Source organism: Platichthys flesus, chromosome 13 (genome assembly GCF_949316205.1).
Source record: "Platichthys flesus chromosome 13, fPlaFle2.1, whole genome shotgun sequence".
Taxonomy (NCBI): Eukaryota; Metazoa; Chordata; class Actinopteri; order Pleuronectiformes; family Pleuronectidae; genus Platichthys; species Platichthys flesus.
In genome coordinates, this window is record NC_084957.1 from 12,213,797 (window position 1) to 12,284,743 (window position 70,947).

The following is a 70,947-nucleotide window of genomic DNA, read 5'->3' on the forward strand; positions in this document are numbered from 1 at the left end:
ATCCACACTACAGAATAACAATAATAGACCACAATATAACCACTAAATAATTCGGTAAATATCACTAAACATGGACGTTTCTTCAGTAGCAGGAACGAGACACAATGCCCCTTATGATAACTCAGCAAAGGGAAACAAGTTCTATCCACACAAAACTAAAAAGAGGACTGAAAGGTCTCAAGTGAGTACCTGTCGCACCCGGCCCCGCTTAAACGCCCTAAGTATATTTGGTTACGCCTCAAATGTGTATGTCTTCTCCCGGATATCCTGTGTGTGGATCATATAGTTGGGATTAAAAGTGTTGGTGGGCTACACACATTTTTCAGTTTTCAAATTGGGCCGCGGCATTCTTAAATTTGGGAATGGCTGATCTAGAGGAAGTACAGCTCTTAACAAAGTTTCTGAAGGTGAACCTGCGGAGGCTTCGTTACCAGAGCAGCCTGCTCGACCCCGGTCGACCAAGACGGACCCCACGTCTGCAAACACGCCGCCGGACCTGCACATCTCCCGAGGCAGCGGGCACGCAAGTGAGCGAGAGAGAGGTGCGCAGAGGTACCGGCGCACCCCTGCTGCTCAAGTAACGAGACAGTTTTTAGAATATACGAAGTAGAAAGTAACGAAATTTGTGTAGCGAGTAAAAGTAAAAAGTCGTCAGGAAAATCAGTACTCAAGTAAAGATACGTGAAAAATCAGTAACGAAGTATTTCTACTTCGCTACTTCCCACCCCTGTTTTGTAAAGCATGTTAAATCATCTAGTATCTAAAATATAAAAGGTACTTTAAAGTAAGGCTGTATGTAGTAAAGTAGAAAATACAATGGCTTTCTATGAAACGTGTATATAAAAGCCGCAAAGAATGACACAGACACACACACAACATAATGTGTCCATGTTCTTCCTGTGCTTAGTTTCTCATGGATATGTACAGGTAATCCAATCTGTGACCCTACTAATTATATATAGGCCTAGATGGCCGTTCTACGACAAGGAGGTTGATGGTAGAACTTCAGTCACCTATTTATCTTACACTATGTAAATAAAAAAAAAAAAAAATCAAATTAAACAAACAAAATAAAAAAATGAGATAAATCTGTATCTGAGTCTTTTGAGCAGGAAGTGCGCAGTCCATTACTGCGCAGGATGTGCGCAGTTCGCTTCTGCGCATGAGGTAAATAAAAAAATTATTAAAAATAAATAAATAACAGAAAATAAATGAAATATACATTTTCACCACTTTCTAATTTGCCAAATCATTTGCCTGAAAAATTATATAATCCTTACAATTTCCATAGGGCCTCACTGTCTGTCAGTGCTCGGTCCCTGTATAACGTAAATTCACTTATTGCATCAAAACCCGCTTGTGTCAACTTCCTACTTAACATCAGTTTCAGTCAAAGTCTAATTTTACAATTTCACACAAATCACTTCAATTCACAAACACCATCTGAAGTATAGCATTCTAACGGTCAACGTCAATGACATCTTGATATTCTGTTTTAAAAAAAAAACACTTGGCGTGACCATTACTCAACCACGGAGCTGAGGAGGAGGCAGTGACAACCTCCTGCTGGGGGCGGAACTTGTAGTTTTTTGTGACGGACGTCTCTCTCCTCTGTAAACACTGAAGTTACAAAAGCTCGTTTCCTTCCTACATTTTGCCCAGCCCAGTCACGTGACCGCGTTCCACTCTCGTCCACCCTCTCTTGAAGTTGTTGTGAGCAGAAACCCAAGCAGCTGCTGCGTCAGAGAAGAACAGCCTCGGGTACCTGTGCTGCTGAGACTGATCACACACTGGCACCGATGGCGATGGAGAACTTCAGGCAGTTCCTGGTCGCTCTGTCCGCCGCTGTCTTGTTCGGTGCTGTCTCCATAATCTTCGTGTTGGTTTGGGTTCTGCAGTACAGGGAAGGTTTAGCCTGGGATGGAGCAGCGCGCGAATTCAACTGGCACCCGCTGCTAATGGTCGCAGGGTTTATTTTCATACAAGGAATAGGTGAGAGGACCCCCCCCCCCCCCCCCCCCCCCTTAAATAAATATGGTTTGTTTAATGAAGTTTGTTGTATTAGTGTAAACAATTAGCGCCAGGTATTGCCCTTTGGGCTAGGTTACACAAGACTCAAAAAAGGATCGTTGAGGAGATTGATGTTGACTTATGCGTAATTACAAAACTAAACTGATCCTTCATTGTGACAGGTTTACACGACTTTGCTTAAATGCAATAAGTTTAGACATAAATATTTACAGTTTATTCTACTGTTGCACCAAACTTGTGGAAAGGGACCAAAGACCTTTTTACTTAAGATGCCTTTTTTGTGGCAAGTGGAAGTTTGTAGATTGTGATTTTTACATTCAAAGATATGGTGGATTTCTTAATTATAATGTATGATGACATTTGAAGCGCTTTATCTCCTTTATGTGTTGAGTCGTGCAATGTTGTGGACGAGCAACAAGAAGACAAATGGTCAAATAAGTCACTAGATACTGATTAGAAGGATTTTATTGCAACTTGCCCCTCAGTAAAGTTTTCAGAATGTGCCTGAAGCCCCCAAGATAAAAAGTTGTTTGCACAAGATATTATCTTGCACATTAAAATGAAAAACAACCTTTATCACGTTGGTTGCCTCAGTGACTAAACACCTTAAAAAGGGTCAGTCTTACGTTGCTGCTAATACTTCTTGTATGTAATTAAACTTGTATCTGTGGTTTTTCTGTGTGACAATGCTACTTAAAGTAAAGAAGCAGAGTTCTTCTTCGACCTTTGCTCTTTGCAGAGCTGTGATGAAACTTTTTATACAAGCGGTTTACGTATTTGATATAATCCCTGTCAGGGAAGCAAGAACCTGACACATGTTGACTTTACATGGTTAAAAGACCTAAAACCTAATTATATAGTGACAATAGCAATGCTTGGATAGTGATGTTTACAATCAATTAATTCAATTCAATTTAACTTGTATAATGCCAAATCACAATATACATGGTCTCATTTTATCTTCCCTCATGGTTGCATCCAAACCTGTTTGATTTACACCGACTGACCCTCTCTTGCAGCCATCATTGTCTACAGGCTCCCCTTTACCTGGCAGTGCAGCAAACTGCTGATGAAGTTCATCCATGCAGGCTTGCACTTGGTGTCCTTCATTCTCGCTGTTATATCTGTGGTGGCAGTTTTTGACTTCCATAATGGTGCAAAAATCCCCAACATGTACAGTCTGCACAGCTGGCTGGGCCTGACAGCTGTCGCACTTTACTGTCTACAGGTAAAAACACTTTTTCAATTTTGTATTGTTATCTGTGTCTGAAGTAATGACTGCTGGTTGGTTTGTGCAGTATTTTACATTTACTTTGACCACTTTTGTTAATCCTTTGCTGTGGACAGTTTCATGTGATACTGAGTATTTTTTTAAGAACACCAAAAAAAAAAACACCCCTCTCACTAAGTCTCTAAAATGCAAAATCCCAGTGAATAGCATTCTTGATTGGTAGAGTATCTGACAAGTGCATTTTTTCTCCCCTTCAATGAGCAGCTGGTCCTTGGAGTTGGCATATACTTGATACCAATTACTCCGGTGTACTGGAGAGCAGCGTTTATGCCCCTCCACATCTACAGTGGTCTATTTCTCTTTACCAGTGTTGTAGCTGTGGCACTCATGGGCATCACAGAGAAACTCATTTTTGGCCTGTAAGTACTTTTTAATACTTAAGATAAATTATATTCTACAAAATAAATGTGCAATGTTAATCTGCTGCATAAACTGATTAAAACTGTTTTTGTATGTTATGAAAAAGGAGTAACCCAAAGTATAAAGACTTGCCTCCGGAGGCAATTTTTGTGAACGTTCTGGGACTCCTCCTGGTGATTTTTGGAGCTCTGATCCTCTGGATTGCCACTCGACCCTCTTGGAAACGTCCCAACGACCAGGTCCTGCATACCTTGCATACCGACGGGGGTGGTGAGGACAACACCAAAGTGGGTCCGTCCCTGTCTCAGCTGACGGAGGGAGCTGATTCAGAGACCACTGGGGACGTCAGGAAGAGGCTCAACAAACTAGACGGAGCAGATTAAATGATTGCTGAATCAATAGTTTTTTCAGGGGACTGAATGTAGAATATGTTAACCCAGTCTGCACTAGTGTGAGAGGGTGTGCTCATCTTTCCTTAGATTTCCTTTTGTTGGCACCTTGAGCTTGTTCCTGTTTGCCTGAAGATGTATTGTTGCGAGTGCATGCAAATAGTGGGGTGGTTCAACATACGCTGTATATATAATCATGACAGATTTTTCTATAATCTCATTGCTTTGTATTTTGATGTGTGGGCTTGAGAATGTTGAGAGCATTTCTATATATTTACAATAAATACTGGCAAGTTCTAATCAGCATCTTTCAGTTCTTGAATAATTAGACTTGTATGATTGTTCTTATAATTGGCTGCTGAAGAGGGAGAAATGTTAGAATAGAGTAGAACACAATCTGTATGATGAGCAACCCTTAGGATGGTGGGTTCCTCTTACTGGAATGATTGATGTTTTTTGGAATCATAATTGTGTAATATTATCCACAGTATCAAGTCCAGTGCCTTGTCTTGTTTTTGTTTAGTCTGCCTTCGAGTTTTTTTCCCCAAGCACAGGCATGGCGAAGCTAAAATAACCCCTTTTGACTCCTCCCGGCTCCTGTAGTTGGGCTGTCAGCTCGGTTGTTTTGGCTGCGTGTTTGGTGTCAGGTCGAAAACCTGCTTTAAGGTTGGTGATCCACGGATTAAAGTAGCGTTTTCTTCAGGGCCACACACGTATAACATGAATATGTTTCTGTCACCGTGTTTGTAGCTCCACTTTATTCGCTAGCGTGGCTTTATTCAGCCTTCGGTCTGTGTAGCTGAAAGCTAGCCGCTAACAAACAAAGCTAATGCTACATCTTTAGTACTAAAAGTAGAGGTTGAGTGGTGGGAATCACGTTTTATTTTACTTTTCTTAAAAGCGCCATTTAACCTTAAGAGATCACACCTGACTTTGCGAGATATTAGGATTTCACAGATAAATGTACAATAGTGATGCTAGCCATAATAAGGAAAGCTAACGCCAGCAGCTAACGAGGCCGCTTTGTCGGTTTTCAATGGAACCGCAATGCGATTGGTAAAATAAAGAAATGCCAACATGAACTCTCTATGTAGATCGATATCATACGTGAGCGATTATTAGAAGCAGAGAGTGAAGTGAATGAAGAGGGATAAGCTAGCCCCATGCTAAGCTGTTATCGGTCTTGTCAGTGGTTAGGGTGGGGCTCTGCTAGCTGACGTTAATGGTCAGTGTCCCTCTGCAAACAGGGAACCCATTAAAGTCCCTGAGCTGCAGAGAGGAGAGAAAACACCGCTGGATGATCAGTGGTCCTCCTGCCAGGGCAAGCTGGGCTCCCAGCTGGGATCCTGCACAAGGTGGTGCTGAAGCTGGGAGAATCAGCTGTCAGCAGACCCACCTCACATGTCTGCCTTTAGTTTCCAGTGCAAACACAACCAGTCCCCCTGAAGTCAATAGGTTTCATCTTGAGATTCACTTGTTTCTCGGTGCCACTTCAAGGAATTGTGTTTTCTTTCGCAGCTGTGGCATCATGTCCGACAAGAGTGAGCTGAAGGCAGAGCTGGAGAGGAAGAAGCAACGTTTGGCCCAAATCCGAGAGGAGAAGAAAAGGAAGGAGGAGGAGCGCAAGAAGAAAGAGGTATGGGTAACCCTTTGTTTATGTGTCCAGCATTCACTGGCAATGAGGGCTGAAAAGTATAAGGGAGAAGGAACGCATTCAAAACCATTAGTGGCTCGATTTGAGTGAAACCGTGATTCAAATCATTGGCACTTTGAAAACTAAAGTCTATTCGTGTGTCAATGAACAAACGTTAAAGGTTTAATGACACTTATGCACATTGGATGTTGGATTTGATTCCACACAAGACAAAAACAAGTATAATGAAATTCAATATTATATATATGTATTTATTTATGAAATGAAAATTAAACACAAAGTTGGCTCCTTTTTCTCTATGGCACTCATAACATATTAAATAAAATATAAAATTTTAGAAAACATTTTAGAGGTGACATATATTAACCTCTGACTTGTTCATGGTGACCCCCACTGTCAGTCTGTCATAACGCATAGTTGGCTGCTGTTTTGTTATGACACTCATAACTTGCTCATGTAAAATACTATTTAAAAACATGTAATGATTCATGATCATGACTCTTTCAAGGATTTCACATATTTGCTATTTATTTACTGTAAATCTGCGATGACAGTTAATTTCATATTGTTGATCTACGATGTCAAAACAAAGTTGGCAAAAGAAAACGTGCTTCATGGACTGCTTTGTGTGAGTTGATTGACACTAAGTAGAGTGTATGAAAATGCTCATCTCTGATGTAATGTGATCACAGAACAATACGACTCACATGACTGAGTCAGTGTTTGCAAGTTGTTTTTCATAAAAAGGATCATGTGTACGTGTAGCACACAATCTCCACTCAAGATTAGAACTGAGCCTTCACCTCATATGTAAATCTATAGCGATGTCAGCAAAAATATTTTATTGAGGGAAAACTTTTCAACACATTTGCACATTGTGATTTTAGGACAATCTACCATCTGCCTATCCAACAGAGGGGCATTGTCAAATAATGACAAAGCTGTGATTTGTTCAAATTTGTTTGAATTCTCTGGTGCTCGTTAAGTTAAATTCTTGAACTGTCCGACCAATGCAAATCTCAGTTAATTATTCAGAACCTGGGGATTTGCAAAAGTCTCCCAAAGCTAAACATCTGAAAAATCATGTCGCCAAGCACTTTTAGGAAGCTGTTAGTTGCAGACACTTTTAATTTGGTGCCTTTCTGGTATCCTCTTATTCTTTAGCCCTTTAATGTTAACATCCTTATTGAAAATGTGTTGATTGAAACAGGAATTTTGTCATTAATTCTTCATCAAACATTTATTGTCTTAATCTGATCAATGAATAGATCCTGTCCTTACACTTTAGTGGACAGAACTTAATTGTTGGAGATCATAGCAATGTAATGTGTTATGATTGCATTAATAGATGATGTGTTTTCATTCTTCCAGTCCGACCAGTTGAAAGATGCTGCCGCTCACCAGGACGATACTGACCTGGAGAAGAAAAGACGTGAGACCGAGGCCATGCTACAGAGTATGGGCATAGCCTCAGATGCTCCTGTCGGTATGTTATGTTACTTGTGGTTCGTTCCTTCAGTCATATCTGCTTTTAATAATAACTTTTAATTTAAGGAATAACAGGTATTTCAGGGAGCAGTCTTATACGTTTCATGGTTGTATTTATATATACACTGTCTTAGTGTTGTTCACACTCCTACTGGGTGAGGAGTTTAGGAATCTTTTTTTTACGGCCAAACAATGGCATGTTCTTTACTTGGCAACCCCGTCACATGATTTGAATCCGGCTGATCATGAGATCATGTTGAAGACCAGACTGAAGGCAAGAAGCTCAGAAGCAGTAACATTCAGTCATTGACTGCTTCTAATGTACAACCAAATATCAACTATAATAACCTTAGTTTGACAGTTATTTTTCTGCCAATGATAATTTGATAAATAAAGGACCCTTTTTAATACTGCTCATCAGGTTTGTATGCTAAGAGCCAAACATTAAAGCTGAACGCCAACCTTTTAAACTCAGTCATTCTCATGAGGTGAAATGTTTTTATTGGAGTTATTTGAGATGCAGAGCTGTCTGTTACAGAGCCACTCAAGAAAAGTCATATCCACTCAAGAAAAGTCATATCCATTACACAGATTATTAGGCTACCACCAAGCCATCTTTAAAAGGAAATGTCATGTCCAAAAATGTATTCAATATGTTTTTGCAGGTTTTCACAGCAAATTGCTGAGACAAGCCTGAACATGATCTCTGAAACAGTCTTACTCAAGCAGATTTCACAATAATGACGATACTGTTGTTTTACAACATGAGCAGAGTCAATGATAAAAGAAGTATTAGTGAAAGTACAAAATGTTAATGTTTTTGTAATGCTCAGATTATTTGCTGTGGGTTTTTGGAGCACTGTCCTGTTGCTAACACCAGGTGGCAGAAGAGATCCATACTAAAAACCCTCATCACCTAAGAATCCAAGTCTTAACAGAAGTGACACAACATCATGTTTGTCTTTATATTCTACATGTCATTGCAGCTATTCAAACGTTTATTTAATACAGACGTAGTCAATGCAATTTCTATTTTGTTATGCCTTGTTTACTCTTGTGTTTGTAACTTACAGACAGATTTACATATTTGTCCTGCTCTGCTCCTAATATGAGGAGTCAACACTGTTCACCACATGTTCAGTAATATCGTGTCAGTGAGAAAATGTCCTGACATTTAAGATTGTTCATCCACTGAAGTCAGGATGAATTTGTCCTCTGTTTTGAATACATCAGCAACTTTACATGGTAACAGATGATTATTGTGTGTCTCACTGTGTAGTCCCCCGTCCCATTTCTCCGACTGCCAAATCGGCAGGTACGCCAAGCGAGGCGGGAAGCCAGGACTCTGATGGAGCCGTTGGACCCAGGTATGTTTTTATATGTTTTAAGTCCTTTTTCTCCATTAAAGACAAAATGTCTGAATGTGTTTTACGTCATTGATCTTAAATCTCTTCAAACCGCTCTCTCCACTCTTTGTGCTCATTCATGCTTATGCCTACAAGAAAATGTTTTCACTGTCACAGCCACTGAAATTCCAAATGTTATTATGCAGCACATTTAGTTCTGAAATATCTTTCACATGGTTTGAAGAAGTGCAGATCTGCTTTTGCTTTGTGAGCTTTGCATTACATTGAACTCGGGACACAGGTTATGAAAAAATGTAAAGCCTGATTGTATTAAGAGCAAGAGAGCTGAACATTTTTACAAAGTCTCACTCCCAAACAGCCAATGATGAGGAGTTAATGCCGAGTGAGTGCGTGTTTATTTAATTTGTGTGCCGTTGAATTAGGACGATTCTAAATTAACAATAAAACAGCAGGCTGCTGCTGCGATGCCTGGGGGACTTCTTAACCCCTAATTAGAACCCCTTCCCTGCACAGAAATCCAAGCTCCCCCAGTGTCCCATCAGGCCCAGGGAGCTGTTCCCCCTACGTGTTGACTCATTTCCCTCACCAGCATGGCCATTTCCTACACACATGGAGGTCATGTTTTCTCCCTGAGGGCTCCTTCTTTCTCTCTCTCTCCTTCCCTCCCTGTCTACACAGCACTGGGAGTCTTTGGTGTGACACAGTTCAGGCTGTATCAGCCCCGCAGGCTGCACATTACACCCTGTGTCATCCCACTCGGAGGGCCGATGTGTCCACGCATTTTAAGCAGACACGTTCTTTCATCTGTCATCTTGAGTACTGCGTAGACAGACGCGAGCGTGATTTGACCTGAGAAACAACAATAACAAAAAATAAATGGAGTTTGTTAAGTGTGTTTGGTAACATGCGAACGTGACTGATGAGTGACGTACGATCCGATCGGCATGTTGTGTGCCACAAAGCTAACCTGATCTCCTCTCTTCATTTGTGCTTGCCTGTCTCTCTCACTAATGCCGCCTTGTTGCCGTGACACTAACCAGGAATCTGCATTGGGACTCTGACCCGTCCACACTTCAACTTCACTCTGATTCTGAGCTGGGGTACTGGACACTCTCTTCTCTCCTTTCCTGGTCATTTTCCCTTCTCTCAATCTATGGCATGATTACTTTGTTTTTCAAAGTCATGATTCAGTTAATGCAGTGCAGGAAAAACGTGCATGCAAGAGTGAGAAGACGAAACCATTTTAATGAATTCACACTGGTTGTTAAACTAATCTGAAGCCATCCCATGAAACACCCATTTACTTCCTTTGATCAGCAGTTTGATACAAAATAAATATAAAGCTGTGAATTGTTTCAGAAACACAGAAGAGCAGCTAAAGTAATGTGACTGTTGTATGTTTTTGTTGTTGTTAAACCTGTGCCTCTTTTGCGGTGATGTTGTGCAAAGTTTGAGTTGTTCTGTGCTTTTAGGCGAGTGACTCCAAAACTGGGAATGGCCAAAGTCACACAGGTGGACTTCCCTCCACGTGAGACTGTGTCCTACACAAAAGAGACGCAGACACCTGTCGTGACCCAGCAAAAAGAAGGTGATTCTCACTTCCTGTTGTACAGGTTTACCTCCCAAAACACAAAGAAAAGATGTCAGTACACAACTGAGTGCTTGAATATGTCAATGTGTAGGTTTTACAAGCTCTATTTACATCGACATATATGGTCGTCTGACTTTGGTTGACAAATGTTTTATTTTGCTGCATGAGGTGCACAAGAGACCGGAAATGAACAACAAGTAGAAGAGAGTAGATTTAACAAAGAACTGAGATGAAAGTATAGAAAAAAATGAGGCCCAGGAACTAAAAGTCAGAGGAGAGAGCTTAAACTCGGCCTTTCCTGCTCCTCTGAGCCTCATGTGCAGCTCGACAACCAACTCGGTATAATTAATGAGCAAGTTGAGAAACCAGTAACAGGAAAGAGACATGTGATTGGAGGGGAAGATACGAAGTGCAGTGAATATGACTGCTTACTGCCTCCGAAGCATGTCGATAAGTATGTAATTGCTGATGTTCAGGCTACTGCTAACGTCCACATGTTGAACACATGTCCATGAAATATGCATTATTTGTGGGTGCCCTGCTTGATGTATCGGCAGATGGTGAATGATGCGCTTTACTAAAATCCGGATTGGAGGATGTGTTTTGTGTTTTTCTGTTATGTTTACCTGCACCAAGGAAGTTATGTTTTCACGCCTGTCTGTTTGTGAGCATAATAACACAGAAACGACTGAAAGAATTTCCACGAAACTTGGTGGAAGGATCCAGTATGAATCAGGGAAGAACCCATTACATGCTGGTGTGGATCTGGATCATGGGGCTGATGCAGGAATTTTAGACATAGGACATCTTACAACGCATAGTTGTAAGATGTCCTAGTAGTTGGGGACTGATGTCAATGAGCAGCTTGTTTCATTTGAAGAGGACTGTTTGAGCCTTGGCTCAGGTATTCACTCGACTGAGAGAAGTATCTGGACCAGTCGCAATTCCTCAAAGTACTGCCACCGTAAGAACAAGAGTTCTTTCTGATTTCTCAGTTTATTTTAATCAGCTGGCATCGTTTTAAACGTACGTAAAAGCTGGGTAAGGATTTGAAACAGTGTACTGATTGTTGGTTTCAGTTTGATCAGGTGGCGTGTAGGAAATTCTTTGGTGGCATGCGGCAGGAGCGAGATAGAATTGTGTGATTTTGTGGAAAACTATGAGCAGAACTATTGAAGGATGAAGAGCATCCCTCTGTTCCTTGTCGCTCTTTACTCTGGACTCTACTGAGCATTGTAAAAACTGTGTTAAACAACGATGTTTTCTGCCAGCTGTTCAACACGAGGCCCCCTTCCCCTCTCTGCCACTATGTAATCATTTCATCAACTCCCTCGCTTCCCTGTCTTTTCCCTTCACTGAACAGGCACATAACAAAACGCAGTCAGTGACATTGTGCATTTTCACACCATCACTTCTGGCACTCGATGAGACGGCATCCCCTTCCCTGCTTGCGCCCCTCGGCGCATTTCTGATGTGCGGGATGGCATCAGGTCTGCTCTGTGATTGAGCGATTTATCATGTTGTCAAAGGGAGGCAACAGCGCGGCACACTCAAGGTCAGCGGGCGGTGGCATTAGAGGGAGCGGTGGCCTTGCCCGGCTCGCTGCAGACCAAGGGTTCCAACAGTGTCGGCAAGACATCTCTGAGAAAAGGAGTAAAAGATTCAAGGTTTTTTATGTTGAACATCACTTGCCCCATTGACCCTGAAGAAAGACCGCCTGGACAGTCGAGGAGAATGCATCCTCATTTTTATGTTATTTGTTTGTTGGTCACAGGGACAGTAGTGCCTCACTCGTCCACTGGACAAGTACTGGGCCGTGTTTATTAACATATTGTGGAATGAAATCACCTCTCAGATTGCTCTGACTGTATACGATGACTCACTATTAGCCCTGGCGTCTTAATCATCCCAGTTTGTGAACTTTTGGACAATATAGCATAACAGTTATCGCCCGCTTTTAGAATGGCTCTGGTTTCAGAACTAAATACCCCATTAGCTTTTTCTATTGATGTTTTATAAATAGAGTTTTAAGCCTGGAACTGGAGCCACCAGCTACGAGATTAATCGTAAGATTTGATTTACATAAAACAATAATAAGGAAAAAATTAAAAACATGGCAAAGGTACAAGACTGTGCATAATTATTTTAATACTAATTCCATAAACCACTGCAAATGATCCCTCTCCAACAACTTCCACTGTGCGATTTCTTGAATTCAATCTTGGAATGGTCTTGGAATACCTTACCTTGGATGAAGGTACCATCCAAGGTAAGGTATTCCAAGACCATGTAACCCTACCTTGGATGGTTACAATATGGAGGATCATCAAAATCTCTATTCAGAAAACTATGCTGTTGAGCTCTATGTGGATGCACGTTTTACTCTGGTGGCACTTTAAAAAAGTTAATTGATTTTGAGTTGTCAGATTGTTGAATGTCTGTAATTCAGCTACAGTATTCCCAACTGCACTAGTAGGTAATGTAGCATCAGTATGCACTCCTCAACAAGAGGCTGTAATTATGGAGTAAGATACTGTTGGAGGTTGAGGAGAGCTGAGGGGTGTGTGTGTGCACGTGTCTGGGAGTCTGTCTACTTAGCATTAAGCATGTAGAGGAGTTTAGTAAATCGAATATTTAATTGAATGTGATTGTTTTTAATCACTCGGAATTCAGAGGCAGGTTAAAACTTTTAATCACAAAAGCCCTTAATGGCCTTCTTGTTTCGAGTGCCACTTGTAGTATTGGTCAGCTTTTATGCACTTGATGATTAGTACTGTTAAATATCAATCGTATCTCTCTGTCATACAGCAGCTGATACATTTTAATGGAAAATTTTTCTCAGTGTGCAGTTGAATAGTTTTTTGAAATAGTTTTTTCCTACCTTTGTTCCTGGTTTTGGATTTGTGCTGACAACGGACATGTTTGGGATCTTTACTCCTCACTGTTTATTAGACATCACTGTTAAAAGAGTTGAAAACAGTATAATCCACATTCCCAAACGACCACAGTATTATCAGATCGTCAAAATCAGTTTTTTCTTTGGATGTAGTCAAAGATACCAACGTTTTTCAACTTGGAAAATATTGATAACAATTTTGGAAACTGTCGATAGAGATTCTCTATTTAAAGAACTAAAAATCTGACCGTGTGTGTGTGTGTACACTGGCAGGTTTTTGTCATGTGTGGTTTCATTATTGGCCTTTTTATAAAGCAGAGACAAACGCTGTTGCACGTGCTGAAGTCAGATCCTTGTTCTGGCAGGACATATAGAAAGTGGAAGACACCTGCAGCGAAGAGCAAAGGTCATTTAGTTTTCTGGTTGTACATCACTGGCCTCATGCTGTGTCTGCATTAATATATTGTCAATTGACGAAGACCTGTGATTACTCTGCCCCCCACCCCCCCACCCCCACCCCACCTCCTCCTGTCCGGCTCCCCCAGAGAAAAGCTTTTATTCCTTAAGTGGTACAAAAGCCATAATTGGGCCTGCTTTGAGAGGAGGTGTCAGTGTATGGGACATCGGTGATTCGGGTGAATTCTGTTAAATGCAAACCCCCACCACCACCATCCCCTCCTTCTTGTCTTTCCTCCACCACCCAGCCTCGCTAAGCGCTGCTGCTGCCCCCCTACACGTCCCTCCCCAGCGGGGTCACCAGGATCACTAGCTTTTCTCCAAATGGCCATTTTGGCTGGCAGGTGCATTATACCCTTTATTTTCAGATTGTCTATCCGCTCCTAATGCCTGGCAGGTTGATTGCTCTGGCTGCCTCACCACGAAAAGGGCTGACGAGCACGGCCGGGACTAGCTGAAAGACAGTGATTACTGTTTTCCTTTAAGCCTGATTGAGGCCCTTGAAAGGAAAGATTTTAACCTTCCCCTGTTGGTTGCAGGAGTACGGCCGCACATTGAAATGGCTTGTTTCATCAACCCAGTTCTGTAAACTCATCAGTGTACCCAATAACCTTCTTCCCAAACCTCCGTCTGAGAAAGGGGATAAATCAGTTTATGGACAAAGTGACAGATGACATTATCATTTAGATTATCTCAGTAGGAAGGAAATTCTGGCATGTGGTGCTGTCATCCTAGATTAACTATAAGGTTCATACCAAGATAAACGGCTGTAGAAACCAGACGAGTATTTCTCCTCTCCTCATGAATCTGTTTTGTCCGGCTTTTTCTTCTGTTTTTTTACATCGAAAAGAATGAGCTATATACTGTCTTTAAGAGATGCGTTTTGAAAAAGCGTGTTCATCTTCTTTGAGGTAGAACCGGTGTGCAGTTTGCCAGCTGGTCTGGCCTGTATTTTGTCGTACATTCTCTGAGGTTGAATAGCAGTTGCAGGACCTCCTGCTAGGATGGTAATTGCATAGGCTTGCCGTTCAGGGAGAAGCTTGTGTCAGGGCAGCCAGGCGGAAAACCTCTGTACCATCCCCATGCCACCTCTGAAGAGCACGAGACAATCCCAGCATCACCATCTGCTTTTGCACCATGCCGTCATCCGGCCACACCAATGGGCCGGGCCCTGGCAGCTGCTCCACACCCTCTGCCCCGCTGCCCTGTGGCCTAGAAGGGGGCAACCTGCTACTGGGACACAGAGGAAACGGCTACACTGACAGCTCAAGTCTATTGAATGGCTAGAGTCTCATTAACAGTTAGTGAAGACAGGGGTCCCTATGACAACAACACACCCGCTGCGCTGTGTCCCTTCGACACAAATGACAAACTTCCCGGCTTTAGAGGAGCAGGTTCTGTCTGAAAGGCGACATTGTGCTGACAAACCAAACAAATGTAAGGCAGAGGTACAAAATCAGTCTATGGGCATGCCGATAATCACCCGCCGAAGCTTTTATTGAAAGAAGAAAATAATAGAGGTGGAAGATGTACTGACCAAAAATGATCAAACCTGTGCCTGGAGCCATGATCGTCTTTGTTGTGAACTTTTTTTACTCAGGATTTGGTTTTATTTCCTGCTCAAGTTTTGACATAAACAGAATGATTTGCAGTTTCTTGCATAGGAACATGTTCAGAGATGTAGTCCACTCAGCTAAGTGTGTTTTCCCTGTCCTGTTTTTATCAACAGAGGAAGAAGAGGAGGAAGAAATTGCTGCTCCTCAACCAGCAGTCGTGACTCCGACTGAGAAACCCGACCAGAAGGAGGAGGAGGAAGGTACTCCACTACCCATGAAATTGAGCCTCTTCAGCTCCTCTAGAAATTTTACAATTTCATTTATAATAGTGAATGCAGAGAACAAAGAGGTTTCTATTCCTGTAAAGCAGTGCATCACTTTTCATAATGACCCCGAGCGTTGGATAACCTCAATACATTTCATTGTCTTTTTCTCCTCTGTATAGTGCCCCCCCATGAGCTAACCGAGGAGGAAAAACTCCAGATCCTGCACTCGGAGGAGTTTGCGAATTTCTTTGACCACAGCACTCGCATTATTGAGCGAGCTCTATCAGAGCATGTGGACCTCTTCTTCGACTACAGTGGCCGTGACCTGGAGGAGAAGGAGGGGTAATAGTCGGACAGCTAGTGCCGTTTTTTTAAATCATAATTGGTTTCTGAAGCACTGTTTTTATTGATTTTGTGGTGCTTTGTTTTCCCCTCAGTGAAATCCAGGCCGGAGCGAAGCTGTCTCTCAACAGGCAGTTCATGGACGAGCGCTGGTCCAAACATCGGGTTGTCACCTGTCTCGACTGGTCCCACCAGGTCATTTTCCTTTTTTGCAGCTCTTTTATATATAAACCAACAGGTTAACACATCTCACTGGACACAGTTTAGAAAAGACTTTGCAATTATTCAAACGTCAATCCCGACAATTAATTTGTGGCGTGTTTGTGCTAAAATAAAAGTGATGTGTGCATGTGTTGCTAAATGGCTGTTAAAACAACTTAGCTTTAAGCAGCCATAATGCTTTATGATTACTTAGGTTGGCTTTGACAGCATTTACTTATAGCCACGACTCCCTCAGGAAAAGTAAGTTATGTCCCATACAAGTTGTCACCATAATGATTTGTTTCCTCCGGTGTCCAAGGTCATTTAATGCATGATGCTGCAACGACTTCTGACAGTGATTGAACACCAACTCTTGGTGCACAGTATTCACTTGTTCAGAGCCACATCCACTCCCTGGTGATTTGAAATTATGTATTCACACACTGTAAACCCTCGGATCAGGTATTAGAAGTAGCTGAGGTTAACGGTTTGTTTACGTCTGGATAGTGTTTCTGAATTTATTCTCTGCACATCAGTCGGCTTGAATCTTAAAAGCTTCTCAGTGAGCTGCTCTGTTTTGGTCGACTGCTGTGTTCCACTGAGCGCCTCCAGAATTGTAACTATTGGTTAAAAATAATTAAAGCAAATAAAAAACGAAATTTGCCAAAGTTTCTGCAGGGTTGTCAGACGTAAACATACATAAATCTTGAGGAAACAGTTACTCATTCTTTAAGGCATTCAGCAGCACTGCAAAGGGCAAGCAAGGCTCGTCCACATCGAGCCGAGCCTGGGGGGCATGTCTGCCCCCCCCCCCCCTACCCCCCCCCCCCCCCCCCCCCCCCCCCCCCACATTCATTTGGGCTGATTTTTTTTTTTTTCTGTCACCAGTATCCTGAACTCCTGGTTGCCTCATACAACAACAACGAGGAAGCTCCTCATGAGCCAGATGGCGTTGCATTAGTGTGGAACATGAAGTACAAGAGGCCTACACCGGAGTACGTCTTCCATTGTCAGGTACGATAAAGTGAAGCGCCTCTGTCTCTTCCTCCCACTCCTCCCATTGTTCTCATGGGTGGCTTCTTCCATGACAAGCATGGAACCCTTCCAACCAACCCCTGTTTGCTCACCCCTTCTGCCTTCATCCACAATGTGAGTTCACTGGGCTGGCATCCACCTCCACCGCATCCATCTACAAACACATGTTCTCGCGGCGCCGGCGAAGACCTGTGGTGCAGGAGTTGAACGAAGTCCAAGCACTGCAGCAGGATTAAGTGTGTGGGGCTGGGCTGGTTATCATGTGCATCTAAACAAGGGCCCTGTGTTCAGAGGAACGAGCAGGGAGAGCAGCAGAGCTCCTCCGCTCTGCCCAGCCTTATTATAATGCCTGCCCCGAGGCTCCTTCACCAAGACAAGTTGAGTAGAACCACATGTTGTTGCCTCCAGAGCGGATGTAGATGAAGGCATGCGGCTCAGATGAGTAAAACTGAACAGAAGTGAGAATGCAATTTTCCTAGTGCTTCCAAGCCGACTCCAAATGAGATTTAGCTCATCAAGTTGGAACATAAAGAAGTCCCTGTAGAAAAATATTGTGGCAGGTAGGGCAGTGTATGTCAGCACCTGAGAACCAATGATAAGGTTCATGAATTAAAGTTATAATTTAAGTTTTGTTTTGCTTACACAAAAAGGAGTCAGGCATGAGTGATGCAAGATGGAATATGTTAAAGCTCTAAACAGTTTTTGAACTTTTGAGATAAAGCAGGAGAACAGCGGATTCGAGTTGAGGTTTACCATGTTCTGATTCCTGGTAACTCTGAAGGTTTAATGCAGGTCTGCCTTTTGGCCTGTTACCTCAGTGGATAGTTAGTATTATTTTTATTTTTTTCTGGAATTTTGTTTCCATTAGTTTTCATCAAAAAAGTCTAGTTCTTTAGGGTTTTAACCAATGATTATTGTCATTTTTGGTTTAATCTGACAAATTTTTTCTGGAGCATTTTCTGACTGTACTTGATAGAGACAAAGAAGACATACAGGAATAACAGTATTCTGTTTGATTGGAAGTTGGACATAACTTTAGACTTGGCTCCAGGACGTGTCACTATAAACATGTACTTTTTCACCACCAGAGAAACTAAATATTGCCTTTTCCCCTTCTCCGCCTTTTCCTCTTTCTGACAGTCTGCTGTTATGTCGGCTGCGTTTGCCAAGTTCCATCCCAACGTTGTGGTCGGGGGCACATACTCAGGGCAGATTGTATTGTGGGACAACAGAAGTAATAAGAGGACCCCTGTGCAGAGGACCCCCCTGTCTGCAGCAGCACATACGGTACTGTAAACAACTGGCGGAGTGGAACCGTACTTAATTAGAAATACAGCGGGAGACTGAACTTCCTCCCTCACTGTTGTTGCAGCACCCGGTGTACTGTGTGAACGTGGTCGGCACCCAGAACGCCCACAATCTGATCAGCATCTCCACTGATGGAAAGATGTGCTCCTGGAGTCTGGACATGCTTTCCCAGCCACAGGTAACACATATACTGTGTGTGGGGGGGTTCTTTATTCATGGCGGAACTTCGTTAAAATAGGATTAAAGTTTTAACCACCAAGTTTAATTGTTTAAGCTCAGATTTTACATTTTGTGTAACGTCCGTCTCCTCAGTGTCACATTCCTCTCACTTCCTGTCCCACCCTTTCAGACTAAATGTCAAAGTTTTTGGCCGGACTTCTTCCTTTTGGCAATCCAGTTTGGTATTTTCCCCCGGCTTTACCCTTCCACAGCCATTTTTCACTTGCAAGGAAATTAAATTTGCTAGCTGTGTCATTTCATCCGTGCTGCCAAGACCTCAACTTCTGTCAAACGTCAATTTTTTTTTGCTCGTAGAATTTACATTATGCATTAATAAACTGTCAAGTGATTTTTATAGGTTGTGCTTGGCAGAGTGTGTGTTAACGTTAAAGTCTGAGCAGGGAGCTTTTTATGGATGTTGTTCTATGTCTCTTCCCCCACCCTCCACAGGACAGCATGGAGCTGGTGTTCAAGCAGTCCAAAGCTGTAGCCGTCACCTCCATGTCTTTCCCTCTTGGAGATGTCAACAATTTCGCGGTGGGCAGCGAGGACGGCTCGGTCTACATGTCGTGTCGTCATGGAAGGTGTGTTCATAAGGAACCGCGGTCCCTCGCGCCCCTTCCGAACACCGCCAGGAAACTGAGGCGGCTGGTTAGGCCCACCTAAGACCGTGTGTCAAATAAATATAGCCCACTCACTTCCCCCCGGTGCAACGCAAATCCAACACAATCCACACTCCTGCTGTTTGAGGTTTCACTCCTGCCCGGTCATCCTGTTTTTCTTCTCCACTTGTCAGTTGTGTTTGTAAAGGTTGTTCAACATAAACAGGGCACACATGCAGGGGAAACAAATCATTTCTTTCCCCCCGCGTCCTCTTTTTCTTTTTTTCTCAGTGTGTTGCTCCCGGTGAGAGAGTTTGTTTACAGTCGTTCGTCCCGGGGAGAATTAAAGCTGCAGTTCATCCCACAATGTTCTCATTTAAGAGACCAGGCCTCCTCATACAGTGGATGGTCCGTGGCAGAGAAATGTGGCTTAAATCAGAGCTGCCACTGAGTAGCATGTTAGCGCCACACTAAATGTCCTGCATTATGCCCAGAGGCCGCGGAGGGGGGATCGCTGCAAGGCTCCCCGCGGCAGAATCACCTCCGTAATTGGGGGAATAATTTTCCACCTCATTTACAATAGTATGATACTCTCATCGCAGTTAATAACGCATAAGCATCACTCATGCTGAGTATTTACCTCTCTACCTTAATTATCAGAGCCTCAGTTCGGTAACAGCTCTGCAACGTGTGGTTGAGGGGTTGCAGAATCTTTTGCCACCCTGCTGGTAATCACACGATATAAGTAAATGATTAATGTGAATACATCCAGCAGAGGTCTGTCTGCGCCTGCTGCTTTCGTTCATGCTTAATCTAACACCCAGTTATTAGAAAGCAGTTCATAATTTCGTTTGTTTCTTTTGCACAGACGCGTATATTCAAATATTAAAAACTGTAGCTCATTACTCCACATCTTCCTCCCCTGTTCACCTGTTTGCTCCACAGCAAAGCGGGCATCAGTGAGATGTTCGAGGGCCACCATGGGCCCATTACAGGGATCGACTGCCACACAGCTGCAGGGCCCCTGGACTTCTCCCACCTGTTTGTCACCTCCTCTTTCGACTGGACTGTCAAGCTGTGGAGCACCAAGGTACGAGTGAGATCTCGCGCGCACTGCGATTTGATGGGGACCCCTGTCATGTGTTGATGTTGCAGTGCAAGTCACACACTTGAGTCAAAAGGTTGATAAACCGGTAAGACAGACGTCCAAAGTAGAGAGTGGATATCCGAGCCTGACACCTCGTAGTTCAGGTGGGGGTTCAGACACGTTGGCTGGGGTATCTACTTGACTTTTTATCCTGCCCATGGCGGTAATCGGGGGGGGGGGGGGTTGTTAAAACATCAGCTTTGGATCAGGTTTGGACACAAAAAAACTGAATTCCTGTCAGGCTCGGCTAATTTTCTCTTGGACTCGGTCAGAGAATTGCCACTCGAGGCGCACTCGGGTTCTGACAACCAGACGAGTCACCGAACTGGATCCTGTTTACCCAAAAGTAGTTAAAAGCAAGGTGAAGCAATGTCAGCAGCTCTGTGAGGCTGGAACTGTCAGTGCGAGGAAACCCACATTTATACGACAGAATAAAGAGTGTTAAATGTGTGACTTCATTGTCAGTTGAAATGAAACAACAAGACAATCAGAACACTACTATTACAGCAGATTAAACAGCTGATCCACTCATTTCCTTAAACCTTATAATAACTTGAATAAAATGTTCTAAACACAAAACACAGTAAGAGTTTCTACCACAGTTTCAGCCTCATGACCTTAACTTACTGACATTGTAGCACAACCACTGTCGTCATGCTAAACATCCAGCAGTGTTCAATCCATGTTTATCATTTTAGTTTAGCAATGAACAACACAACAGCTGATAAGAACGTGGTCCGTTTGGCTGGTATTAAGTCATAAAGAAATCCAGTGTGCAACATGAGTCATATGGCAATTCATTAAATATATTTTGAGATACTCTGGACCAGACTGGATCAATTTACCGACGTACATAGAGTCTCACAAATAAGAAAGACTGGACAGTTTGATCGGGATGAAGAAACCTAGTGTTAAAAAATGCTGGAGTGGTAACCGATTCATGTATAGAGCAAGAACTGAATCCCTTCACAATAAAAGATTGAAAAAATTCATTCTTAACTTTTTTCTTCCCAAACACAACTGCAGAACAACAAGCCCCTGTACTCATTTGAGGATAACTCTGATTACGTGTATGACGTGATGTGGTCACCGACCCACCCCGCTCTGTTTGCCTGTGTGGACGGCGTCGGTCACCTGGACCTGTGGAACCTCAACAACGACACCGAGGTACTGCAGTCTATTTGAAACATAGACGTTTTCTGTGACACCCTTAAAATAAATCAAGGATTAGTTGTATCTAGTAAGAGCTACACTCAAATCCTAATGCGATGATTCACTGCAGAGGTAGATGAACATGGTCCCGCTCCTCTGATTGTTCTTCTGCTGTGTTATTGTTTCAGGTCCCCACTGCCAGCGTCACAGTGGAGGGTAACCCGGCCCTCAACAGGGTCAGGTGGGCTCATTCTGGCAGAGAAATCGCTGTGGGAGACTCCGATGGGCGAGTGCGCGTATATGATGTTGGAGAGGTGAGTGGGCATGACTCAGCTGTTTAACCACTCACTCTCTGATTATTCTGCTCTTGTCACTTAGACGTGATCCTGCGTCTTGCCTTGATTTGAACTTCTAGTAACGAGTAATTAATTACAGCTAGGCGGCGATTCACCTTAAATGCGATTTTTCTTAAGAGCATCTTGAGGATTTTACTCAAAGCGAGACTTTGAGTGTGATCCTGTGCCACTGGGGGCCGTGTCTGAAACCTCGGTAATGCCTCTCCACAGCAAATTGCGGTGCCACGAAACGACGAGTGGACCCGTTTCGTCCGCACGCTGGCGGAGATCAACGAGAACCGAGACGACGCTGAAGAGCTGGCGGCTCAGCGCCTGGCTGCCTGATCCCATCGCCATGGACACAACGCCTAAGGGACCAGTGGTGCACTTGTTAATATCATCCCCCCCCCCCCGGAAAAGATGGCGGTTATGATCAGAAAGAAGTATGGACATGTTTTGATTCATTGTACTTTAATCGGACAAGTCTACCTTGTCTGTTTAGCTGGCCAATCGCCAGTCTTCCTTGGAACAACATGACCTCAGACGTGAACAGGAAGCCATGATCGCAAACGCAGCACTGTCGTCCTCTTTTTAACCAGATGCCTTAAATTTTCATTTAAAGGTTTCATTTAAACCTTGACTGTAAAGATCCTTAACTGTCTTCATTTAAAGCATGAGCCTTCATTTTGAGTTTTTCAAGCCAAATACTACAAGTGCTCAACTCCACGTATTCACCAGACACTCTACAGTTGAACCGAAGCAATCACATCTTGTCCAAGAATGTAAACATCTCACAGCTGTAGCCCGTGTTGTCATCTCTGTTGCTTTAGACTTCACTTGTTTGTAAAATACGGAATTGTCCAAAATCCAAATGTATTTCTACTTCTATATTGTTATAGATTTCACCAGTTTCCACCTGATCAGTGGAGCTGGTTAGACCTGGGATAGATGGAATATCCTCTATGCTGTAACTGCTCAGTGATTCTCAGATGTGTGGTGTGTGTTGACCGGACCTGAACAGAGACGGTTTGTTTCCTGAACAATCTCGAAGCCTGGTGTCAAAAGGGAGAATGTACTTTTCACACAGTAGAAACAGTCTGAATGATTTATTTCAATAAAATACAATAAATACATTTAAATAATTCCCCCCCCTCGAGTCTCCCAGGTCATGATTTCAAAATAAATACTTGAAAACATCTGTACATCCTCATGTCTTTGAAACACGACTGACACATGCACACCAAAGCTGTTGCATGCCAGAAAGAAGAAAAGGAACGCAGCGAACAATTCTTTCTTGAAGCCATAATGTCCCTCTGAAGAGAAGTACAATATGTACAATAAAGTGTGCGAAGACAAAGCAGTAAAGCCATACTCATGCAGCATTCAAAGCAAGACAACGGCTGAAATGCGTTTGAATTGAAACGCGGCTCGATAAAACCACTAAGGAGGAGACGTGACGAGCGGAGGAGCATGCAGCCCTCGCGGTTTATGACGCCTGTGTGTCTGCTCCGGACTCCGCTGGTCTCCTGGTCTCCTCTCCAGAAGGCTTGAACTTAGGCAGGTGGAGGCCAAACTTTCTCTCCACGCCTGCAAAGGTTGCAGCAGCCAGACGGTAGCCGCCCACGTGGTCTGCTGTCAGAGAGGGAAGGTCCTCCATCGAGGGTTTGGGAGTGGGCTGAGAGCCGGTGGGCCGCCTGAGGAGAGACTCGTATTAGGGCCAAAAAAGCACTTCCTGGTATTAATGAGTGTTTTTCGAAAAGGGGGTGTGAGGCACTTACTGTCCTCCAAAGTCAACGTCGAACCATCTCTGCAGCAGCTCATAGGTCACCAGGGTCACGCCGAACTGTGGCGAGGATCTCAAGACACGAGCTGACAGAAGACGGATTGAAAACCACAATAAGGGATTCGATATTTTCTCTGGGGCAGCGAGCCTCCTTTCCACGATCATGAAATCACTTAACAGGACTACCGGTGTGTGGGTAGGTGTGTGTGTGCATTTACCTCCTGCACCCTTCCACAGAGCCCTGAAACCTTCTTCCTTTAGGATCTTCCCGAAGCAGTCGATGACGCCATTGTACGACGTCTGGCCTGCTCGGGCCGCCACCTGGAGTCGGGTCTTGATGACATCAGCAGGGGTCACCAGCGAGGCTGCCGGTACACCTTAGGATACATTTCACAACGGGTGTGAGCTGAGGCACTTTGACCATGAATACATGGTGTGGCATTTAGATAGCACAGTGTGACAAGTATACACACAATAAATATTATAGATATACACACAAATATATGTGTGTACATGTTTATTTAATATAAATAATATGTAGAATAGCAACCATACATTTATGAATGCACACACAAGTATACATGTTTGTATTGTGTATATAGGGTGATACGTATATGCACATGCAGACAGGCTGTTGCTGAGGTTCAGTGGAAGGAGCAGGCTTAATAACGTGACTTAATAAAAACATGTTGTTGTTGTTGCTGTCCAGAGGTGATCCAGATGTTTGTTACCTGCGATGGCTCCAGCAGTGAGCAGCTGCAGCGCCCCCAGGCTTCCGTCCTCATCTGCCAGCTTCTGCTTGGTGTGGGCATAAACAGGGAAGTAGATGGCAGAGAAGGGGACGTCTCGCAGGAAGCAGGCTTTGGCTCCCTAGAGAAAAGACGTTTTTTTTTTTAAATACAACATATATCAGAGGGCTGCTAAATTGGGCAAAGGCAGTGGTCGGGGTCTGGGAGCTGTCTCACTCAACCCACGGGGGGGCTTCAGTGATGATGATGGAGCCAAAGAGCCCCGGGCTGAGCGGCAGCCTCCAGAGACAGATCCATCTCTCTCTTTCTCTCTCTCTCACACACACACACACACACACACACCCCAACATGGAGCCCGGTGTGCTGGCTTCTTCCACCAAGAGGAAGTCAGCATTTTTTTTAACAAGCCACACGCTGTCTGCTCCTCATTAAAATATGGAGGATGAACACATGACTGGAGCTCTAAGTAAACCCACAAGAACCTGGAAAGGAGCAGTAGCAAAGTATGGAAAATTGGAAAATTACAAACAGTCAACAAAAGCACTGTTTGATGTGCACAGTTCTGATCTTCATCTTGGTTTTGTCGGTCTACACAAACAACAAGTTGGGTCAAATACAGTAGCATCTCATCTGTGCATTGTTATGTGATAACATACAGTGGTGCAAAATAAAGTGTTGCATTTTATTTACGTGTTTCCATTTATGTTACTTTGAAACCTCTGCTTCACTTCTTTTAAAATGAAAATATAAGTGTATCATGCTATTAAATTAACTGTAAATAATAATATGACAATTTTTCCTATAGAAAAATAATTATCTAAATAAAAACACAATGAATTTTGATGAACTATCCAACATCGTGGCTAAAATTAACTCCACATCCACTAATGACCGTGTTAAAATGAATATTATTGTATATGATAATATAACACTGAAAGTGACCGTTCTGCATAATGAGTAAGTTCTACTACTGAACTGATGCTGATGACATCATTATCCATAGAGGGCATTACCATACGTGTTGTGACATTGCTACTATTACTCTTTTTATACATATTTTATTGGTTACATTGACAATAACACATCATTCAACTGTATGTTTTATTATTTCTCAACTTTACCTGTTTCTTTACAAGTGTTTTGCTATTTTGTAAATTTCTTGCAGCGTTCAATATTTTATTATTTGAGAGATTCAACATCTTTATTTCACCCTTAACATTATTTGAATGTATTTGGTGAATTCCGTCTCTAACCTGAATGTTAGACATCAATTTGGACACTGTGGACACTTGTTCTTGCTGTTACCCTGAAGAAGTTTGTTATTTACAGGTTGATGTAAACGTATCACATTTCTGTATCTGCATCCTCACAACAAATTGCTGTTACAATGAATAAACGCCCCGTGTTGCTGATGTGTCTCAGAAAACACGGAGCACCTTTCACTGCCCTTGTTTGACACAGGCTGAGGCTGCGGACGTCCCGGTGCTGCAGAGGTGCTGACCTACCTTGTAGAGGCCAAAGAAGCCCAGGTCTCTCACAACGTTCAGGGCACTGACCCGGGGCCCTGTGGTGATCTCTCCAGCCACCTGCAGACGGATCTTAACAATCTCCAGAGGGTTGGTGAAAATCACCTGGGAACCTCCGGCCTGCAGGACGCAAGCGGAAAGAGTAAACAGCGGATGAGTTGTTTGTGTGTAGAGACGAGTTTGCAGTGGATTTCCTGTCACAAGTGGGGTCACACATTTGAGGAGTGAACTCGGGGTTAAATTGGTGAGTAAGCATTTCTTCATCGTAGGAATTTTCTAATTATCTCCGTAAACTCCGGCACACAAGACGCATTTTTGTCTGATTTTGCCAGAGAATGGCCTTGACAGGAGGAGGAAGAAGCAAGCATTGATGGAAGAACAACGGGGGTCACGAGAGAGCAGGCGTCGAGTGCGGAGACGCCCCGGCCCATGGTTGGGAGGCTCTGACCCTGGCACCGGCCCTCTGCCCCCTCGCCTCCCCTGAGGCACCTCCTGTGGCAGGGGTGAGCAGCCCTGCCTGGCCTTGCCCTGCACACTTCCCCAATTCACCCCCATTCCCAGGGGAGAGCGCTGAATAACCCGGACGGCTCCGGGTCCTCATAAGCGATGCCCTCAAGGCGAGGCACCCTCTGACTCCAGCACATTTATCACCCTCCCCAAATCTAATCAAGCCCCAGGATGGCTGCTGGTGACATTCAGGCCAACGGCTTTATCTGTAAACATCCGAGCAAAGGTCTAAAAAGTGCTCCGGCACATTCAGTCATTTTCAAAGTAGAGGGGGAATATCCGCTGCTCTGAAGATGAATGTCTCCTCTCTTCTATCTTCTTCAGTTCTCCTCTCAAGGGAGCCATCATTTAAAAAGCTAATTCCCGTCACATTAGCCAGACTCTAAACTTGCCTAAAATATAACGAGGAGGTGGGCCGCTTGATATAATGCACATGAATAAATTCAAACAACAGGCCATTCATATTGTTTAACAGTGTGCAATGGAAAGATCCTCGCTGCTCGTGAGGAGACCTGCGCTGGGACCACGCCTCAGGTATGTAAAGCGTTGTCAGACTCAATCACGTTGAGCGAGACCCCGCTTCATCCAGGACCCTCCGGGGCCTCTTCCTCCAATTACACCCTGACAGGGGTCACAACCCCGCAGACCCCGTTCCTCTGTGAGGAGCAACCTGCAGGCTCTGCTCCACGGCCGCCCCTGTTCCACTTTACCACCGAAATAGACCTTTAATCTACTGCTGACTCAAATGACTTCATGAGGCAAAGAAAAATCTATCTGGAGAATTCAGAGTCTAAATTTAACTTCTGTAGACGAGCTGAGCTGAGAACCATTTGTCTCCTGCACACTCGTGATAAATGAAACGTTATCATGAGAAACATCTGTTGATGAATTTAGTCAAATGGAATTCAAATGAAACTAAATCCACACAGATTCTAACACTTTGGCCAAAAGGAAATTTATATCTAATAAGACATAATATGTATCATACTTGTATCTCCTTCACACTTACTTGACGGCTTTACTTCCTCGTTACTTTACAGATTGTGACTTTACACACAAAATAGGAGTTTATAAAATTGTGAATGAATTGTTTTAGATTAAACTGATAATATGTACAGGGGGAAAAATGTTACACCATAATGCTCAGTATAATAGTATATTTATATATTAAATAAAGTTTTAGGAAATTATACATTCATTTAATGTAGTTTTGACTAATAATATAAAGTGCACACTTTTACTTCAATTAAATTTCAATCCAGGATATTTACTTGTTACAGTGTATTTGTACACTGCAGTATTGTTACTTTTACTTAAGTAAAGTAATCTAAATACTTCAACCACCACTGTATTTACTTTACTTGCATGGCTATGTGTTGATAGGAGTAAAATAGTTTAACATATTTCAATATTTGTTTTTTTTGTTCATCAACTGGTGTTGGAGTTATTCACCAACAGGCTGAATTTAAGGGACGACGGAGGTCATGCTTACACATCCACCAGCGAGGATCTCTGCCGGCAGAGGGATGGTGCCGTCCTGTGTGGTGAACTTGTCTCTGACAAAATCATTCATCTGAAAGAAAAAGAAGGGGAGACCACAGGAAGAAAAAAAGAAGGGGCAGATGAGAAACAATCCCCCTCTTGATAGCTCTGGGGCATTAATGTTAACTTGTGCTTGCAGTCGCATCTTGATTGCGATGACTGCATCTCCTCTAAGCTCCGTGCATGTTTTTCATTCACAGGGAATCGCTCAGAGCAACATCTTTTCTTCTTATTCTGAACACTCCCAACAAGCTAGGCAGTGGAATGACTTGCCGTGAGTTTGATAGCTTTCTCCGGTGCGACACCGATGAGCTGCGGGAGGAGGCCTGCAGAAAAAAATATTATTCATAGATACCATTAGTATACCTGACAGAGAGGGAGAGAGAAAGTCAGGTCTGAAATGAATGCACTCTCTTGTATTTCTCGTGGAATGAATACATCCACTGACAGCGAGAACAATACGAGCTGCGGGGTTCTCGTGTGTGTAAAACAAACCCATAAATATTTACAGATGTGTCTGATACATCTGATGCACCGAAAACACAAAGGTCCCATTGAGATGGGAACAAAAGTCCCAAAAAAATATGACACTGCCGGTGCGTATGGGATCAACATTGCTGAGGCCCTGATCCCACTGTTAGTGGGGAACAGAGGGAGCGCTGTGTGGTCACCGACAAGATCGGGGTGGGGGCAGGGGCGGCGCGGGTTGGGGGTTGGGGGGGTGGGGGGGGGGGGGGGGTTTGAGGCTGGGTGCTACGGTGGCGATAACCGCCGCACTGTTTCACCGTCTGTCCTTCATCAGGCCAGATAAACTTCTGAAGGAGCTGCTGAGTGACTGCTGCTGGTATGCGGCCAGAGAACAGCCGAGCGTGTCTGTCTCAGAGTCAATCACCCTCTTATCGTGTGCAGGGAGAGGAGGAGACGGAGCCAGACCTGAGCAACAAAGAGCTGCAGCAGTAGATGGCAGTCTTGACTTCCCTCCTATGAGCAGCCCGAGGGGAGAAGTGTTCTATATCACAGGGCCTGCAGCACCATTATCATCAGCGGCCGAGGCGGATCAGACGCCGCCCGCGACATGAGTTCTGCTGGTCATTTTCCCCAGGGAGCGTTCCCAGGTATTGAGATAATGACAAACTCGACCCCCGGGTGTCGCTTCCCTTCTCCTGCCGAACACAGAGGGCAAAGGTTTCTGGTATCAATTAGCAAAAACCACGCTGCTGATATTTGCGCGCTGACAAATCCCGACGCTTTCCCATCAGGCAGTTGGTTTTGCAGAGACGCGCCCGCCCCCCCCGCCACATGTTGCGCCCGCTGCTGCAGATTTCCAGGATCCTCTGACGCACTGTGAAATCTGCAAAGGATTACCTCGGTAGAATCCAAAGACGCCCTCGTAACGCAGCACTTTCTTGGCGCAGTCAAAGCTGTTCTTGTACATCAGCTCTCCCACAAAGGAGCCCGTGGAGCGCTGGTTCTGCATGCGCGTCTTCACCAGGTCGATGGGGTACACGGCCGTGGCGCCGGTGGCTGCAGAACACACATGTTTGTCACTGGTTAGAATTTGTCTCGTCTCCTTCTGAGAACAATCACAAACATATTAAACATAATGTAACTACCTATTCATTAGGGTTTACAGTTTGCTTGACACGTAGACTGTTGCCACTCCTCTCACTGTATACAGCTTTAGAAATAAACGTAGCTAGTTTTAAGGTTAAAGTGACCTCAGCAGTTTTTTCTGTTCAATTGTTTTTTTGTTTTTACTTTATTGTGTTTTATTTGATCCTCGTGCTTCCCTTCAATGTTTGCTCATCTCTCATTACGGTAAATGTTCTCTATTTATCTACTTTTCCCGTCTTGATGGTCACTTCAACTGCTTCACAGTTTTGCCATCCACCCATTCTTCCATTCTCCCATTCAAACAGTGCATCTCTGTCAGGGCCAATTGGGGGTGTGGGGGGGGGTTCAGTGTCTTAACCACAGATACTTCAGGGAGCCAGGGATTGAACTACCAACCTTCTAAATAGTGGACAACCAGCTCTAACTCCTGAGTCAACTTTGCCTCCGCCCAACTCTGGTAATTCCCCCCGTCATGGAGGTTCTGTCTCCCCCCCCCATCCCCCTATCCATTTGTTTGATTGTTCGAAATCATGATAACACAAAAAGTACAGGACAGATTTTCACGAAACTGAGGATCCCTGATCCCAGTATGTTTAACATGGCGTGATCAGGAGTGTTCCCTCTTTTCTAAGGAGAGAATTCATGCCTCTTGAATTAAAAAGTGAGGTAAATAGAAATACACACATTTTGTGGGTATTTAGAAAATAAACGTGACTCAATTTAACACACCTAAACCGGTGAGGATTGGGGATGAGGAAATCATAATTGTCATCATCAATTATTGATGATTATAAGGTGAAAATGTCTATTAAGCTGAAAGTAACACGTTCAGATTCGTCATTAAATCCATCTTAAATCTGAAAGATCTTCAATTCGCTGTCGTATATGACAGCGAATTAATATCAGCAAATACCAACATGTTTTATTTTGATTGATTATCACGTCATTGTTTTGATATCAGTGAATCCAATTATTGATAAATCCCTAAACCATCAGCTCTAAAATAGTTTGTCATGCTCTTAGAAGCATAGGGACCAACTTGTCCTCTTTGTATTGTCATATACGATTAAGTTGTAAAATAATAATTAGTTATTCAGCTGATAAGTTTGTGGGGAGGTTGTTTAGTAATCACTTGGAGATAAATAGAGCCGTGTTTGTCTATAAACTAATAAAACCGGTTATTACACTGGTAACTGTGGGGAAACTGCTACAGGAGGTGACGCTGCAGCGAGTTGCACTAAGCCTGTTTGCAGCTCCACTTGCTGTGTCTTGTCTTGTTGACATCAAACGCTACTGAAATGACTCTTCTCTCAAACACAGAAAAAGGCTGAGTCAGCACAGAGGGTGATAAACAGCTTATTATCCACACGACTCTGCAGTGTCATCACACGCCTAACGATACTGTACGTCTCTTTCTGTCCGGCCTGATGGAGGATTGATAGGGTTTTGTGTGTTTGGGGAGAGTACACACCCACCCACCCACACCCACACACACACACACACACACACACACACACACACACACACACACACACACACACACAGAGTAAGAGTGTGTGTTCATGTCCGAGGGGCAGTTATGTCAGGGGATTCCTTGTATCAGTTCCTTCCAGTGTAATTAGACTGAGATTCCAGAGAGTGCGGTTCCGGAAGATTTGTGTCATTCCAAAGCTCCGGCCCCAACGACAGCCTGGAGCCACCGATGGCACGGCAGCACAATGCCAGAGGCTCACATCACAACCCCTCTCCTTGCAGCACAATGGCCCGGCCCCGGGGCCTCAGCGCGCCAGTCTGGCCCGTCTAAGGTTACCCCTCGGGCGGGCCTGGGGGCTCCGCAGCAGACATGTCACTCACCTCCGGCCATTGCGCCCAGGCTGAACCTGTAGGCAGACTCCGCAGCCTGGAGCCAGATGGGCCGAGACGGGTCATGAGCGTGCTGTATGGGGAAAGAAAGACACCAGTGGTCAAATGAATCTGGAGAAAGACGTGTGTGTGTATGTGTGTGTGAGGGAGGGGGGGTTAGAACGCTCAACGTGTATCGGCTGGCGAATGAACTATCGTGAACCAGATACATTGTGAAAAGAAAAAAGGCCGTGAAGGACTCATCAACAGCGGAAGGCGAAGGAATGTGGACATGTCATATAATGTCTGATTCATCAGGCAGTATTAAATGTCACAGAGAGGCAGAGCAGCTCTGGTAGATGACTGTGTGAACCTGTAGCCTCCCCACATGTAGCATGCGAGCTTAAGGTCTTCTTTTATTTTTACAACAAAGTAGAATTTCTCTGTTATCTACTCGATCTGTGGAATCGGTGTTTGATGTTGTAAGTGGAGCCCCTTTGTTTTCGCTGTGGGGCAGGGGAACAGATTAGCCCCACAAGCCTTTTCCATGTCCAGATAAGTATCTACATGAATATTACACAGTCCGAACGGTGTGTGTGTGTGTGTGTGTGTGTGTGTGTGTGTGTGTGTGTGTGTGTGTGTGTGTGCGTGTGTGTGTGTGTGTGCGTGCGTGTGCATGCGTGCGTGTGCGTGCGTGTGTGTGCAGGTTGAGGCTGTGAGTAACTACCAAAGCAGACGGGAGGGGAGCAGGGCAGATCACTCATTTCCAGTTTCCCAGATGCTTCCACCGAGGGGTTGCATGCTAACAAGATCGAGGTCTTGATCAAAGGCTTTAAACTATTAGCCTACTTCCACTAAAGGGCAGCTCTGTGAATTGCAGCATCCCCCCACAAACACACACACACATGGGAATCAAATTCCCGACCTCTGAGTACCCGAGTCCCAGGAGCACGAGCGGCTTCAAAAGCTCTGACCACAGCCTGAGATAGAGCCGTGTTATCCGGTGGAGGCAGGAACAATTTGGTTCTCCCACATCCACCTTGACTCCCACTCCCCTCCCGCCATTAGCGGACCTCGCTAAAGGCTCAGAAAACTCCTCAAGCCTCACACTGATAAAAGCCTCTTATTAGCTTCTCAGATGTATGATTGCAGCTGATATGTATGTGCCGCTATACTGAATAAAGAGGAGAGAGGCTTTTATGGAGAGGTGCGACGCAACAATCCGTTCCTCTTTTATAACTGTAATTGCCGTACTTTTATCTTGGAGTTTTAGTAATGTACTTCACAAGGGAGGAAAAACATGGGCACTCTACTAATTCAGTGACTGAGTATTCTCCCCTTTTTTCTGCTCCTCTCTGAGAATAAAGCAGCAGGAGACGACTTTGATAAAAAAGGCACCAGGATGTGAGGTGTATTAGCCGAGCCAATCAGACTACCTGTTTCTGGGCCTCTGCTAGGTGGTATGGCATGGCTCCTTCCTCCAGCGGGGCTATCCTCTCGATGTCTGCGTGGTTCAGCCGCCTTCGCGCACAACAGCAGGGGAGGAAGGGAGGGATGGAGGGAGTTAGGCCAGGAAAAAGCAAAGAGCCCTGCATCTACCGCCGACCACGCAGCAGCCGGTGACGTAAGATTTTCCACAGACCTTTTTTACTGGCACATAACCTGAAGTTACTGCAACTTTAAGCTTCTATAAACCACAGACAAACAAAGATGGACGAGCGCCCGTGGCAGTGCATGTAAGCGAAACGTGTTTTGTTCCTCGGTGCATGAGACAAATATTCCCCACTGGCCTGACGCTTCATAAAGTCTGCGTTCATGTTTTTTTTTTGTTTTTCTTGTAAAACAGCCGGTGGAGCAACTGTCGTTAAATTGAATCTGCAGTAACTTCATCTTTACAGCCAATAAACAGACCCGTAACATACTTCTACCTATTCATGTCGGAGTAGAGAAATAGCAGAGTTTTATATCAAATGTTTTCAATTGTACATTTTTGAGGAAGCAGCAGAGGCAACCTGCCTGACTTCATCGATGGAAGCACGGAAGGAAAATCCACTGGCTGTAAAAGTATCCATGGCTTTGTTTAGCACCTTTTAATTGTACCTCACGTGCGGCATCTTTTTCCCAACACATTTATGTTTTACACAAAAAAGATGTAAAACTATACTATAGAGTATTTGGACAATTGACATTTGCCGTGATGAAATTATTCCAGCTTTGTTATTAAAAGCTTTTATATGCCTGAAAATCACTGAAGGTATGAATACAAAGACATAAATGAGAACCTGTGAGAAAGCTTCTCTCAGCTTCTCTCTACATGAGGTGAATAAACATACTCCACAAGGTAAAATGAGAGTTATGCAGAAACGTACCCAGAGTGCGAGTGGAGACCAGAGAGCTGGTACAGGATGTCAATCTCCATGGGAGTGATTTGTCCAAACTTATTGGCGGCATGAGCAAACTCCTCTACAAGACATCAAAGATGAAAAGGTGAAATGATGCAAACAGGATTTCAAAGTATCAAATTCAAACGGGAAAGGGAAAGGTTAGCTACATCAGGTATATCTTACAGTGGGCTAGTATTAAATAGTATTTGCAAATACAGCTTCTTGGTCTGTTTTAGTGTTAATGCAGATTTTTTATATTTAAAACCACAAAATCAATCCTGTATGGGTTTTATCTCCTTATGCTTTGGTGCACTCTCTATCTCTCTTTCATATGTGCTTTATATTCAGCTCTGTATAAAGCATCAGATGTTCTTTCTCAAAGGAAAATAAATGGTAGTTATTGAGGGAGAGAAAAGAGCCGGTGATTCACATCCTCCACAAAGATCTTCCTGTCAGGTCCATGGATTTCAATGCTCAGCTTCTCTGACCTCGATATCACTTCTCTGGGACTGACAGCTGACAGGTGAGTTTTTGCATTTACACCCACCCATCTTATATTAGAATTAATAATAACAAGAATCATTTGCAAATACTATATGTCCATAGACTTCTCTCTCTGCGCGGAGACAAAACTATGGAGCGAGAGTAAAGGAACATACAGAATGGGAAACACAATCAGGAGCAGACGTGACTGACAGTGCGACCGTCAGTCACAGATCTACACGTGAGGGGGTGATCTGATTACCAGGTTAGAAATGTTTTTATTTACCTTTGCAATTTAGCACTACAGTTAATGCTCCCTGTGTGCTCACTCACACCACTCTGTCAAGAAAGTTGAAATGTGATCGGACAGCGACCTGAAATGCACACATGACCGTTTCATTGATGTCAAGAGGACCCTCCTGTGTGTGGCGGGGGGCGGGGGGGGGGGGGGGGGGGGGGGGGCGGGGGTACCTTTGGTGAGGAGTACGTCTCTGTGCGTGCCGGCGAGGGTGCTGTAGATCTTGCGGACAAGCTCCATGTTGTTGAGGAGGGCGTTGAAGGCGTTGAAGTAGGAGAAGCTCACCATATGGGAGGTGCTGCCTCCTGCAGCCTGGAGAAAGATCCAGAAACTGTCATTCCAGCTGTACAGGTGGATTTGAATCTGTTGTTCTCTCTGTGTTAGGATTTCTTTTCCGGGTGTATCCTGCCCACCTCCTCTTCCCCCCTGTTAGTCCATGTTCGGTGTGTGTCATATGAACACCTGAGCCCCCCCGTCAACACTACAACCTGAGCTACACGTGATGACCTCACACACACTAAGTGGTAGACATGCTATGGCTGCTTGTCTAGCTTTGAAAATGGAAGTCAATTTCTCTTCTACATCTCGAGTCGGTAAAACTACTTGGACACAAGTTGCTGAGTTGCAACTAAAATTTGGTAAATGACAGCTCTGTCTGGACAACTTAAGTTTTGACTCTTTGATCCTTGGAGCCATCACCTGTACCAGAAGTTAAGACCTGTCCATCAGTCAACCTGTTCATACTCTGCGTCTTGTTATCAGTTTTCTTCTATATCGAACGAATTTAAACTCATCTTGGCTCCACTTCCTTGTTTATGCATCTCAGAGTTCGGCCTTACATGACAGCAGCTCAATGTAGATGCCCCAGCAAATCGCTCAATCCAAATCTCTAATGCTTCTAAAAATCTGAAAACTCACTGAGACCAGATTCTCCTCCACGAACGGCGTCAGCATGTGGTGTCTGATGGTGGCCATGATGTCGCTGAAGTCCAAGGCAGTGATGGTGCCACTTTTGTTCTTGTCTTTCTGTGCAAAGGCCTGGCGGGCATGCTCCAGCTGTAGCTCCTGCAGTAACACACACACACACACAAACACCCGCACACACACACAAAAGCCATTAGCTGACAAAAGAACTGTTACTGTGATGAGGAGCATCGCATTACAAGTGAGCAGAGAGATGGAACTTTTGAGGGAGAACATATAATAATGTGAGCGACGGACGGAAGTGAGAGTCATCAGATATGACAGTGTCAGACGCTGGCGTTTGTAATCACCACTGTCTCTCTGGAGACTAATGGAAACCATGTCCAGAGAAGTCTGATCCCGGAGCCGAGCCGAGGTGGCCGGCAGGTGTGTCTGCAGGAGGATGATTCGATGTGACAACCGTGCAATCAGAAGGGGATGCAGGGGGAGGCTGACCCCGGGTCAGTGTCTGCTGCCGAGGCTCCTCGCACAGAGCCGGAGGATCACAGAGCAACGTGGCTGCAGTATTTAGCTGTTACTTCATCTTTACACTCGGGTTCTGATAGCCTAATCAGTGGATTGTTGCTGGAGACTAATTCTCACAATGTTTGCTGATTATGTTGCTGATGACAATTTGTTGTCTCACGAAGCTTAAAAATCTTCTCCCACGTCTACTCCCACTGAAGCTTCAAGTCCAGTCATGTACCGCGTCAGCCATGTGGTGGCAGAGCCCCGACTCTAAACAGTCAAACCTCCGCACAGACTTTTACTCCGGTGAATTTTAAGTTATACTCACTACATGCTTGGACATGACAGAAAAACAAGTCAATGACAATGACAGATGTACATTAAATCCTGCACACATAAGGGTCTTGGTGTAGTGGTGGGAAGTTGTAGTCAAGTATGATGAACCACAAAGTGCTCTGAGGGATCCCACACTGCAGTGGAGCCACAGTGCAGTATGTCTTTACCCCGAGACCACCCGGCTTCTGCCTGAGACCACAACCCTCCACTCCCACCCAGGTTCCTCCCTGATCGCTCTGCTGCCACAGCACGGGCGGCATCGACCAATGAAGCAAAGCAACAACGCTAAGGGTCTGAGTGACGCACCGGGCTACCGAAAACCGCCAGAACAGCCGAAGGGATGAAACGGTGAAGATGCAACACAGCTACAATATCTGAGGAGGTCACACACAGCATGAACTTCGCTTTGCTTCATCTCCATTTGTCCTTGAGCAGACTGGATGGTTGCACCTTTATTGATGCAAACCGATTTTCTAACGTTCTGAAAGGATGTGTATGTTGCATCGTGTTGCGTTTACATACAAAACTGTTAAACTGGAGCTGCTGAGATTAATACATTTACACTGTACTGTGTTAGTATGGAAGGAAAAACAAACAAAAAGTCAACCTCACTTCTAATAAGTAAGGGACGAGCAGCTGGTTATCTTAGTACAAAATAAAGTTTTTAACAGGGTTTGTGTTCAATTCACTGCTCGAGCCACAGTCACCTTCTGAAATGAAAATAAGACAAAACAGAGAAGGAACAAGTGACTGACAAAATATAACATCTAGCTTTGATGACAGTGTATAAGGGCCACTCAAAGAGGCAAAAAATCTGAGATTTCGAAAATAAGGTTTTAATTTCACATGAATAAAGTGACAATATTAGGATATGTCTCATTTTACAGGGGAAAATATAAAAAGATCGCCTGTAACAAATGGGGAATGTGGAGAATTTTCTCAATTAATGCTCTAGTATAAGTTTCACAAATTACAAAACATTTAATCTTTCAGCACCACATCATCATACGTATCAGGACTTTGGAAAGATTGTATAAGAAACTGAGTCTATCCTGAAGAATGTTCCACCCAGACGTACCGGAAATTGCCTCTTCTGTGGAGGAGGTCTACTGAGAGGTTATCGTTGGTTACATCTGTTTGCTGTAAACAACAACTAATCGCTTCTTGAGAACCCAGGGGTTTCCCAAGAGGCGATTAGATTGGTTCAATATTTTGAACCCAGAAGGAGTGGAACTAAATTACTATTTCATGTTCATAATATAGCATTTTTGAAATATTAAGATTTTTGTCTCGTAATCTCAGATTTTTTCTTCAAAGTTGAACCCAAGACTCCCTCAGAATCCGACTGCCTCCCCTCATGTTGAGCAAAGACAGCCAGCTGCTTCCTAATTGAGGTCAATCTTCTCATCTGACACTTTTTCACACAAACCTGTAAGAACTGGGTGAACTCTGTGTAGCTGAGGTTCTTGTTTCTCTCGTGGCCGAAATGCAGCTTGATGAACTCACAGTCCCAGCTGAAGGGAATGTGGTGATGCACCGTGGTCTGGCTGAAGATGTCACGTACATTCTCTGGAGGAGGGAGACACAGCAACTTCAGCTTCAATATGAAGAGACAGATGGTAAAAAACATGCAAAGGTGCACCTGCTCTGTCCGTCTCATCTCCTCGTCCCATTTACCAAGAGGCTCGTTATAGCAGAGGAAAGAGTCCATTTGGACTGGGGAGCTGAATGTCTCGCTGACAGTCCTTTTTACATTTTCAGGGTTCATCCAGGGTATTTTTCTGTATAAGCGCCGCTCCCAATCTCAGTCACCTTTATGGAAGCCCATCGCACAGACAGAGCATCGCAGCAGCTCCTTTGAATGACTCTGCACCTCTCAGTTTATGACATGCTGGTTTCATTTCTCTTCCTTTCAGACGGACCTGGTAATAATGTGAGGTTCCAAACAGCCCTCTTGCTGTCCTGCCTTTAGATGAGACTTTATAAAATACAAGCAGCTGGCATATGTAATGCTTTATAGAGAGGCCTGAAAAATGTGGCTCCTGCTCCATTAATTTACAACTCTCAACAGTAACAATAGCAGGTGCAACCCAGAAAAGTCAATGTTGCTTTAGAATAGTTTTTGTTTCTCTCCATCTGCATGTTTTGTTGTTATTAATCCAATGAAACTACATCAGGATACCGCTTCAAAACCTAAGTGCACGTGCCTGTAACTGGGGAAAACATCAGGCTCGGTCAGGTTTGGACATGGGTTGACCTTGGTTATTTTTCTCTCTGGACAGATAATTGCTGAAAACCCCCACACCAGCCTGCTGACATTAAATCACCATGTACGTACCAAAGGAGATGTTTCCTGTGCCGGTCTTATCAAACAACTGAAAGGCAAGTATGAACAGGACGTCTGGGGCACATAGGACTGATTCAAAGGCCTGAAACTCCTGGAAAGATATGAGTCTGTTTGGACAAGAAAGAAAGAAAGAAAGACGGAGGGAGAGAGAGAGAGAGATAGAGATATAGATAGAGGGAGAGAGAGAGAGAGAGAGAGGGAGATCAACAGAATCTTAGTTGACTTGGCTAGAGAAGGAAAAAAAAACAAAGCTAGTGACTTGAGGTTCAGAACAACAGTCAAATGCACTGATGTAATATCAGCTGTGGTTTTGATCTGAGCTTTTGAGTTAATTCATGTTTGAAAAATCTGCTGATTTAAAAAGAAACGACCTCAAAGTGCATCAAGTGGCTGTTTCATCATATCACAGGATCTCTGTGAACAAATGCAGCTGTGCAGGACATTGCAGATGTTCACATTTTGATTATTTCTTAGATCTTTTATTCATGTTGTCTAAGAAGTTAAGCTTCGAAGTTTATTGTATGGCATCCTTGACAGGCCTTTCAGCATCTGCAACAACTGATGTTATTTGATGGTGCACTGACAGCTCCCACTGAATCGACAGAATATTTCATCGGTTATTAAAACGTTAGCAGACAAACTAATGAAGTATCTGAGAGAGAAAGACAACACACATGTAATGAGAGTTGTATGTCGAAATGGCCTTAGAGTGAAAAATGCTGTGACAAACGGGGTATTAGAACTGACTCTGGGGATTTACATATCTAAGGATAACAGAAGTCGCTCCACAGTTACCTCCCAGTAGGCACTCACCCATCTTTGGTGGTGTCGGCCACTCCGGCTATCAGCTCCACAGTTTTGGGGTTGTGTTGAGGCTGTGTTTGCAGACCTAGGTAGCTCTGTACAAAGTCCCTGGGGGTCATGTAATGCTCCCCATCCTCCACCACACTGGCATACTGCAGAGGAGACACACACAGAGCTGTCAACGATAAGCATGGACCTTACACATGAGGATTTGAATAAAGAAATTCCTTTGTGTGCATAGAAAGAAAACGATGTGGCGATGGAATACAATGAATGAAGGAGAGACAAAATAACAACCATCAGTTGATAGATCAAGAAGTCTGTCTTTCTATAGCTCTCTCCATTGGTGTCTCTTTTGTATGTGCTTACTTTTCAAAGCCAGCACAAATGGTTTCCTGGCCCTACATGATAGGAATATTTTAAAAATATACAAAGCTACACTACACAATGACTGAAAAGCCTCAGTTTTTTTTCTTTTAATAGTCAAAGGACGAATTGAAGAAAAAGACTGGTGCTTTATGTACAGCAGAGAACCATATACATGTAACTATCAGATAACTGAGATATACAATTGCATTTAAACATCACTACAACTGCACTCAGTAGAGCGCATCCCTCTGCAAAGGGACAACGGAAATCAGTCACCGAAATCTGGGAAATGTAAAAAAGAAAAGCCCTATCTCACAATGTTCAAGAAAGAAAATAAAAGTCCTGATTCCATCTGCTGATCAGGATCTAGACCAACATTTAATGGGTCCTTCAGTGGCCTATACCACATCAGTCCACCAAGTTTTGCGGAAAGGCGCAATATAATATACGATATTTATTTTATATCGAAATATTGGGGAATTTTTATTTTTGGATAATCTATTGAAATAAATGTCTGAATATTCAAGGCACTTGATGCAAAAAAATTCTTCTGAAAAACTAATATTACTATAAATCTTAATTACTAGATTCTGTTTGTCCACTTAGCAGTTCCTAGCAGTTCCTAGGGAGGCATTTGGGGGTTCTTGTGATTGCTCAAGGGCACTTCAGAAACAGTTGAGAGGTGCTATTTCACTTTCAGCTTCCAAATGAATCCTGCCTGTCTGGTGGTTGAACCTTGGATCACCAGCCCACTTTAAGGTCACCAATACCACAAATTGACAGTAGAATTATGGATAAAAATGTCTTACATGTCACAATATTGATATATATTGTGATGCAGCACATATGTGTATAGATCCAGATAAGGTGAATCTGTTGAAATAAATGCCAAAAATTCAAGGTTAAAACCTGTAAATTGAATATTATTACGAGTCATATCTTTGGAAGGTCTTAAACATCCTTGACATATGTTTACAGAAAAATCCTGCCCAAATTGAACATGAATTGATCAAATGTTAAGCCAGAGTGACCATTTATCAATAATAATCACCTTTTAACTGTGCCTGACTGAAGCAAAACAAGCTTGCAATGCAGCAGTGTCTAACCTGAGGTCACAGTCAGGCTTTAAGAAGTAAGGTCATTTTTAGAGCCTGCTTGGATTTCAAGTTGGAACAGAGATAGCTCTGGAAACACAAGCGCCACATGAACTGGCAGCAGAAAGGCCACACTCGTGGGTGTGAGCCAAGCTCGGATAGAGAGCGCGTGAGACAAACAAAGACGGGAGTGTGGGAGGGGGACCTTCACGCCAAGTGTTTTCAAGGCGACAATTCAACACACTCCGCTGAATTAATGTTTTAAGTGAAAATTTTAATTCCGAGCAATTTATTGCCACATTTCTCCGTGGCATGATTGTGCAGCCATTCACCCTCACAGTAGGCCTCAAGTAGTTCTTAATCAAATTATACAGGCAGTCGGAACGAGCCTCCAGTAATTAACTCTTCCACCTGAATATGCATCAGAAATGATGCAGCTCACTCTCAGCCTAGTCAACAGATGTGGAGGGACCACAGTTTGTGACTTGGAGTCATGACTTACAAGTTTATACCCAGAGCAAAACGTGTGGATTAACACACAACCAACACACAAATATCACGGTTTTATATCTTTGACCGAGCTTGAGGAGAAAGTCATTGACATCCTGCTGATCACAACACACTGGAAACACACACATGAAGTCAGAGCAGGGGGAGATTCTCTGTTGAAGCAGCTCCAAAATTAGTCCAAGCATTTGTGTGACCTTTACTGAACTATGTATCCCAATGGACGCCGCACAGGAACTACCACCGACTGCAGCACAGAAGTTACACTTGTAACACACAGTTATACACAGTTATACACAGTTGTCTTGTTGTAGGCATTTTCTTTTCCGTGTCTTACCTTATGAAAAATAGTCTTCAATTCATGGGGGTCGGCTCTCTTTGTTAATTGCACCTGCAACACACACAAATGAGAAGAGTCAGAATTGACTGCAGACCTCAGCAGGACACTCAAGCCACACGTTCAATCCCCTGATCAATAAATCTGAAGTTCACACTGTCACAGTTCAAACTCTGATCTTAACAGAGCTCAGCAGGGATCGATCCCAGACGACCGTGACAACACCCTGCATGAGGAAGCAACCGAGCTGCGATCCACTGCGAAAACCCATCTCTAACCTCACGTCTCTGACACACACATGCAACAGAGGAAACACATCTCAGCTGAGTATGTGAGGCCGGTGCGGATGCGCCTGTGTAAAGATGCAGGATTCAGATAAACAAAGAGGGAAACTCCGCTGCATCTTGTCTTTTTCTGCCGGAAGCTCTAAAGCCACGAGTCCGCCCGGAAACTGTCTCCTCTCCTCAGCATCCAGCAGCGGCTCCGCCTCATCTCTACTGTGTTTAAAGTTAAAGTCAGATAAGAAACAGATTGACGGAGTCACCTTGACCGCCATGCTGGCTGTGACGTCAGCTGCAGAGGACTGGCGCAGGCGCTGGGCATCGGCAAGACACACACACCAACACACACGCACACACACAGACACGCGCAAACGCTGAAATATATTTAGACAAGCATTGTCCCTTTCTGTTTTCAGGGCGATGTGTGTGTTCATCAAGGAGGGAGAGTGTTTGTGTGAGTCTCTGTAGAAAGTTGGTCTGCGGATATGTTACAGCATTTCCTGTCTGCCCGGGTCACGCGAGGTAACGGTTCATTGAGCTGTTCTGATTCAGCATGTTGACAATATGCATGTATATATACAATCATACATATTCAGTAAGATACAGAAATATATATATATTGTATTATATGCTACAATATATACAGTGATATATATTCAGTCCCATATCATTTACAGCAACATTTGCAGTAGCATATGCAAATATATATACAATATCATATTCAGCGGTATATACACAAATATAGAATATATATAAACATTAATATGTACAGCATTATGTAGTAAAATATACAGGAACATATGCAGGAATATACACCGCAACATGTACTGTAATATATACAAAAACATTTGTAGTATCATACAGCAACATAAACAGATCTATACAGCAACATATGCAGCAACATATTAAGTAATATACACAGCAACCTGTACTGTTATATATACAGCAACATATATATAACTATATGCATCAACATATGTAGTAATATATGGAGTAACATACAGAAACAAATACAGTCAAATGTTCACTCAGATGTAATAACTCAATAATTCAAACACACATAACAAACCTCTTTAACCCATCAGCATTCTCTCTTCTCATTCCCTGCAGTTGCAGAACAGAAGTCTAAACGACAGTAGTTTGAAGTTCAGAGATCAAGCAGCATGTTCTGACTCCATGCGGACACAAGTTGTTGCCCAAGGATTGTAAGGGTATGTTATTGTTCATGAAGGGGATAATCTAGTGATGGCAGTGTAGTAGAGGTAAAATTACAGTGGCTTAAATATGATGGGGTAGATCATTCATTGGTGCTCCTGCAGGACAGAATAGCTGAGGCTTGGATGATAGCACAGCATTACCAGAGCTCAGAGGGATGCTCACAATTGCACGTTCCCCCAGAGGTTCAATTTCTGCACATTTTACTGAGATAAAGCTTTACTGTAACCCAAAGGAAGAAGTAAAACATTTTCATACCAACTGTTATCAAAAATTCGTTTTTTATCCCACATTTGCGTCACCATAAACAGAGCTATGAGTTGCCTTTCGAATACTTAGATTATACTCTTGTTCTACTAAGAAGAGGGAAGAAATAAAAAAAACGTTATTTCAATTAAACACCAAAACTTCACTGCTTTCACTCAGCAAACACAAAACAGTAACCAATGGCATTCAAGTTTGTAATCCTGTATTTAATTGATAATTGTAAAAGTAAAATAACCTTGTTTTTCTTTCCATGATCATAAGGTGTCTTGATATGTATTTTTCATCTCTAATAAAGTAGGTGTTAGCTTACCAATGCCAATTATATACTATAATAATATAGTAACAAATCAAAATTAAGGTAGGCCTTTTTGACTCATTATTGCATATTTTTTGAATGCCAAGAGATGGGGTGGGGGGGTCAATGGCTGGCAGATTATTGAGCTGCTTATCGGCCATTGTAGAAGAATATATTCACTAATATTAGCCTTTGTATTAAAACAACAAGTTCACTAAATGACTAGATGACAAAACTTTGGACTGTGATGACATTTTTCTGAGTTGTATGACATTTTATTAACATCTTCTAATTGTTTTACTGGGAAAACAACAGATTACAGATTAATCGACCTATAGTTAGGGTTAGGGTTAGTTAAATTTTTTTGCGTAAATTTATTTAATAATTAGGGCCCAAGCACTGACAGGCACTGACAGACAGTGAGGCCCTATTGAAATTGTAAGGATTAATATTATTATTTTTCAGGCAAATTAATTGGCTTTTTGAGGGCTTTAACATTCTTACCAAAATTTGCAGAAATTAGAAAGTGGTGAAAATTTACTTTTCATTTATTTTCTGTTATTTATTTATTTGTATTTTTTTTTTGTTTATTTTTTTATTTACTTAATAAATATTTACCTCCGGACAGTAACGGACTGCGCACATCCTGCGCAGAAGCGGACTGCGCGGGATTCATTTTATTTTTAAATTATTATTATTTTTTTTTAATTTACATAGTTTACGACATCGTGCAATGAAAAGGCGCTTGACGTTCTGCCAAATTTAGGTTTTCAATATCTTACAAAGGACACTTCGGCATGCAGTTGGGGTTGAATGGGAATCCAGCGACCAACCTTCGGATTGGAGAACGACCACTCTACCCTCTAGGTCAAATGACTACTTTATATTATATATTATATTATATACTATATATACTGTACTATTTTTATATACTGTCCGACAATAACATTACCATCATATCATGTATTTTCTACTTTACTACATATATTTGACAGCCTTACTTAAAAGTTACTTTTATATTTTGGGATTTTAGATACTGGATGATTTAATTATTTGTTGATTTGTATAAATTGTATTCCATACAAACCCGGTTTATTCACATTTAAGAGTTAATATGTAGCAAAATCTTGAACTCTAAAAGCGCTTAAAAAAAAACTACATCCTGTTTCCGCGGAAACACGAGGACCCGGAAGTGGTTCCGATTCCGCGGGTCTTTTGGGACAACAGAGCTCCGTAGTACACAGAGAGCAGAAATGGCGGGTAAGCAGCTAAATGCGTCCACGCCTTTATGGTTCTGTCTGTGCTTTAATGCGTTTTCACAGACCACTCTGCGTCAGTCCTGCTTTAACACCGGTGGTAGTTGTGAATCGCGTAGTGCTCTGTCCAGCGAGCTAAGCTAGCTAACGCTGCAATGACAGCAATGGGGGCCTGCCTGCTAACAACAGTAGCATGCTAGCAAGCTGCCATGGCGTGTATTGTGTCCATGTGTTTGTGTAACGCTTGGGTTTCAAGTCAAATGTGTGTTTTAATCACTCGGCGTGTGCGCAGTGGTGTTAATGTGCGCGTCAATGTGTTTTCTCACACGACACATTGATAATATACTGAGCTAACAGCTGTTGTTACTTCATTTGACACAAACACCTGACTCATTATTCCAGCATATTTGGGTGTTAATCTTGGCAGATATAAAGTTTGAGAGGATGGCATTCAAAGCCATCTATCTATCTATCTGTCTATATATCTATCTATCTGTCTATCTATCTATCTGAAGCACATCAGTGTCTTCTTTGTTACTCAGTGAAACGCACAGATGAGGCCAATGCAACAAGTAAACAAGTTTATCACTATTGGAGTTTATGGTGATCACCAAATAAAACAAGGCCTTGGCTATATTGATAGTTTAAAAATCAAGTCTGCTGTTATTTACAAACAAATGACAAACATCCAGTGGCTCCATCTTCTATATTTGCTAATGTTCATTTCATTTATGAAAATGGAAACATCAAATTCCTAAACATAAAATTGGGGGGAGGACCAGCAAATACATGCATCTTTTATTATACAGGTTTAGCTCTAGCCTCAGCATACCCGCACATCGGCCTGTATCATTGATCACAAGGTTAAAACACTTCATGATGCTCAGGTGAACAACTGAAATCACCTGCTAACATCTAATGTTAGTTGTTTAGAAGACCTTCAAAGGTACAAATGATATTCACCATCTTAGTCCAATGATCTTAGATTTGTCATAAAAGTATCAATTCATTTACTGATCATCGAAATGTCACGTTTGAGATAATATGGAGAGGTAGAAAGTGGGTCATTTCAAACCACTAATAAAAAAAACTTTGATTCCTCAGCTGTAAATACCATGGAGAAAAAACTGGCGGAATACAAGTGTGACACCAACGAAGCCATCTGTTTGAAGCTTGGTATGTTAGTGTTTTTCTATATTTCATATATCTTGTAAATATATAGTATCATTATATGAGTAAAATGACGGCGTTTTAATTAACTGCGCCTCATCTTCTTTCCTCTCAGTTCGCTTTCCTGAAGATGTTGAAGATGATGGCACCACATTCCACCCGGAGTACAGCCACCAAATCTTTGGAGACGAGTGAGTATTTATTTTTTTATAATGATGTAACTTTATATATTGATAGAGAAACAAAGCACCATGCAAAAAAAATGTGTTTCGTTGCATAGCTTCTTCCTCCCTAACTTCATTTCTGTAGTTCATGCACAGACATTAATTCGATTTGTTTCTTACTCATCGTGCTCTTGGAAAGAGTGAATTTCCCTGGGTTCAAATTAGGGTCAAACCCCTTTTGCGCTTGTAAAGTAATGTTTACATGGTTATTTACACCTGCCGACATTTGAATTATTGTTAACATTATTTTACAAGCTACTTTACAATCTCTTTGTCCCTCATTTAAATCCATATATTTCACACAATTTCGTACTATTCCCTTACAGATCTGTACGTGCCTCACAAATGAAAAGTTAGACTCATGAAGAACAGACTTGATTTCCCTCAGCAGCCTTTAAAACATGTGCTTTTCTCAGTAACCCATGGATTTTACAGAATTTTCCATTTCTTTAATTATATTAACAGAAAACATAATCCCCAGATCATACCTGTCAACGCTACAGCTTTCCTGTTTTCACATATGTGTCATCCATCATGAATTATTCTTACATTTTATTTTCATATTTCTTCTTAGGCCTTTAGTATTGAGAGCTTTTAAATAAGAAATCTGCCCCTACATTATTATATTATATCATCTTTTTTGTCATGAAGTGAAGTATGTGATGTCAGTGAACACGTGGCCTGTCTTTCAAGTTTATTCACTTTATTGTCCTAATATGGGAGGAGTTGTTATTGATCCTGTCATTGTTGTTGGCAGTGACACCTGTGTCTGTGCGTAGGCTTCCAGCAGCATTTCGTTACGCTCCAAATTGCATTTCCAAATTAGTCAGAACTAGGATTGGTTATTTTAGCTCTTGCTGCAATCAGCTCAAAGGGAACTCACTAATTAGGGCATTAATTATTTCAGCAAGCGTAATTGCTAGTAAAGCTCAATCACACATGGCATGATGATGAAATCTATTTTGCTATAAACTGCCAGCGATGTGGTGGTGACGGGAACAATGCAACATGTCTGAAATACAGTACATGGCGTACAAGCAAACATTGGTTCTCCACTCAATAGTTATATTAAATTTGTTGAATAAGAACAGTCAGATGTTTTATCATTTTGTCTTTTGATTTTTGTATGTTTAACCTCACAAGGTTTCTAAACAATGTCAATCGCCTGTTCTGCAGTGAGGTCGCATTTGGATACAAAGGTCTTCAGATACAGCTCTTCTACACGGCCGGAAACCTGAGCACCATCCTCAAAGTGAAATACTCCTCAAAAGTTACTGAGACTTTTGATTGTGTGGAGGTAGGACATGCTTTGCTTTATTCTTTATAATTTAGAGGTTGTCATCTCTCTTGATTTTGTTACAACTGGAAAACTAATTGCATAGCGACAGATTACCAAAAGTCAACCATCTAGCAGCTGAAGACCAAAATATTTTCCACAAGATTTGGCTGAGCAAATTAAAGCTGAACAGTGGTTGAATGTTGGGCGCTTGTCATCATCAATCATGCTTGTGATCGAGGCCGTCATGAAGTCTGTGAACTCTGAAGGAGCCACGCAGTGTTATCGCTGAGAGATACTGTGCTGAAGGAGTTTCCCAAAATAAAAGATGATTCCAAATTTGAGCTTTTTTGGCAGCATAGTAAACATATTTTGCATAAACTAATCACTTTAAATCAGCAGAAACCCACCTACCCCACAGTCAAGCCTGGTGGTGGCAGCTTCATTCTGTGGGGATTCCTTTCTGCTACAGGCTCTGGATGATATGAAACAACTCTATTAGTTTTGCACAGAAGTTGATACCACTGACAAATGACACTGTTCAGTGATTATCAATAACAAAGCAGATTCCAACCCACCCACAACCGAGAGGCTGATGATGGAAAATAGACTTAATGAGTAACATGTGTATCAATATAATTTTCACTGTCAAAACAGCCCCCTTACCTCCACCATGTTTCTGTATGGACATTTTTAATATATTGTTGGTAATATGAAGAAAACCAAAAGACTTAATGTATTTTAAATGTAGTTGAGTAAATGTTACTTTACAATACACAGTGTATTGTTCTGTGTTTATTAATCCAACTAACTTTGACAGACAAACACCTGGTAAGTTTACTGGCAGTGTGATCACTTGTTTTTAGTTAGTCCTCTGGCCTTTTGTATTTGCTTTGTGGTAGTTTCTTGTTTCTTCACTTGCTGAAGTAACTCGTGCCCTCTCTGGGGGGTGATATTATTCCCGTCAGAAGTCTCCTGTTTTGTTAGACTAAATCTCATCCCACCATGGTCCCCTGTGTCCGCGGACACTAATCCTACTCCTCCCCGTCGGAAGAGAAGGGTTTTAAATGGTTTCTTCCGTGGGGTCTTACATGAGACATTGATTTTTTTCAGGGGTTTGTGTGATTGAATCAGCGGGAGGAGTAATGTGACACGGCTGGATGTCTTGTATATACATTTCCAGGAGGGAATTGTTGTTGAAGGCATCAACGATGAAAAAAACCTTTGAGAGTGAATTTCTGTAAACTGATTTAAATTCCACTCTTTTAAACGGAGACAACCAGTTCATATATTGATTACTTTATTGATGAATGATGTAATCAATATACTTAAGAGTTAATGGCTCTGTACTTTCTGTGTTCCTGTGAGAGCAGCATTGCTTTGATGTGTACAACTTTTTTTCTAGTTGCCAAGACCGAAGAATTTACATATCAACAGCCAGTATTTGGACAAAAACGGACAGTTAAGTGAAATACTTGTCCTGGTTCCTCCGGCACAAGAGGCCACTGGCTGCTTTGAATATTTCCTGAAATAGTCAATGCAGAAAACGTGCAAGAATTAGCCAGGGCCCCTATTGAGGTCAGATGATTGAGCTCAGGGACATCTGTCCTGTTTGGAGACGGCAGGGGGCCCAACACTGGACAATGTGGACTTCAACTGGTGGAAGTGGGAGCAGGATTTTATATTTCTGTGGATGCACTCAGTTTACGAATTAGGCCGTATAAAGTTGATGGTGCTGCCGGATCCGGGAGTGATGAGCACCACATCACTCATGTCTGGCAACTCCAAAATAAAGAAGGCACCCTATTTACTGATTTTAAACATAAAGAGAGCCATTAGACTTTTTTTAGGAACGTAGTTTGAAGCTGATAATCAAACCGAAACGTGATGGCTACCTCGCTGTCTCTCTGCGCCGCTACTGCTTCACTGTTGAGCGTTGACCCCTGAGTGTTCACCTTGTTAAGGGTTTGAGTGCAGCTGGTGTAGAGGCAGGGAGCGAGGGAGCAGCAGAGTTCAGGCTGCGTCTGAAGAGTGTTTGTCTCTGAGTGTGCGTGGATGGTCGGGGTGCGGTGCAGCTGGTGAGAGAAGAGAAGCGAGGGGAGGCAGAGATGGAGTTTATGCAGCTGCAGTGTCGATACAAGACGATAATCAAATATCACCTCGTTTCCTTTAAATCGGTCGAAAAAACGTATATGACTGCACCTCTCGTAGAAAAGGCTGATCTTAGTGCCAGAGCCTCTGTGGTGTTTGTACTGGTTATATGCAGATGTATAAACATTTTTCAAATTTAAGATCGATACTCTACAATTCATTTAATTAGCGAACAGCGATTACTGTAAATCTTGATAGTAGTTTGGTCTTTGAAGTCGATTAAAGCAAGGAAATAATAACAACACAACAAATTAGATAGTTTGATGTCCCTTTGTTCTTTTTGTTGGAAATCAAAGACATTAACAAAGTGTTCTGAAGGGAGATTGTTAAGTTATATTCATGCCAAACTAAGGCATCTATTCTGGAAGGCTGTGCAATTTAGTGTCTAGTATGTAGGAGAGTGGCCGGGACAAAGGGACTTGTTTGTCCATGGCCTTTTAAGTACGCTCCTTGTTCCTTAGAAATGTGGCTGGACAATTACAATGGTTAAGAGGCATTCAGCTGCAGGTGCATTACTTCCAGTTAGATATTAGCTGATGTCTGAATGGGGGGAATTAGCAGTATGTTGTATTAGCCTTTTGTAGTGCATTTTGCTCAGACCGTCTTCATTTCCCAGTTTTCAATGCTGAGCAGCGAGGGTCTATGTGCCGAAATAATGCCCATCACACATGTAAATGGTGTGAAAGGGCTGCTCAGCAAAGTGTTCTCATGTCAATCCTTGTGGAAATGGATACAATGCAAACATTACAGCTGAACTAACCACACGTTGCACTGAGTAAAAAGTCCAAGGGTAGGGCCCCTTTGTCTCTGAGGCTCTTTGAAAAACGCAGGGGCAAATTCATTTGATTGGGTTCACTTGGCAGGATTAGAGGAGAGGCCTCTATTATGGATGGCCCCAAAGGTTTGTTAAGTTGAGATCAATTCACAAGATTTTATTTCCCAGTGAGACGCAGAAATGCTTTTATTGTGGCAACTTCATCACATATTCATGGTTTAACATAAGTAGTAAATGTACTGATTTAAGTGGTCTTTTCACCGGGCGAGGGGGAGGAGGCTGCTGTGGTCTCTGCTCAGCTGACAGTTTTAATTGCCTAATGGTTTTCTTTTCATCACCACAAAACATGTAAACTCCCACTGTTATTGTGCACCTTTTTTTTGCAGACTTTCATAATTCAGTCAGTCATTTCTGTGAACATGAAATCGGTGTGTACAGCACAGAATATATTTAAACACATGTCTTAATCCTTTGGTTTTAGACAGGAACTCCAGAAAATGTCTGAAGAATTAGGTCTGGACTTTGTCTTTCACACATTATCAACACAGGCATTCATGCAGATCAGTCTCGATCACAACAACAAGAAAATGTCCGTAACGTTCATGCGAGGGGTTGCACCTGGGTAGAGCATGCAGAAGACAGGATATGACATATAAATTCCACTCCATCAGTCCTCATCACCAAAACTCTTGAATCTTGCTGTTTTCCATGTTGATATCTTCTTCAGCTTCTTCTACGAATAGGGCACCTTTTTTCATCCTGAGATTTTTCAGTTCTTTTAGTTTTCTCATGTTTTAAGTTAAGGGCTCATTTGGACAGAATCCAGAGTTTTTACTTGGTGCTGGCAGAAAGAGCTGTGCAGATTGTCTGCAGCAACTGACTTGGATATTTGTGTTTTCACATACAGATCCTCAGGATAATTTCAAGTTCAGTGCACTTCTGAAAGCAGCTTAACAAAGATATACCACTGTAGGTTGCCCCCTTTTTTAATCTTTATCTTTATTTCTAAATTCATTCACATGACGTTGTCCAGCCCGATGAGGTCGAAGGGAAGATCCGTGAAATCGTTCCCGCTGGATTCACCTGCAACACAGACGATTTCATCTCACTCCTGGAGAAGGAGGCCAATTTCAAGCCCTTCGGCACCCTGCTCCACACATACACAGTCCACAGCGAGGAGGCCGGAGAACTCACATACCAGATTCACAAGGTACGCACATCACCTACCGCCTGGCCTGCGTGATCAAGCAGTTTGGATTCTGAACATAGTTTGAACTTTTTCTAGTAGCTGTAAATCAGACAGGACGGGTGAGATTTAACTCTGAAGCACCTCAAACTTTTGTTCTGTGCCGTTTTTGCCCCAGGCTGATATCACCTGCCCAGGATTCCTAGAGTACCACGAGCGCCTGCAGACCTTCCTCATGTGGTTCATAGAGACCGCCAGCTTCATCGACCCAGACGACGATCGTTGGGACTTCTTTCTTATGTGAGTGCCCTTCTTAATTGACATCAACCCCCCCACCACCCCCCTGGCACCCACCCCTATGCGAAGGCCTTTATTGTGTCATTGAAAAACAAAGCCCCCTTTTGAGGCGCTTGTGACCAATTACCCGGCCAGTTTGATTATATTTCCCCTGTAGTAGAATTGTTGATCAGGCAAGAGGCTTCCTTTGTGCCGAAAGCCCTTTTCAGATTTTTCAGGGGCAAGAGCTGAATTGAATACTGTTGTCTTTTGAAACACTGAACAATGTCTTAACAGTAAAAAGAGCCTCTGCCAGTGTTTTCTTTACCCTGGCACCTATTAATACCCACAATGGGGAAAATGGACTGAAGTGATTTTGAGGAGCTCAGTCCCTCCTCCAGTCCCTTCTCTTCCTCTAAGTTGCAGTACTCCAATTAAGTGCATAATGTATTCAGGCTGTAGCAGGTGTACCAATCGGGGCCTGGCTACTCTAACACGCCAACGTTGTGGGGGTGAAGGGTGGGTAAGGGGGACACGTGGCCTAAAATGGTCACTGGATTGGGAGTGTGCCTGTAATTGACCTGTTTGCCTTTGTGTTTTTTCTGCAGATTTGAAAAGTACAATAAAGATGGGGAGACTCTCTACGCAACTGTTGGCTACATGACAGTTTATAATTACTACGTTTACCCAGACAAAACCCGACCACGTGTAAGGTAATTGCTGGGGCAGCACGTGCCGTCCCATTCTATTGTATGAAAAGGGAGTGGAAAATTATACATTTCTTTATCCTCTTCCCAAAGAGCCCAAATTACTGGCTTATATAGCCAAGCATTCAAGCAGATTTTGTTTCATTACCAAACCAGGGTGATTTGTATCTGAAAACAACTTTATAGATAAGCTTTTGATGTGATGTGATTTGATGCATTGATGGATCAGTATAACAATCTATTGTTTTCTGCTTTTAATCAAAGGACAATGACTCAGATGCCTCATAAATCAGTTTTATCAGCGTTTAACTTGTTTCCTCATGGGTTTTGTTTGTATCTCTTTCCACCCTTTAACTAAACAGCCAAATGTTGATCCTGCCTCCGTTCCAAGGAGAGGGTCATGGAGCTCAGCTCCTGGAGGCAGTGCACAGATTTTATTGCAGCCTGCCCAAAGTGCAAGACATAACAGGTGAACTTCAATAAAAAATTCTAAATGCCATTTACTGTGTTGAAGGAGGCTTGGATAAACATTTAATCTGATATCCTTGTGTCATCCACGTCCATTGAGACAAGCTGGATCAAAATAGTTTGCATTGAGAAGGAGGATTAATACCAAGGCCTTTTACTTTCCATAGAGGTATCGTTTTCAAAAAAGAGCAATAGAATTTAGCTGTAAATAAACAGAAAGTTTAGGATTCATCTGGTCTAGAGTAATACAATGTTGTTGAGGAGGCTATGATTTCACTTGTGTCCATGTGTTATCTTTGATTTGCGAGAGGGTTTATGAAAGCTGACTTGGTAGATGGGTTTGCTCAAGGGATGAGCAGTACTTGGTACTATTCTAGTTCTTCACTGTTTCCTCAAAGTCGTTTCTTTTTTATTTTGTAACATATTTGTAACTCTTTATACAAACTGGCCTCAATATCATAAGTAACGTTTCCTGAATTGCACCATGTGTCATGTAAAGGATTAACAAACCATGACAGCAGCACAGTTAACACATTTAAATTGTATGATGTTTGCAGCTGAAGATCCCTCTGAGAACTACGTGAAGCTGAGGGACTACGTGTTGGTCAAACTTTGTCAGGGCCTGTCGTCCTTCGCCGTGGACAAGCTGCCCCTGGGCTTCTCAGCTGACATGATCAAAGAGGCACAAGACAAGTCGAAAATCAACAAGGTGCCACATAAAGCTCCAACTCAACTCATTTTATTTTATCAATTCATCTGTCACAGTTTTACAGTTGGAGCCCGCAAATGTTTGGCTTTTTTTTTCTTGATACACTAAATATATGATTATTTAATTATTTATTTATTCTTGATTGTGTTGCTTTGAACCCTTGATTTCCTTTCGACAGAAACATGCGAGGCGTGTCTACGAAATCCTTCGTCTAAGAGCCACAGACATGAGCGATGAAGAAAAAGCCAGAGATTACCGTCTGGAGGTGAAGAAGAGGCTATTTGGACCCTACAGGGTGAGTACTCAATCGTCACAGCTTCAGACAGCATGTGAATGAACAGGGGGTCAAATCTGGATGCGGTCAGAGATTTACTCAGGTATTCAAATAAATATGCACGTCAACCTGCCTGTATTGCTGTCAAACAGGAATCCAGTCTTTTGTTAGCGACCTATTGCAGCTTCGTATTGTCCGTCTTTATTATATTGCCCTTTTTAAAACAGCAGAAAATTAATCTTTAATAATTGATCTTGTGAAAATTGATAGATTATTAGTGCCATATTGTTTCAGCCACAGTAGGGCGCTCCTGGGGCCTGTGGTTCTGCGGCTGATGGGGCTTTTTTCTATTCAGGCACATGTCATTAGTCAGGTTTAGAATTTCTTTGGGAGAAATAGTTTTCATGAAAGTGTGTTTAAAGCACTTTGTCGAAAAGCCTCTACTATTCAGACTTCTGGAGCCTTACTATTGCTGCACATTTTGAAATTCACCGGGAAAACAGTACAATTTTATTTAATCACTTTTTTTTTCTCTTTTCTCATATTTTTCTCTGAGTTTTCTATTCAGACATGTAGTCAACAGATTTAAGATTGGCGAACAGAATATCGTAATTTTTGATTCTGTTTCACCAGACTTGTCGGTGGGAAATACTGGTTAGATCTGTGTGCACCAACATAACACCCTGCATCCTGTTTGCTCCTGAAGTTTTATATTTTGAGCTGCTAGCCAAGACTTCACATACCGGCCATTAGAGAATTAGCTGTCAGTGGGGGAACCGCACGTCTCCAAAAAGGGCAGAATCTGACATGGAAAAGACCGTTGTGGTGGAGAAGGGAGCAGGAATTCCTTGGGAGAGTGGCAAGGAAAGATCTGGTGGCCAGATGCAGACCATTTTTCCTTCCCTGAGGAGATGCAGTGTGTTGTTAGCTGAATGGCAGAGACTGCTGCTCTGTGGATTTGAGGGACATTATACATTTTGCTCTTTCCCCCAATTCCCTGCTGACAATGTCTGCATGTGTATGCATACAAGCAGTAAATTGCACGGGACTGAATGAGCGTGTACGCGTCAATCCATGTCAAGAACCTCTCAGCTCTTTAGAAATGTTTAAACCATTATCTACCGAGGTATAGGTTGTGAAGGATACATTTCTCTTCTACAAAGTATAGGGTAAAAAGTATAGGCCTTTATTACTTATTATAAAGTGGCACCTACACATAAATGGGGAAAAAAACACCCTTTTCACCTCATCTACCTTCTATCTACTAATTCCAGAAATCTCGACCCTATTGAATGGTTCTAGGTAATATGAGAACCATTCAGCTTATCGGCTTCACACTTGGCATGTGTATTGTTAAGGGCCCAGGGAGGTAAATGGTCTGTATATAAAGCACTTTTCTAGTCTTCATGACCCCTCAACGCGCTTTACAGTACAGTTTTGCCATTCACCCATTCAAACAGACATTCATACAGTGCATTTATTAGCCGCACTTTTTTTTTTCGTATGAGGGGGCAATTCAGAGTTCAGCATCTTGTCCAAGGACACTTCAGCATTGTAGATGGGGAAGACTGGGATCAAACTGCCGCCCTTCTGGTAGGAGGGCTACCGCTCTCCCCCCTTCAGCCACAGCCGCCCAGATGTTTTTTTGCAATTTGGTCATGTGATGCGTTCAATAATCATAACATTTTAATAAACAGGCAGGCAGGGCCTTGCAGTCGGTGCTGCTTCATAAACGCTTAATAAAACAAGTCCAGCATGCAAGCAATACAAAATGACAGCATATTGCAGCACTGTTCAAGGAGGGCTCACTAATATTAAGGATTTATTCTCCAATTGGCTCCACAGGTCAAACAAACAGGCAGGTTTAGAACAGGCACTGCACTACTATTGTCAATTTGCAGATTTCAGTGTTACTCTACTAAATAGTGTGACTCAAAAACCTCATTGACATGTGCTTGTGTGGTTTTATTTTACAGAAGAACCAGAGGGAGCTGGCCAAGTTGAGGAAGTGCCTGCGGCCGGAGGAGCTGGTGTCCCACATGGGTCAGATGGACACTGAGACGCAGCACGAGGAGCTGGAGAAGAGTTATCAGGTTGTTGTTGAAGACTACAGGAGAATCATCGAGAGGCTCGCATCGCAGGCCTGATCACGACGTGAGACGCTGCCGGCCCGGAGCCCACCCTCTCAACTTTCAGGTGCTGTGCCCTGTCTGTACAAAGCCCACATCATCACAGACTTTAGCTGCAACCAAGAGGGAGCTTCTCCTGATGTGACACGACCACTGTTTTAATTCAAGAGTGTTACAAATGTATAGTGCCTGGTGTAGCAGTGATAGGTTCCAATGGAATACGGCCGTCGGTTTCCCAGCTGATGTTGGTACAGTAGTAGAGGAGAAGAGTGCAGCTGGAGGGTGAGACGTCCTGTTTGTCTCACGTGTTCAATCACATCGTGTGACATGTAATGCGAATATTTTACAGGTGATAGGACGTCCGCCACCGTGCAGACGAACACGGCTTCTTCTCCATCATAGACATTTTTTACAAGATCTTTTGTTAAAACAATTCCCAATGTGTTTGAAGCACTTCAGACTGAAAATGTAAAAAAAAAAAAATGGTTTTGTATATTCCTCGAATGGTGGGAGTCTTGTTGACGAGAAGAAAATAAAACAGCAATTCTTGTTTTGTCATTTATGGTTTCGTTCATTTTAAGATTTGAGAATATATTTGTACTAAATGTGGACACAATATTCAATACAAAACGCTTAATAAAACAAGTCCAGCATGCAAGCAGTACAAAATGACAGCATATTGCAGCACTGTTCAAGGAGGGCTCACTAACATTAAGGATTTATTCTCCAATTGGCTCCACAGGTCAAACAAACAGGCAGGTTTAGAACAGGCACTGCACTACTATTGTCAATTTGCAGATTTCAGTGTTACTCTACTAAATAATCACTCTGACTCAACAACCTCATTGACATGTGCTTGTGTGGTTTTATTTTACAGAAGAACCAGAGGGAGCTGGCCATTTTGTCATTAAAAAAAAAAATTAGACAAACAAGGACAAAAGAAAAAGATGTTGATTTCTAGATTTTAGTGTAGATGCAGTCAAAATACAAAGTATTAAAGAATATTGCTCGATTTTGACCTGAATATGTCGCTTGATGAAAATTCTGTTTTTACAGTTCATCCTCTGGGAACCATTAATGGCTTTACTGAACAGATATAGAGCTTTGTAAATGAAAAAAACAGAAGTCAACTTCATCATGGCAGTAGAGGAAAGTCAGGCGATTCCCAGGTCAGGAAGGCTCATATTCTGGAGATCATGAACAAAATTCACAACAATACAAGGTAGAGACAGTTAGACATTTTTCAGATTTGTACAAAGTGATGGATTAACAGACGGACTCTAAAACTGATGCTGTGTTCTAGAGCTGAATTGATACTTTTCAAATAAAAAAATAATTTTAATTCAGCCAGTAATCCAATAAATTCAAATTGTAAATGTTTCATATAGCTGATATATATTCTGCTTATATCAGCAGTTTATTTTCTCTAGCATTCCTCTCTATTCTCTTTTCCTCCCTAATCATACACGATACTTAAACTGATTGAATGAAATTGCGCAGAAAACTGTAGAAACTCAACAGTTCACCACTTAAACACGTCCATAATGCAGTCGATGTGTAAAGGAGGCAGTAAAGAGATATTCCTACAAATTCTTTAAAGGTTGAAGCTGGTCCAGCAGGCCTGATTAATGCATTCCCCAGCATGAGTTGTGCATGTTTTAGTCATTGCAGGGATGTAATTTTGTCCGGGCGCCCTCTCGCAGCTAATGCAACTTCTGATTGCTGCTGATGTTGAGTGTTACGCTAATGAGTATTATGGTTTTCAATTGAAAACCTTTGTGGCACTGTATTGCCCCTGCTTGTGCGGATCACCGCGATGAATACCCATCATACTTTATGATACTTTAGCACATTGTCACTAAATGAAGGCTGCCAGGTCAATTTTCAATTTTTCCCCCTCTCCACTTGAAACAAGACAAAACCTTGGAACCCTTCATATCTCTAATTCAGATTGATTGAATCCACTCGTGGCCACAAGGGGCCTCATCTCACTGTAGTTTCCTCTGCTTTTTTTCCTGCAGTGAGTGCAAATTTTCGCTTTGCGCTGCACAGGCTCAGCCGACTGACCTGCTAGTGGGAGGTGACATTATTGTTTATTAGGCTCATGAGTTTTATGTATCATCTCATTCATTCCATTAGCGACACATTGCTGTTTAACAGAGCCACCGTCGCACTTTCATGCAGCGTGTTGACGCCGCTCCTCCAGCTCTCTCATAGCTGCTGAGCGAGGAGAGCGAGCTTGTGTGCATGAGCATGGTGTGGACGCTCTGCAGGCCTCAGTGCAGTTGTCAGAAGGTTGTGAAAGTCGCTCTTTGCTCCGTGAGACCACACAGTTGAGTTTACAGTAGCTTAATTATCCCGTCCACAGTTCACACACAGTCTTTCCGGGACCCTCAGGTCCCACCGCACCTGTCTGTTAACACTCAAATGCATAAAGGACATTGTTTTACTTAAAGGAAAAGTTAGACATTTGGGGAAATTCTCTGATCTGAAGTTCACCAGTCACTTGATTACCTTTGCTGACTCCAGGAAGCGGATTTGTGTTTGTTCACTTTGGGTTCAATACGTATTTAACAAACGAGGTTAAACATGTGAATTAGGGAGATTTAGCAGTTTGGGCTGGTGGATTTTCTTCCAGGATAATTGTTTCCCAGTGTTCCCAGTGCTTCCAGTATTTGTGCTAAGCTAAGTTAAACTGCAGCTGGCAGGTGCCTCATATAAAACTTCCAACGTGATCTTTTACCAATAGTTTTCAAGCAGGCTAACCCAGAGATGGGAATCAGAGGGGCACTGGCCCTAGCTGAAATCTGATTGTGCCTCTGCCCTGTCCGTAGACTTTAAAAGAGAATTTCGATTTTTGAAGAAACAAATTGTGCTTGAACAAGGAACAATTTTAAAATATATTGTGGTTTTGGACATATAATTAACCCCTCTCTTTGTAAATTGCCTCTCCTCTAAGCCCCCTGATTTAGAAACTGAATGGAAAATATCAGGATCTGTGTAACTGTCTTTTTTATAGACTCAACAATCAATTATTTGTTTAAGAAAATAATATAGCAGATAAAAAATAATTATCTGCACCGCTGCTTTTAATACAATGCACAACACAGGATGTGAGATTATAGGCTGTGATGCTGTTAAGACTATTCTCAAGAGCTTTATTTCATTAGGCTTTTGAGAATCACTGTTTCGGTAAACAATCATCAGCAGTTTCTGGTCAATCAAACCTGAAGGTGGCACAGATTCAAATGGTTGTGAATTGCATATATATATATATATATATATATATATAAAGAACAAAGACACATCCAGGGTAAGTAGCGCAACAATCAACATGTCTGTCTCACCGTACCCCCCCCCCCGCCCCCAGTGCAGTTGATCAGCCACTCAGGTGCAGCAAATTGACATCTAAAGAAGTCGGGGCACTTTCTCCCCGAGTCGAGGCTATTACAGCGGATCCAGCAGTGGGCCCTCAGTCGCCTCGCCTTTGTAAGTGGGACACAGTCTGTCCATTATGTTGTGTCAGGGTCGAGATGTAGGAGGTTGATTTATGTCTGAAACTTTCTCTCGTCTCAGAACCCCCCCCCCGTTCTTTTTTCATATTTCACAAGCAGGAGCAGAGAAAGAGGGAGGAACATAAACGTACATTTCTTCACTCGTTTGGTCCCAGGCGGTTTTAACATGCTTGATCATGCAAATCATTTTTTCTTACGTTAAAAAGCCGGTAGAAAGTGGCTTTGTGCCATCATTCTGCGGGATGACAGCAGTATCGAGCTCGACTTGAATATTCGGTTTCACCTGTTGGCATTTTTCTGCTACTGTTACCTCATGGCGCCTCCGCCGCTCCGCGCCGAGGCAGACAGTCGGGGAGTTTTTGGACTGGAGCCCTGCCGTGCTGAGGGAGCTGCTGAACATGATACCTGTGTGGAGGAGCTCCGGCGTCTTCGCCCCCCAGGTTCCCAGGAGAGGCAGAGAGAGAGCGGGGCAGGAAAGTTCTAGTCTCCCTCCTCCTCCTCCTCCTCCTCCTCCTCCTCCACACCCTCCCACCATCACTGCTCCTCTCATTGTGTTCCCAGTTCTTTTTATGCTCCTTGGTTACCCACATACCCCGAGGCCTACCGTGCCCCACACCCCCCCCCCCCCCCCCTCCCTTCACTGTCACCGAACCTGGCCGGTCTCTTTTCTCTGCTAAATGAGTCCTCTTTAAGATAATGTTTGATGCGCTGACAGCCAGGACCAAAACACTGTAAAAGAACCTCAGTTTGACATCTTTTAATTGTGCGTCGGAAGGGGGAAGAGATTGCGGTTTCTCGGCCCGCTCTGGGATCAGGCTGCTGATATGGTAATGTGCTCCAGTGAAGGATGGGATGAAAAAATGCTGGGGTTGATAGTTAAGCGGTAGACGTCCCCTGAGTCCCAGTCTCCCTTAATCCCGGCATCAGGAAGCGCTCGGTTCAATTGTATTATGATAAATCCCCTTTGGCGTTGGCAAAAATAAAAATAGCTGCAACACCTGCAAAGGGGTTTTACTTTTGACACGATACGTTTTCACACAGGAAATCTTTATTCTCCTTTAATAACCACACACAATTGTTCACTGATTGATTTAGAACAAATGGCAGACGTCCATGAGATAAATAAATCCTGCAAAGGCCTTTTTTATTTAATTGTAATTTTTTGGGGGAATATTCATGGTAATTGTTTTCCAACTGTGTACAACCAGAGCCTGCGGTTGTGATTGCATCTGTCGACTAAATGAATCGGGATCGATGTGCACTTCAGATCAAGCGTGTGTTAAGCCGGATTTCTATTCACATGACATGAGAATAGATGAGTGAGTTTACATAAAGCACTGGATTTTGTTATGGTGATTGACAGCAGCAGGAGGAGACTTCATTATTTTGTCACAAGTGATGTGTGTTGAATATTCCTTTTGGTTTAGTACGACCTGATAAACATGGTGGAAGTTTATTGAAAACTGTCCTTTTCACCCTCCGCTCTCTTTCTCTCGTGTGTCTTTTCTAATTGATTTGAACAAATGCAAATGACCCCGGGCTTTATGAGTAATCACACTACATGTAATCATCAGTGACGGGAGCCTGCTGTGGCATTTGGCTTTCATCGACTCCATGTGCGGCGCTGAAATGTGACATAACATCTACTGGGTAGTTGGGCTGTTTGTCGAGAAATCTGTGGAGGACTAATTTCCAGCGTGTGCTTAAATAAAAATGAGCTGTGACTAATTACTCTGTGGGACAATGGGAAACATTCATATTTCAATGTTGTTCACAGCATGAAGGATTTAATTGTGAATTTATTTCTGTAAAAAGAAATCCGAAAACATCAACAGTGGGTTTTACATGTTAATCTGCACATGAATGACCTCCTTGACTGAGCTGTTATTCCTCGAGACTGACTTCTCTTGTGCTGCCGGGGCCCTGCCTGTGTATTAATCTCTCAAATGAGCCGTGCTGCATTGGAGCTGGATGAACACTCGCTTTTTCTCGATGCAGTTTTCTTATTAAAGGCTGTAATTGGTGCTATCTGAGGCCGGGACGGAGCCTGTGGGCCGGGGAGGGAGGGGGGCGAGGAGTCGGTCAGAGATGGTATCGGGGGGGCCGAGGAGACAGGAAGCCTCTGTGTAATCTTGTCAGGTTGGAGATCGGAGCTGCGATGGAGCCGACTCTGTGCCGCGGCGTCACAGGGAGTGTACTGAGCTGCTGGGAGCCGCACTTATCTGTGGCTGTTTGCACAGGAGCCCTGGGTTTCACCTGGGTGTTTACACGTTGGATCGTTTTCAACTCTGGTGTATAGAGTGAGCACAGTGTTGTGATCAGGGTGCACAATGAGCACCAGAGAAGATCAGTGGTCGGGCCGGTGCCAGAACGCGAGGGAACAAGGGGGCGGGCGAGGTGAACGTGTGGAGACAGGTTGTTTCTCTGCTGAAGTTATGGGAACAGAAGTCCAGTCAGATTTGATTTCTCCTCATATGGGACGTTTTCAGTACAAACCAGAATCACAAGGAGCGATTAACCTGTTATTTGGCTGCAGGGGAAACGAACAGGGAACACGATCCCTTTAATTCTGAATGATTGATGTTAAAAAAGTAGACAACAGTGGTATGAGGACCTCTGAGGAGAAGTGATTTAGTTCTCGATTCCACTGGAAATCAGTAGCAAAGGCCACTCGGATGAATTAAACAAATCCACATGAAGTGTATTTTTACTACCCCAACACAGTAATGTGTGTGTGTGTGTGTGTGTGTGTGAGAGTGAGTGATGCACAACAGAATGAGGATCGGTCGGTAGGCCTTAACCGTACACAACAATCAGGGGACAGTGAGAGGACTGCTATTACGTTACACACATGTCACTCACAGTACCATAACAACACGCTCCCAGGACCCTCGGCCTGAAACGTCGCGAAAGCCCCTCGCAGTGTTGCTTTTCCAGCCGAGCCCCAAAGCTTACTAAGTAAATAGGAATGCTGCCCGCAGACGCACGCTGACATTTGCCAGATGCTCGGTGCTAATTAGGGCCAAGTATTCCCCCCTCGAACCGAGAGTGTGTGAGAAACCATAAGTGCACCGCTGGCCGACCTGCAGACCCGAGATCTGGGGGCAGAGCTCCGTGTTTGTTCTCCGCACGAAACAAACTGTGGATTGTTGTTCGAAGCCCAAATCCCTTTATTTTTGGGGGTTTTGATACACGCATGAAATCCAGTTTATTCCCTCTCTGATGTTGTCATCATTTGGAGCCCTCATAAACCGTTTACAGTGTATTCTACCTGCGACTCTCAGTGCAGGTAGATGCACCAACGGATATTTTCTCTCCCTCTTGACTCTGGAGTTTAAGATACTGCTGCAGTTCCGTGCTGCTCGTGTGGGTGAGCCGCAGCAGAACACTTTCGCCCTGGGTACAATTCTCCACCATCATTATCCTTTTCAGGTAGATGACATTCATCATTTGTCACCTACCCTCCCGGGCCACCGTGCCACCTACAAGCCTCCGTATATAGCCTGCAGCCATATCCAAAGAAGTGTCCCCCCCCCTCCTACATAATCACCCACTCTGCAAACCCAAAAATGGTGGTGGCGGCGGTGGTGGTGCACCAAGCAGGAAGTGACAGGAGACCTGAAAGCTCCCGCCACCCACAGACCCACCCCCCCCTCACACCCCGCCTCACCCCTCTTCACCTTGCTCTCCCAGGCTGCGGCGGGGGGCCCTGTGTCCTGGCTCGCGTCCAGGTTCTGGTGCTGCGAGGGTCACGGTCTGCGTCTGACCCCGGGGCCTGCAATGTTGGATGTTGTTAGTATTAGTTCTCCATTGGACCCACACCTCCCCCCGGGCGCGCAGTCCCTAACGCAGGAGGAACTGCCGGGGCTCTGGAGAGGCTCTGGACCTGGAGAACAGCTGTGTGGGTTAGACGCTGCTGGGCCCCCCCCCCCCCCGCGGTCCCCTGAGAGCACCGCTGCACCGGCCCCGCCAGGAGGTACAACTGTTTTTTTAATACAACCTTATTGTACACTGCTGCAGAGCAGGACTCAGGCTTGTTACTGGATACACTTGTGTGTACATGGGGTAGGCACCTGAACAGGAGGCCGGTAATGTAATGCAATTTGTGACACTACAGACTTTGACCTCACACATTATGCACAGAGCCGATATGTGATCGCACCTTAGATGAAGCCTTCACTGCACTAGACGGTTGTGAGAAATGTTAAAGATCTTTGACATCCTTTAAAATGTAATATTCTTTGTAACAGCGTGATAAAGTACTTTGATCTGATTTGGTTCATTAGCCAAAATAAAACATTCATGACCATTTTTTAATTGAGTAATACATATTTTCCATTTAATTATTGCATTTTCCAGATAATTTATTATGATATAGAATTATACTCTGAATTCTGGGGAAGGCGATTTTTATTGGTATCATCTTACTCAACTGCTCAGTTGATCTAAAACATATTTTTTAATTTGCTATTGTAAGGTGCTTTGAAAATGTATTTTTGAATTCATCCTTTATAGTTTTCCTGTACATTGAATTTGTGGCAGGCTTCTTTGTGAATGACTTACAGCCACAGGTGGGTAAAAGGTATTTAAAAGCCTTTCTTAGCGTTCTCAGCTATCTTAATTCTGCCTATTCTTGCTGTTTCTGGAGGGGGGGGAGGGGGCTTCTAACTGTGTAAATAGCTCTGGAAATTGCGTGTGGCCTTTGACTGTCTGTGTAATTGCAGTATTTTGCTTTGCCGTCTGAGAGGTTAACCCTTGAGGGCTGGAGGCCTGAAGCTCTCCTCCTGACTGGCAGAGGGGCTCCTCAAAGCCCCACTTGTTCACCTCTGCAGCCTGGGCAACTCTAAAGCCGCCGCCGCCACTGATCCTCTTCTGGACAAGAGGGAGAGTGGGCGGCCGCTGCATTCGAACCGTGGCCGAGGTCTCAGCAGGTTGAAGCCTCGAGTGTCACAGGCCCCCACGGACACGCCGAGCACCGGGCCGCCCGGTCGCACTCGTGGCTTTGTCACCTTTGTGACAGAGCACCGGCTCTAAGCTCAGGTCTGAGACATATCAGATAATGTGGAGGCTGCTGCACTTTGGTTTTTATCAGTTCCCCCGAAAAAAACCTTTTTCCCATGACTCTATGAATGTGGATTCTTCCTGCCGTTAATGATGTGCAGATGGATTCACTTAGTTTGGTTATATTGAAGGAGAATTTGATGCAATAATACACATAAATGTCAGTTATCAATTTGTCCAATTTATCACTGCTAATGTAAAACGAGGCTCGTTGCAAAGCCGCGAAATGCATTTGGAAGCACTGGAAGCAAAAAAGAGAGAAAAGTGGAAAAGTAAATGTTGAGTCTTCTAACATTGGCCAAAAATAATCTCCTATTCAACTGATTGGATCTTGATTCTGCTCATTCATTTTGTGTTTTGAAGGGTTCAAGGTCCATGACGCTGTTTATTTTGAACATCTTCATCTCAGAAGTATTCGGGGGTCAGGTTGGACGATTCGGAAGGTGGAGTCGGACCTGTCGGGCCCCGTGATGGATGATGTAGCCGTTTGAAATGGTCTGTAAAGATGAAGCCTCTTTGAAAGTCGCAGCAGAGACTGTAGAGAAAAGACAACATGCGTCGTTTCCTCCACGGCTTCTCACATTGTTCTCAGCAGCTCTGCTCCCCCATGGGCCCTGAGCATGAGTCGCTGCACCCCAGACAAAAGTACACAGGCAGAAAAGAAAACTCAAGGCACAAAAGCTCTTTATGCAATGCTGTCATGTTGCATTGATTTTCATATATTTGACAGACAACATAAAATGGTTGCCTCGTGTCATGTCAAGCTGGGCTGCGGAGATCACATCGGCTCCTCCGGCGGTGCTCAGTCCTAGTGGAGATGTTTCTTGGACGAGACATTACGGGGGGGAGATGTTGACTCTGACGGATCCATTTGTGTGAACCCTCGACACCGTGGCTGCCTTCACACAGCAACACACATGAGCTGTTTCTCAGAAAGTCAAATCTCAAATGAACTCCGAGACTAAACTTCTCTGCGCCGGACCACGAGGCAAGTGTGGTGGCCTGGGATGGATGGATCGGACCCGACCAGGACTCGGGTGCTGGATGGTCTCTGGGTTGTTTTATTTTTTGAGGTGGAGAATCAGCAGCTGTGTAATCAGACCTGGCTCTGACCCCACCTGTCCGGATGTGGCTCGGCTCCCTCCATCATGTTCCAGTGTCACGCACTCACTGATGAGCCGCCGGTCGCGTGCAGCCTCCGAGCCGCTCCGACCTGCCGTCTGATGAACGGAGGATATTCCCCCACTGGACGGGGGGGTACAGCAGATTATTCTTCCCTGGTCACATTCATTAGGTCTTTATTTAAACACTCACTGATTTACACGGTGGACTCTGGAGCTCCGCAGTAAATGGACAGGTAATAAATACAACGCGGAGGTGCTTGTACTGAAGCATTTCCATTCAATGCCAATTCTACCTAATCTATTACATTTCACATTTTTCACAATTGAGTCTCCTGTCTGGGAGCTGTTCTCTGTAATTTATGTCAGTTTAGATGTTACCTGATAGAAAACGTAGTGTTTGAGCAACAGAAATAAAACTCAGCGATTCAGCAGGAGAATAGAATAGACTGATAAAACTGATCACTGCTGTTTTACCGATTAATGCAGTAGATACTGAAGATTAAAGGGGTTTACAGGTTGGATGAAAAACAGATAGAAAAACTGCAACACCTCTATTTCATACATTTAGCTCAGAGCCTGCACTGTATTAAAAAATAAGTTCAGTATCTACTGACACAATGTCCTGTTTGTTCTTCATTCTAGCAACTTTGTAGATATTAAATATGTGCTATTTTTCTTTTGTGCGATGTGTATCTGTCTATTCTAAATTGGAATTCATATCTAATCAATATCATGAATAAATGAACTATTTAATACATTTAAAAATTATGTTTCAGGTTGAGTAACTATTACTTATGACATGAACTTTGCTCAATTGAAAGGTTGATGGTTTTTTTAACATAAACATGTTATTTGAAATGATAACATGTAATCACGTATTTTTGTTCAGCTTATTTTTATATTGAATGTAAAATGGTTTCTTTTAATCCCATGTGAAATTAGCCAAATATTCGACAGGATGCAGAAATGAAATCTAACCAACTAACTAAACAACTAACTAACTAACTAACTAGTTAGCATAAAACATTATTAGTAATAATGAAATATTTTGAACATAGAGTACATTTTGATTCATTATCCTTTATTTTCTTTAATGTCAGTGTGGAAGCACAACACAAACTGCACTATGTTGCTGGCACTAACTTCAACAATTAATTTAATATTTAATTGAACGAAATAAAACATTCTGTGTGTGACTTTTGCTCATAACAAAATATGTCCACGTTCTGTCGCCTATGTGTAAACCGTCTGAGTTCTGTTTTTCCACCTCAGCTCTCCGGTGAAGAGCCACACTATCTGCTGACATTGTTTGTGGGACGCTCTGAGCCGAACGTGGCACAATGGGAGAAGCAGCCAGCGTCAGACTTGTGGATGCTCGGTGGTCCCTGTTGAGAACACTAAGCTCTGTATTTGCACTCTTCTCGCTGAGGATAACAGCCTCTCCAGCCCAGGTTAGGAGTGGGGCTCCCTGCAGCTGCTGTCTCTGAGGCTGATTAGTGTGGTGATGAGCGAATGAGGGCCAGGGGAGCCACACACACACACACACACACACACACACACACAAACACACACACACACACACACACGCACACACACACTGGAAGGGTTAAGCAGCCGGTTAGGGAGGAGACCTGCTCTGTGTCCAGGATGTTGAGTGCTGCAGCGCGATGGTGTGCTGTTACACTGCATGAGGCCTCGGCTCCACTTGGATTCTGATTGGGTCTGTAAGATCACAGCCACCCACCTCCCCTCCCTCCGCCAACCCCCTCCTCCCCGAGGGTTTCTCTCTCCACATCCTCCCTGCTGATTATCACCACTGCCAGAGCTGACTCCTGCACTCCAGCTGCTGTCCACACTCTGGCTCTGGGGCTAATTTAACCAGGCTGCATGGAGGGAGAAAACTTTCTCACACAGACCCGATGAAGCTGCACAGCGAGCGCTCCTCCCAGGCTTCACAGCTTCTCTCCCTCTGCAGAGACCTCCATCGGGCCACCGCTCGAGCTCACTGCAAAATGGGCCGGGCTGCTGGAACGCTGCATGTATTACCATCAGAGTTTTCCCCAGTGCAGCTTTTAAACAATATCCAGGGCTGCAAATGTTCAGAACAAGATCACAGTCCTCGTTCAGTGCAAAACAGACAGCAGTGATTTCCCTGTGGGCCGGCATGTGTTGGTCTCTGCAGGTGTTTCCTCTGAGCGAAGCCAGGACCGGGTTCTGCCTCCGCTGTCCAAAGTCTGACTCTCAACAGTGTTCAATGTGATACTCAACCCTTAAACACACTCAAACTGAATCTGAAGAGCTTCTGTATATCAAAGCATTGTGTCCTTCTTATCGCTGTACAACCCAAGAAGAAAGCATGTCTGAGTTTGGAAGATTGACGCCTTGATAGCCTCTTTTCTTTTCTTGTCGAAGACGACTGAAGCTGCAGGATGTGAGTTTTAGTTTCGGGCCTGTTTAGCTAGTTCTGCATTATGATATTTCAAGTTGATGTTATTTGATGAAAGCAAAGGGTTGAATGAACTCACATAAACATTGTCTGATTACGGAGCTCTGAAAGAAACTAAACTATTTGACTTTGTGAGGCTGTGGGAGAGAAAACACTGTGAAGTGGAACACAAGGAAGAAAGACAGGAATCAGAACGATGACCTGCTTGAAGAAATGTGGGCCTTACAAATACAATGTGATTGAGTGAGTATGGTGTACAATGTACATCTCCATCCCCTGTCCACATATTTATACAGTATTTATTATTAATTTCATTGCACTACTTTATTGCTTCTCTGCACAAATTGCACTGTTGAACCGAGGGGGGCTTGTGTACATACTCTCATAGTCTAACCAATAAACAGATCATCTACCACTTTGATGTAAGTATGTTTTTTACCTTTATCTTAAACTTATTTGACCAGTTGTCTATGTTGTCCTTGTCCCTAGAGCTGTAATGTCTCTTTGTATGTCAGTGCACTGAGAGTCAAAGTCCTTGATTCACATTATGAAATCTATAATCAATGTAGAAATCACAGACTCTCACTCTTCATGGGAAACATGGTGGTTTACGTTTGTCTTTAATTCTTAGTGGCAGTCAACAATGCAAACGATATGCACACTGCAAACATTAGGGGTCTATCCCATGCCCCGGTATTTATCCATAATCCACTTGGACACATGCCAGCGGCTCTCGGAGCTGAAGCCTGGTCTAATACTCGTGAGTCTGTTGCCAGAGCAGCATTACACGAGTGCTGATGGGGGAGAGTCCTCTGTCAGGCCGCGGGGGCTCCAGTGTCTCTCCGCCCGGGCCGTCCCGGGTCGCACAGGTCGTCATAGCGGGCAAGACGCTGCACCACAATCCCAGACCCCCCCCCCACCCCCCAGACCCATCATGTTAAATGGGAGCATTGTGACTGCAGACCTGCTCTCATCTTCATGTACACTTTCTCGTTTTTCTTCCTGTTCCCCTCCTCACAGTAACATAATGACCCCAGACTATGTGACGACAGGCATTGTATCCGAACCAGGGGCAGAGAACATAGAATTAAAGACCAGGAACTGATTCAGAAGCAGCTGCTGGTCTTTAACTTCTGTTTCTAGCTGCTGCTGCTGCTGCGGCTACTGCTGCTGCGTGGTTTCAGTGGGTCCAGAGACATTTAAGGTGTGTGGCTATAGACGGGCGTATATATTTGTGTGTAATATTTATCAAATCACCTTTCACATCCTCACTTTGTGTGTGTGTGTGTGTGTGTGTGTGTGTGTGTGTGTGTGTGTGTGTGTGTGTGTGTGTGTGGCCTCTCGTGCCGGTGCAAGCGTCGAGCCAGGTGGTAACAATTGCTAAAATCAAATTTCTGCCCAGAGCAAGAATTCAATTATGACATTAGACCTGTAATCTGATGCATTCCTTTGTTCACGTGTGGCGCTGGGTAAATCGTCATTATGGGATATCCACAACAGTTATCCCTGTAATTTAACATATTCATATCATTCGAGACATGTTAGGAGGTGGCGCATATATTACACATGCGAAAGCATTTCACTATTAGACGTGTGTCAGAGGGCACGGTTTGAATTTGCAGCTTCACAACAGGTGCATCATTAAATACACTGCAGCGACTGCAAAGAGGAAAAACAGCCTGTGCCCTTTTATTTCAAGATTAAATGTTTCAGGTAAGATGTTCAGAGAAACAAAGAAAAACAAAAAGCCTCTTTAATGCTTTTTCTTTTGCCTGCACAGAATTTTCCCTCCATCTGTCTTTGCAGCGAACAATGTGGTCACACTACACCTGGCAGGTATTTAATCTCTCGTAGTCATTTTATCTGGGAATCCCCCCCTATTTCTCAAATATGATGTGCAATTTAGAAATCAAACACCGCAGCACTGATCGCTGGCAGAGAGGTTAAGAGAAGAGCTTCTTCTTTTTCTTTTTTTTCTTCCATTTAACTAAAACGCTTGGAGAACTGGCACGGTCGACACGCAGCCCACCGTGCAGATAAGTCCTGAAACGTTTCCACAGAGACAGAGATAATGTTTTCTTCTCAGAGAGGTGGTCGATGTGACATTCACAGTGATGGAAAACAATACAAATAACAAATAGGCTTGATATACATAGATTTATGCCAAATACAAAGTGTCATATTAGAATATACCCCAAGAAAAATACATCCACTTCATGTATATAAGAGTACTATATCAAAATGTAGTACATTCTAAGCATTTATTCTCATAATGTAGTATTAATATCATCAGTGTGACTGTAGAATTGTGTCTTTTTTTATATGCTGGAAAATAATTCACCTCAAAAACCCAGCTTCTGTGTGAGTCTGACTTCAGGACTCTGTACCAGCTTTAGTCAGTCTGACCACAGAGATTACATCTCAGAGGCCAATTAAAAAGAAATTAACTCAAATTGTGTCTAATTTTGTGTTTTCTGCCGTTTGTCTGTGTTTATTTTGAGCC

The 70,947-nt window shown here is 43.3% G+C and overlaps 4 protein-coding genes across 5 annotated transcripts; 3 read left to right on the top strand and 1 right to left on the bottom strand.

Moving 5' to 3' along the window:
• The first annotated feature begins 1,655 nt into the window (after positions 1-1,655).
• Positions 1,656-4,387, top strand: LOC133966811 (plasma membrane ascorbate-dependent reductase CYBRD1). The gene is made up of 4 exons (XM_062401838.1): positions 1,656-1,992; positions 3,051-3,259; positions 3,527-3,681; positions 3,789-4,387. The coding sequence occupies exons 1-4, from the start codon at positions 1,800-1,802 to the stop codon at positions 4,063-4,065; spliced, it is 834 nt and encodes a 277-aa protein (XP_062257822.1). The 5' UTR covers positions 1,656-1,799; the 3' UTR covers positions 4,066-4,387.
• A 222-nt stretch (positions 4,388-4,609) lies between these two features.
• On the top strand, positions 4,610-22,830 carry dync1i2a (dynein, cytoplasmic 1, intermediate chain 2a). Of its 2 annotated transcripts, XM_062402370.1 has the most exons (17): positions 4,610-4,737; positions 5,590-5,707; positions 7,097-7,211; positions 8,493-8,580; positions 9,621-9,680; positions 10,053-10,168; positions 15,253-15,339; positions 15,525-15,687; positions 15,783-15,882; positions 16,777-16,902; positions 18,064-18,210; positions 18,296-18,409; positions 18,901-19,034; positions 19,998-20,142; positions 21,226-21,366; positions 21,540-21,665; positions 21,918-22,830. In XM_062402370.1, exons 2-17 carry the CDS (start codon positions 5,600-5,602, stop codon positions 22,029-22,031), a joined length of 1,884 nt encoding a protein of 627 aa, XP_062258354.1. In that variant the 5' UTR covers positions 4,610-4,737; positions 5,590-5,599; the 3' UTR covers positions 22,032-22,830. The 2 variants fall into 2 exon arrangements, with proteins under 2 accessions (XP_062258354.1, XP_062258355.1); XM_062402371.1 differs by lacking the exon at positions 9,621-9,680.
• LOC133967130 (electrogenic aspartate/glutamate antiporter SLC25A12, mitochondrial-like) lies at positions 22,778-42,280 on the bottom strand. The gene is made up of 18 exons (XM_062402369.1): positions 42,184-42,280; positions 41,640-41,693; positions 39,342-39,484; positions 38,520-38,635; positions 37,611-37,750; positions 35,333-35,479; positions 34,588-34,726; positions 33,619-33,712; positions 32,686-32,770; positions 31,262-31,343; positions 29,159-29,317; positions 28,067-28,119; positions 27,744-27,824; positions 25,724-25,864; positions 24,201-24,339; positions 23,688-23,846; positions 23,465-23,555; positions 22,778-23,380 (listed from the first exon to the last, which is right to left on the bottom strand). The coding sequence occupies exons 1-18, from the start codon at positions 42,193-42,195 to the stop codon at positions 23,173-23,175; spliced, it is 2,043 nt and encodes a 680-aa protein (XP_062258353.1). The 5' UTR covers positions 42,196-42,280; the 3' UTR covers positions 22,778-23,172.
• A 2,593-nt stretch (positions 42,281-44,873) lies between these two features.
• hat1 (histone acetyltransferase 1) lies at positions 44,874-56,856 on the top strand. Its single transcript, XM_062403061.1, has 11 exons — positions 44,874-44,957; positions 46,058-46,129; positions 46,239-46,314; positions 47,524-47,644; positions 51,583-51,759; positions 51,914-52,035; positions 52,620-52,724; positions 53,081-53,187; positions 53,744-53,895; positions 54,074-54,190; positions 56,146-56,856. Exons 1-11 carry the CDS (start codon positions 44,951-44,953, stop codon positions 56,314-56,316), a joined length of 1,227 nt encoding a protein of 408 aa, XP_062259045.1. The 5' UTR covers positions 44,874-44,950; the 3' UTR covers positions 56,317-56,856.
• The last annotated feature ends 14,091 nt before the right edge of the window (positions 56,857-70,947 follow it).

Excerpts from the sequence above, each read along its gene's own strand:
- LOC133966811 (XM_062401838.1), top strand. The coding sequence starts at position 1,800 with ATGGCGATGGAGAACTTCAGGCAGTTCCTGGTCGCTCTGTCCGCCGCT. Across the intron at positions 3,260-3,526 it reads TCGCACTTTACTGTCTACAG|CTGGTCCTTGGAGTTGGCAT; the intron begins GTAAAAACACTT and ends TTCAATGAGCAG. Across the intron at positions 3,682-3,788 it reads GAGAAACTCATTTTTGGCCT|GAGTAACCCAAAGTATAAAG; the intron begins GTAAGTACTTTT and ends GTTATGAAAAAG.
- dync1i2a (XM_062402370.1), top strand. The coding sequence starts at position 5,600 with ATGTCCGACAAGAGTGAGCTGAAGGCAGAGCTGGAGAGGAAGAAGCAA. Across the intron at positions 7,212-8,492 it reads AGCCTCAGATGCTCCTGTCG|TCCCCCGTCCCATTTCTCCG; the intron begins GTATGTTATGTT and ends CTCACTGTGTAG. Across the intron at positions 16,903-18,063 it reads AGTACGTCTTCCATTGTCAG|TCTGCTGTTATGTCGGCTGC; the intron begins GTACGATAAAGT and ends TCTTTCTGACAG.
- LOC133967130 (XM_062402369.1), bottom strand. Across the intron at positions 37,751-38,519 it reads CACAGGAAACATCTCCTTTG|AGAATGTACGTGACATCTTC; the intron begins GTACGTACATGG and ends TCCCTCCTCCAG. Across the intron at positions 29,318-31,261 it reads CCTGGGCGCAATGGCCGGAG|CCACCGGCGCCACGGCCGTG; the intron begins GTGAGTGACATG and ends TGTGTTCTGCAG.
- hat1 (XM_062403061.1), top strand. Across the intron at positions 51,760-51,913 it reads TCACATACCAGATTCACAAG|GCTGATATCACCTGCCCAGG; the intron begins GTACGCACATCA and ends TTTTTGCCCCAG. Across the intron at positions 54,191-56,145 it reads GGCTATTTGGACCCTACAGG|AAGAACCAGAGGGAGCTGGC; the intron begins GTGAGTACTCAA and ends TTTATTTTACAG.